Source organism: Vanessa cardui, chromosome 14, assembly GCF_905220365.1.
Source record: "Vanessa cardui chromosome 14, ilVanCard2.1, whole genome shotgun sequence".
NCBI lineage: Eukaryota > Metazoa > Arthropoda > Insecta > Lepidoptera > Nymphalidae > Vanessa > Vanessa cardui.
The window spans coordinates 2,519,770-2,570,292 of record NC_061136.1 but is presented as its reverse complement, the minus strand read 5'-3'; the positions used below and the strand labels follow the sequence as shown (position 1 = coordinate 2,570,292).

General features: G+C 33.4%; 1 protein-coding gene across 1 annotated transcript; it reads right to left on the bottom strand.

Annotated features, from left to right (window-relative positions):
* Positions 1 to 29,052: 29,052 nt before the first annotated feature.
* Positions 29,053 to 35,258, bottom strand: LOC124535384 (cathepsin F-like). The gene is made up of 5 exons (XM_047111593.1): positions 35,141 to 35,258; positions 33,877 to 34,000; positions 30,655 to 30,839; positions 29,932 to 30,048; positions 29,053 to 29,198 (listed from the first exon to the last, which is right to left on the bottom strand). Exons 1-5 carry the CDS (start codon positions 35,256 to 35,258, stop codon positions 29,053 to 29,055), a joined length of 690 nt encoding a protein of 229 aa, XP_046967549.1.
* Between the last annotated feature and the right edge of the window lie 15,265 nt (positions 35,259 to 50,523).

The following is a 50,523-nucleotide window of genomic DNA, read 5'->3' as shown; positions in this document are numbered from 1 at the left end:
TTCCGGGTATTTATCTTCAGTCCTGTCTTTGCTGCTTCCTGCCGTAGATCATCTAACTTTGCTTGCATGTCGGCGTGGGTGTGACTCAGCAGGCAGAGATCGTCGGCATAGTCCAAATCCTCTAAGATATTGGATAATCCCCATTCTATCCCGCGGCGCCGTTTATCTGTGATGCGGAGCATTATCCCGTCAAGGACGACCAGGAAAAGAAGAGGCGATAGGAGGCAGCCTTGGCGGACACCTGCATGCACTTTAGTTTTTGTCGTGTTTTAATTTGGTGTTCTAATCAAATCAAATCAAAATAAACTTTATTCAAGCAGGCTTTTACAAGCACTTTTGAATCGTCATTTTACAATTAAGTGAAGCTACCACCGGTTCGGAAAGTAGATTCTACCGAGAAGAACCGGCAAGAAACGCAATAGTTACTCTTTTTTAACATTTAAAAAATACAAAGTCATGTTAGTTAAATACAATTATTTAAATTAATATATCCTGCTTGGAAGTCAACAGGTATTAGCTCCACGCTTTTTTATCATCTATAAAATCTTGTATTGAATAATATGCTTTTTCTACCAATGTATTTTGTACGAACGATTTTAATTTAATAAACGGCAAAGTTAAAAATGTCTGCGGAATTTTATTATTGAAGCGGATACCTTGCTCCAAGAAGGACTTAATCAATCAATAAAAAAAAAAGAATATAATGAAAACTTTATAGTAAAATATTCCTCGTTTAATTCACGTCACTCGTAATAAGCAACACAATAACATGGGATTAACCAAAGCCAGGACGAGGTGTAGGTACTCCGAGATTACTCCGCCAGGACAAGCTTACAAAGAGATGAATAAATGAACGAATTAGTACGAGCCCCACAGCTAAATCATTCTTTGCGGCGTTATTAACACTGTACTACGTAAAATTTTTATTACAACGAGACCGATGACGCCTCTGAGAGTTGCTTATTCAAATAGTCGTCGAGATAATTTCTTTGTAGAGAAATGTTGAAAGTGTTTAACTAAATTCAAGAAAGATGTCCCTCAGTAGGAAAGTTTAGATGGTTCTGTTACATAATTTGTGAAGGCAATTCCTTAATAAGGGCTTTGTATTATTCGCCTCATTATTTGTATTCTACAGACGTTATTCTAAGCTTTTATGTTTCAATGATAGTAGAAACTCAGTCGAGAATAATCGCTTCCGTCAATGGAAATTTTAGTAGCTTTTCATTTAGAATGTATTTAATAGATATTCTTAGTTATAATGTAATATCGAAATACAGCTAATACAAGATTCGTTATTGTGAATTATTGTGATTATATCTATTATTTTACTGGACTACACGGTTATTCGGCTACGGACAGTGAGCTAGTGTTAAATTACAGGCACAAGACAATTAATATTTTAGTTCGAAACGTTGATAACGTGTAGGTAAAAAGTAAGTAATGATTAATATTTCTTAGAGCTGAAAACTCCATAGGCGGTTTACTCATTACCCAGATTGCTTGTCTAAATATCGTAAAAAATTAATGGAAATGGTTCAGTAGATATAATTTGATATTAACTGAAGATGCGGGCATCAAATATTTCGCGACGCTTATTTAACATTTTTAAATCGTCATTGTTGAAGTACAGTATAGTAATGAAATCTCTTCGTTTCGTAGCAGCGCTGTGGAAGAAATTCCTAACTTCTTTGTGGAACCAAACAACTGTATAAAGAACTTTCTTCTTTGTGGTGGAATTCACTTAAGACAGGAGAGAAGGCCTTCATTCAGCTATGGACTATTTACGGGCGAATTCTGGATATAGCTGACTTAAATAGGTCTACTGGGTTCGATTTTATCAGAACATAAACTTTTATGGGTTCAAGATTCTTCCACTATAGTAATTATGTTTAATTATTGGAATTTTTTTATCGAATCCTTTTCCATCAGGTTATGAGAGGCACACATACTTATACTTATTTATTTATTATTTTTTTTTTATGGAATAGGTTGGTGGAATAGCATATGGGCCACCTGATGGTAAGTGGTCACCATCACTCATAGACAATGACGCTGTAAGAAATATCAACTATTCTTTACATCGTCAATGTGCCACCAACCTTGGGAACTAAGATGTTATGTCCCTTGTGCCTGTAGTTACACTGGCTCACACACCCTTCAAACTGGAACACAACAATACTGAGTACTGTTATTCGGCGTGAGAATATCTGATGAGTGGGCGGTACCTACCCAAACGGGCTAGCACAAAACCTTACCACTAAGGAAAAATTATTCTTTAGCATACATTAAACATTAAACGTGCGAACTCACCTTTAACCTCTAGACTTGGTGGCATTAGAAATTATTGTCATAGTTTGTTTCCATAATTAAGAACGACAGTCGTCATCGCTTGAAATGAAACTTCTGAAAAGATTGTACATAATGTACAACCTTATGGGTCTGTAAATTCTCATTTGATAGCGTCAATAGGTAGAGTTGTCCTTCATTTTGCGTTTCAAAGGCCGGCTTACACACGCTTTCCACTCGCTACCGCATGAATATGCTATGAGATACACACTCATAATGTTTTCCTAATACAAAGTTCAGTTACATTTAAAATTCACCGCAGAGCATAACCATTTTTGTACAAAGGATAATCGTCTCGCAATTATTATTCAAAACAAATAACTGACGAACGTATTCGAAAATAAGATTTAAAAATGGAATAGGTATTGCTTTTACAAATAAAAGATGACGCTTAATTTATTTTTTTAAATGGTAACATAAAAAAGGACTCTTGAGTCCGAAGGAAATCCTTTCCACTATAAAGACAATATCCCGTAAAATAGGCAGTTAAAGTCGAGACTTGAATTTTATTATTGCCATTAACAGAAGATTCCGCTGAGCTATAACAAAATTGGATAGGTTCTTCTAAAGCCGCAGTTGATTAAAAAATATGCAATTATTTTAAACAGTGGCAATTGAAGGTTTGATTTTGCGAGCGATTTTCATTTAAAGTAAGTTTTTTCGTGCTCAGTGGGTACTGTCATGGTTTCGACATGGCCCACCATCAACGTGATACGAATTATGGAAATGATAAGTTCTAGTGTTTTTCGTGCTTGAAGAATATACTGACTTATTTATTCTACAAACAAGCTTATAGCGATACTAAGAACGGCTGTTCAATCTAAGAATGACTAATAATCGGGCGCCTGCTATTCAAAAGATCTTATAGAAAACTCTTTTACTAGTTGTATTGGTTTTTAATGATTTGAATAAATCAATTTTGGTAATGTTGGAGTAAAATCTGTATTGTTCTCTCTGTAGGTCAAAGCATTGTTACACTGTCTATAGAATTAATAAATGGGTTGTATCACGCAAAAATATGCTTTTTTCCGGATGAGTAGATCCTGCGATTCGTGTGTTCAAAGAAATTAACTCTTCAGAGCTATAATCTATACTAATATTATTATAAATGTCAAGTATTTACTTGGTGGTAGGGCTTTGTGCAAGCCTTATTGTTGTGTTCCGGTTTGAAGTGAGTGAGTGAGCCAGTGTAACTACAGGCACAGGGGACATATCATTTTAGTTCCCACGGTTGTTGGCATATTGACGATATAAGGAATAGTTAATATTTCTTACTGCGTCATTGTCTATGGGTGATGGTGACCACTTTCCACCTATACCATAAAAAAGTAACTGTCTGTCTGTCGCTCTTTCACGACCAATCCAATGAAACGAGTTTCATGAAATTTTGTATGAAGCAAATTTAAACTCCAAGAAAGGACATAGACTACTTTTTATTTCTGACACATGACAACTAGCTCATTAAAACAAGTAAAGCCGCGTTCGACAACTAGTATTTATATAATTTCCAACTGACGATAATTATTTTAAAATTATCACATATATCTTATCTCATTGCGTTTGTGGAGCAGAAAACGAATGTCGTCCGTTTCTACAAACGTAATCTAACACAGATTTAAAAGTACATTTTCCGCTGAAACGAATACCAGCGTATCGGAAAACTCAAGACAAAGAAAGCAATTGACCGAGCGAGGAATGAAATGAACTAGAACGCTTACAACATACCCTACATCAATATCAATCGCTGTAACAAATGTTATACGTTTGCTTTGGAACAAGTGAACACGTGGATCGATATCAAATCTTCTCTTGAACAAATAACGGAAATGGAAGACTTTTGAATTTCGAAATTAGCGAAAGCGCCCGAGTCAACGCCGAGTGATGGTTTGTTGGAAAGTGTGTCGTGAAACACGTCGTTAAACTATATTCGCTGAGCGGGAACTTTAACTTAATTTGTTACAAACCTACCGTATGTTTAGGTCTATATTTATATTTAGGTTACAGAGTAGTTAGAACGCGTGCATCTTAACCGATGATTGCGGGTTGAAACCAAGGCAAGCACCACTGTATATATATGCTTAATTTGTTTTTTATAATTCATCTCGAACTCGGCGGTGAATAAAAACATCGTGAGGAAACCGGCATGTGTCAAATTTCATAGAAATTCTGCCACATGTGCATTCCACCAACCCACATTGGAACAGCGTGATTGAATATGTTCCAAACCCTCTCCTTAATGGAAGAGGAGGCCTTATCCCAACAGTGGGAAATTTACAGGCTGTTACTAAGATATTAAGCCTTTCTTAGTATTACATTATTTATAACAGTACCTATTTATGAAGATTGTAGATATCTTAAACACAGCGGAGATAAACTTCTCCTAAATAATTTTTTTGGGGCTGTCCCGAATTTATCCTTATCCCATTAGGAATTTAATTGTTCTTGTTAAGATACAAATCAGTAAACTTACTCGTACATGTTGCGCTGTAAATAAGAAGTGAGTTGAAATTACAGGTTTTTTCTTTGATCTCAAATGTAACATGTAATATCAATGGCCTCGTTTACCAGAATTTCTATTCCGCATTCTCGTGATTGAATAATTGGAGTTAGTAAGTTAGTAAAGTGAATGTGCTTCGGGGTATGTTAGATGATTGTATATCATTCATATATTTCTGAACCGGTTCCTATTTATAATGTGTCGAAATGTTGAAGAAAAAATGATTACAGTTATTTTTTTCGATAAGAATAACATTCAATACATTATCTTAAGTGTTCGTGGATTTTAATGAGAAATAATAACAGTTCTGAGAATCTTACGGGTTCTTCTCCGTATAGTTTCTATTAAGAACTAGTAACTTATCTTGTTAGATGAGACAACAGAGTAAATTAATTAATTACTCTATAACGCCTACTAAAATAAAGTTTTCTTTGATGTTATTTTAAGGATTAATTTAATTTCTAATTTTGTTTTTCTTTATTACTAAAATCTTTGCTCAAGTTCGCTTTCATTACGATTTGCTCTGCCTCTTTCTATCTTCATCTTTATGTATGTAAATGGATATTAGTGTCTGTTTGATTAATTTTAACGTCTAACCGACTACAATGACGGTAGGTACATATTTTAATATTTGCATGCAAAGTCTTAATTAATGATTGTGAGGTGAATCCCAGGGATGCAATACTAAATTTTCACATCCTTCATTTATGTTTATAAGTCATCTAGTTTTTGTTGGTATCCCGTTCTTGATGGTTCTTGGGTATAAGAAACTGTGAGGCACTGCATGTATCGTTGATCATTCATGATCACCAAAAATTCCAAAGGGCTGTCAACTTTGGAAATCTAGATATTACATCCCCAATCCTAACTGTCAGGATTGGAGATGTAGTGGTTCACTCAACCTTCAAGCAGATAAACAACGCCACTAAAATAAGGTATCTGGTGGGTGAATATACAGGGTGGGCCAGAAAGGCGTACGAATTTCAAAATCGCATTACTCTTGACCGGAACGCGGGAGCGGGGTGTGGGTAGCGGGGATAGGTAGCTTGCTTCTCGGAAATCAGTCGCCATGGAGCGTTTCACCGGTGAGCAGCGTGCGTTTTGTGTAAAAGCGTATTACAAAAATGACGATTCGTGCACTATTGCGCGGCATCTATTTCGCTCTAACTTTAGATTACATGATTTAAACCAATGTCCAAGTGAAAGTGTGATCAGATCGTGGGTTAGAAAGTTTGAGTCTTCGGGTTCGACGTTAAATGAAAAACCTGCGGGACGAACAAGGACAGTAAGAACGGAGGAGAATGTAAGCGAAGTCGTAGCGTCGGTCCGGCGCGATCCCCAGCAGTCGTCGCGAAAGAGATCAGTTGAGCTCGCCATATCAAGAACATCATTGAGGCGTATTTTGACAAAAGATCTTAAATTACACCCGTATAAGTTACAATTAGTCCAGGAATTAAAGCCAAATGACCACCATTTACGTCTTGCATTTGCCGAAACAATGTTAGAGCATTTTCAAAGTTTAAACAATATTCTCTTTTCGGATGAAGCTCATTTCCATTTGTGTGGATTTGTCAATAAACAAAATTGTCGATATTGGGCCGAAGAAAATCCCCAATTAAAACATCAAAGATGCAAAGGGCATTCGCTTAAAGTTACAGTTTGGGCTGCCATGTCGGCTCAAGGAATCATCGGACCCCATTTCTTCGAAAATGAGCGAGGCCATACAGTAACAGTAAATTCCGATCGCTACACAGCAATGCTACGTAACTTTTTCTTTCCCCAACTGCATAATTTTGAAGCTTACAACAGTAGAACCTGGTTTCAACAAGATGGGGCGACATCCCATACATCTAATGAGTCTTTGGCAGTCGTTAACGAAGTGTTTAATGGAAAACTGATATCGCGTCGAGGGGACATTCCGTGGCCTCCCCGGAGCCCAGATCTCACGCCACTGGATTTTTTTCTCTGGGGATACCTGAAGAGTCGCGTTTATGCTAATAAACCGACGACGATTGCCCAGCTCAAAGAAAACATTCGCGAGGAAATATCCGCTATCCCACGAGCGATGTGCCAGAAAGTTTTCACAAATTTGAGGAATAGATTGGAAGAGTGTAAACGTGAAGAGGGCAAACACCTAAATGATGTTATCTTTAAAAAAATTAAATTCCCATTTGTTCTTTTTATAATAAATATATTTTTTATTTCCTGAGCTTGATATTTTTCTTTATATGATGTTTTCATATCCGCTTAACTTTATGGCCCACCCTGTATCACCAGTGGACGGTACCAGCCCAAATGTTTACGTCCTCATCATTCTTCTGCCCATATCTCACGTCATCTCACAAGGTACACTCTTCCCAACCATATCATCTTTCATAAAATCCATGGTTTCTTTGGTCGTCCCCTTCCTCTATATAGTCTATTCCAATGGGAAGAGGAGAAAAGGTAAATAAACAACTTTGACCTTGAATTGATATGTCATTTGCGTTCGACTAGTGAGGTCAAAATAATGGAATGAATGGGTAATTAATGCTAAAGAACGATATATTTTTTTGATTTTAAAAGTAATTTTCCGTTTAAACAAAGTCAGGTCGTAATAAAAAACTTCAGAGAATTCCGAATATGCATCCGTGCACATGATACGAAAGATGAGAGACGAATGTCTTTCTTAACATTGTATTATTTTCAAAACTATAAAATTGCTATGCACAAAACTGATCTATATTTCGAGATAAGAGATATTTTTAAGTAAAATAATTATTTTAACATTTTTGGCAAAAATCTTATTTTTATGTAAAAACCTTACTGTATAAAAATAACTTTTTTATCTATCGTTAGGTAACTTTTTACGTTTCTAATAAATAATTCATATTATATATTACAACAAATTAAATAAATATATTTAAAAAAAAAATATCTATAATGAATTTTAAAACTAAAATAATATATTTTTTATCTGTATAAATTCATTCGTCTGCATTCGTTTAGCGAACATGCCTAGTTGAGGCCTCTATTTTTAATGTTCGTCATCGAGAAATGGCGTCTTGAATGTCGACAAAACTGTTTTCGTTACTTTGGAAGTGAAATTAAAGTGGATCTATGTAGTTTAGTGAAATATTGTTGTATTACAAATGAAGATATATTAATCAAGAACTGTTTGTAGTTAATCTTATAGTGGAATTATCAACAAAACACTTGTGATATTGAAAAATACGGTATGTTTTGAATGTCTCCTTTTGTCATTGGAATGGACTATATCCACATTCATGCTCAAGACCTTCTTCACAATATGTAAAGTTTTTGTATAATTTATATGTTGTGTGGTAAAATGTTTATGTTTAAAATATACAGGCGTTCAGTTTTTGATCGTATGCAGATCCAAAGCGTCAGCTCATCGTGAACCGCTAGATTCCCGTAATCCAATATTCACGTCTATTACAAGCCTGTTATACGCTCCTGCTAATTGACCCGCATAATTGTAATTAATGCATGCCATCTACTTGTAATATTCATGAGATGTGATTATGTGTGATAGCGTTCATAGAATCGTTCGTATGATTTTGGAGTTGTTTAGGTAGCGTTCAAAATAATTCCAACTATGTTGAGTGATATATATATATGTATAGCATATTGTATAATATTAAATAGAGTAATGAAAGACCTTAATGTGATCAGGGTTGCATGTCAGTTTCTCTAAGAGCTCATAAAAAGGAATCCAAGGTGGGAGGGCAATGTCGGCGGGATGACCGTGGGCACATATTTTTTTTATGCTACAGGTTTACGGACCAGCATATGGGCTACCTTATGGTGAGTGGTCACCACCGCCCATAGACAACAGCGCTGTCAGAAATATTTACCATTATTTACATCGCCAATGCGGTACTAACCTTGAGTACTAAGGTAATGTCTCGTGTGCTTGTAATTGCACTGGCTCACTCACCCTTGAAACCGGAACATAACAATACCAAGTACTGTTATTTGGCGGTAGAATATCTAACGAGACCTACCGTACCTACGTAGGTGGACTTGCAAAAAGCCAGACCACCAAGTAAACCAAAAGTATTACTTTTATATTATAAGTAGCTTGTATGCTCCGAAATTAACAAAACTATCGTCATATTATATAGAACAAAATTGATTTGTTGAATTCGAGCTATAGTAGGCGCACTATGATGGTTTTCAATACTGGTCACATAGCTGCGCTAACCATGGACATACAGCACCACCAGATTTTGAAAGTTACGAGTTGTTCCAGTTCCAACGTAATTCAACAGATGCCGCTACGTATGCGCCGTCATATATACAGGGTTACTACTCGACGTATATCCGTTAGGAGATGATAGGGGTGACTATTTGCAATAATTTTAACCCCCATATATAGTAGTATAGTGCAAAATTAAACCATATTTGAGTTATCACGTTTTTTAGCTTTTTTCAAAGTTTGTCAAAAATGCAACTTCAAAACTGTATTTAACAGAAAGTATCAATTAAAATCTATTTTTTTCTTTTTTTTTTAATAAAAACGATTAATAAACACTAGTATTACACTAGTAGTACTTAGTACTACTAGTGTAACTCAAAAATGGTTCACTTTTGGATTATGCATATGGGGGTTAAAATTACTGCAAATAGCCTATCACCTCCTAACGGATATACGTCGAGTTACCAATAATAGTATTACTAATCTATGATTGATCGTTTTCATTGTTTTGAGACATTTAGTTACTTGTACACTTAAATTTTGAAATAAATTCTATTTATCATCTTTAATGATTAATCAAGAAATCTTGGAAATTGTAACACTTGGGAACTTGAAATTTGCATGGTAGATTTCTTATAGGGTTTAGACATGTGCTAAGAACGGAAATAACGAAACTTCACCCTTGAGGGGGCAAAACGGGAGTTGGAAGTTTGTATGAAAGTTTATGTTTTTGAAGTAAAAGACTTGAAATTTAAATCGTATGGTCTATAGATGGCGTGTTGTACAAATAATGTATCTTTAGAAATCAACCCCTTTTGGGATTTTAACCCCACAATTATCATCCTCTTTTGAACAGGGGCTAATAGCTTATATGAATATCTAATGATATTGAAGTTAAAATGATTAAGGCCCAAGGATTTTAAAATCGTTTGTTTTAATGCTTTTTAATTGTAGTGATTAATTTTGATTAGTTACAATGTTGACAGAAATCATTATATTTTAATAGCAGTTTTCTGCTCACTTTCTTCACACTTTAAATTGACTTTGAAAGTCAGTTCCTTTTTTATAAGGCGACAAAGTTTCTGTAATACTGTAACAGCGTTCAAGAATTCAAGATGCTAACGAATTGAGGCAACTTTCCAACGTAGCACTGACAGTTATAATGAGTTTGTGACTCAGCTTAGGCTGGTATCACACTGATGGGTCTTATTTGAAAACCTTTACATGAATAATGGTTTGTTTAATCTTTGAGAAATACCGAAACGGAAAGCTGACCGTTGTATGGTCACGTATTATACAATTATATCTAGGATATTTCTTCTATTTCATACCTTAATCTCTATTTTGTCCTTGCATAACATCTACAAGTCGCATAGTAATATTAACAGCGACAGGCGAGACAGCTACGTTCAATTAGGGCAGTGCTACGCTGCGTAGCGCGTCGGCACTTCGTTGAAACGGATGTAAGAATAAATCTTTTCACTATAAACTATATTTTTTAGCGAGACAAATGAAATCTGCATATTAGTTATCAATTTTATATTTGATATTTTTATGTAAAATTTATATTAATACTTTATTTTTGGAACAGATCATATTTCAGTGTTATATTTTTGAATGTGAGGAGTTATGTAGAGGGGCTGTTTGCAAATCCGTTTGGGTACTACTTAGTTCGAACCGAGATGGCCCAGTGGTTAGAACGCGTGCATCTTAACCGATGATTTCAGGTTCAAACCCAGGCAAGCACCAAAATATATATGTGCTTAATTTGTGTTTATAATTCATCTCGTGCTCTCTGGCTAAGGAAACCATCGTGAGGAAACCTGCATGTGACTAATTTCATTGAAATTCTGCCACATGTGCATTCCACCAAGCCCTCTCCTTAATGGGAGAGGAGGCCATTAGCCCAGCAGTGGGTAATTTACAGGCTGTTACTTTTGGGTACTTACTACTCGCTCAACATAATTATATTCTATCAACAAGCAGCCATACTTAATATTGTTGTATTCTAGTTTTAAGTATGAGTACTAAAGATAAGGTATTAATTTTTCAGGGTCAGTGATATATAGATTGTCAATTTCGATTGTAGAAAACGGCATAATATATAAACATGATAAAGCAAACGATTTACTACTTCATCTTGATAGTTTAGAGAGTGACGTTTGAATGCAATTTATTAAGAAGAGAAGGACTCTTTCTCCTTTTCATGTTAGTTTTCAAGATAAGATAAATTCTAAATAATTAAGATAAATAAGGAAATAAAATATGTAAATCATTTCGAAACTATGATAGGCAATACGTTATGATCCTTAATATTTTGTAGAAGCATAAATCTTGTTTAAATCTGTGAAGTTTTCCTTAACGAACGAGCTCGCTTTCGTGTTTTTGGCGTCCAAAAACTAAATACGGTGAAACAGAAATACAGTTTACTTTTGAAAGTTTTTAGACGAAATGTAATTAGACATAATAATATGATACGAAGGCAATATTAAAATAACCGTGTCTTTTATCGGATACATCATAATATAGATTACAGTAAACTCGAGATACTAAATTATTGGAATGAAATATGATTTATGTCGAATTTTTTTTCGAGAAGGTCGTATGTACACGTACTTGCCGTACGTAATATTGGCTTTGTTCCATTAAAGTATAATATTACTCGATATTATTAATGGTTTTATTCTGGAATCATGTGATTGATTTATTTGATAAAATTTCTGTATTAATCATATGTTAATACGTTTCTGATAGAAGCTCGATTCTTATTACAACTACACTGACATTAAGAAAAAGTATTGAGGACATGAATATTTTACAATAGAAAAATATATACTTAAATAAGAGCTGAGATTGCCCAATGGTTAGAACGCGTGCATCTTAACCGATGATTGCGAGTTCAAATCCAGGGAAGCACCACTGTATATATGTGCTTAATTAGTGTTTATAATTCATCTCGAGCTCGGTGGTGAAGGAAAACATCGCGAGGAAACCTGCATGTGTCTAATTTCATCGAAATTCTGCCACATGTGCATTCCACCGACCCGCATTGGAACAACGTGGTGGAATATGTTCCAAACCCTCTTCTTAATGGATGAGGAGGCCTTAGCCCAGCGGTGGGAAATTTACAGGCTGTTACTTTACTTTACTTTTTATACTTAATCTAAGCAAGAAATAACAATAAAGTGATATGTAAGAATAAATGATTGAAATCGTTTTTAAATTGGTGTACCATTCAGCTTCCAAGTCGATCTACCCAACAGTATCCTACAGTTATGTTGGTATAATTGTCCCCCTAATTATCTTCTATGAGCGAAGAATAGGGAAGAGGGCTGGAGTTATTATACTGAGGTATAAGTGCAAACTCTTACAAACTCTTACCTATTTTAACAGTGCAGCTACCACCGATTCGGAATGCAAATTATACCGACAAGAAATTCAGTAGTATTGTTTTCAACATTCATAATATAAAATTATGTTAGTTAAATACAATTGAATACGTATAACATCTTCTGCCTGGAAGTCAACAAATATTAGATCCACGCTTTTTAACATCTCTATACAATCATTTTTATTTACGTATTTTTATTTATCGAATGTTTGAATTTGATACATATTTTATCAGATATTCTGTTTCCAAACAACAGCCAGTCTAACTTCAGGCACAAGGGACATAACATCTCAGTTCCCAAGCTTGGTAGCGTGTTGGTGATTTAAGGAATGGATAATGTTCTTACAACTGCTTACTAGTGATCATATACGCTCATTAACGCACCTTTGGCCCAAATACCTAATTCGCTCTTTTTATTTCATTACATCATATAAAACAAAATCGCTCACCGCCGTCAGTCCCTATGTATGCTTAAATCTTTTAAATTACGCAACGGATTTTGATGCGGATTTTTAATAGATATTGTAATTCAAGGTGTGGGTTTTTGTATATGGACAATATAGTTCAGAAACAAGAAAAAAATCTTTAGTATATTTAGAATCAGCATTGCACCCGTGCGAAGCTGGGGAGGGTCGCTAGTATATCATAAAAACTCTTCCAACGAATCATAATTGAATAATTATGTAATTAGAATAGGAAAATGGTGGAACGGGTACGACAACGTCTCCATTCACTAGCGATACAGTGAAAATTTGTTTGTGGAATTGACACCCAGTATTAGATTTATTATACACAAACATCTCAGCATTGAACCAAAGACTGTACAATAATGAAAGAAAAATATACGAATTGAGTCATATCATCATTAACTATGGCTCATTTCCCTATAGAATTATTATTTTTAATCAGGTTCATTTTAAAAATAATTACTACTTTGAAACATATTAACTGTCGACGGAGCCTTTAATAAAAAGAGGTTTTATATTACTGTGCTTTAATTATAATTTAATTAATATTACTTTGTAATTTAAAATATATACCGTATTGATTTCTCATGATATATATCACAATACAAATAAAACGAAATAAAATTTACTTTAACATATAAAGCGTAATGTTTCATTATAATAATGAAAGGAACAAGAAAATAGTGATAATGATACATTTTGAAAATATAAATGAATATTCAAATAAATGTAATGAATCTTTCAAGGGAAGTCTTTCTTGAATAAATGAATTTAATAAAGAAGTCAATATTAAACGAAATTGCTTGTTGAGCTATTGTCAGCATCTTCTGTTTGAAATAAATTTAATCTATAAACTCCTTACAATAATGGATAAGAATCGCTAGTGAATTTATATGCCAATGCCGCATATGCTATCCCTCGTATATCAACATGTAGATATTATATAACACGTGAAAATCTTATATATCAGCAGCGTAAGCTGATTTTTGTCCATGACTATGGGTCCATAGCTGTACATAAAAAATCGGTTGTGGTCTTATTTTGAAGACCTCCAGCCGTATATGTGCAGAAAAGTGAAAGAATCTTACTAATCGTCACAATAAAGAAAAACAAATAGTGACTGGAAAAATGTTACAGTACTGGAAAGATTATGTAATGTATATTATAATGTACATAAAATACATAAATCGAAAAATGTAATGGACCAAAATAATCTTCATATTCAAAGTGACGTATGATCTTAAAAATCAAAATCAAAATAAACTTTATTCAAGTGGGCTTTTGCAGGCACTTTTGAATCGTCAATTAACAATTAAGTGAAGCTACCACAGGTTCGGAAAGTAGATTCTACCGAGAAAAACCGGCAAGAAACTCAGTAGTTATTAAAAGTCATGTTAATTAATACAATTATTTAAATTAATGTATCCTGCTTGGAAGTCAACAGGTATTAATTCCACGCTTTTTTATCATCTAAAAAATCTTGCATCGAGTAATACGCCTTTTTTACCAATGTATTTTTTTATAAACGATTTGAATTTACGAAACGGCAAAGTTAAAAATGTCTGTCTTAATTTTGTTATTCAATAATCAGTATTAAATAAATGGTATTAAAATATCAAATTAGCTTGAATAAATTCCTCGTATATAATATAGACCATTTATCCAATTTCGTATCTAAACTGGACGGAACAGATATACGCCGGAACAAACCGCACGTCGGGTTGGTCTGTCTCATTACGCGCTTGACAGTATGAGATATGTCTACATTATAATAGGAAAGTGCTTGTACGCAAAGTGTGTACTTTACTTAACTCTGAATAATTAATAAACGCTTAATTTTCACTTTGTAAAATCTTCATTAATAATTCTATCACAAATGTCATCTATAGTATTTTTTTATTGTTTTGATATGGGATTTGAATATTGATCGAGATTGGAAATATTAAAAGGACCAATAAATCAATGAGGCTGTCAGCGATGCAAATAAATGGTAAATTAAGGATTTATAGATGCATTCACTCACGATTTATGTAGTTTAAAACTTGAAAGGGTTTTTTCAAATCGAATTCAATAGTAAAAGTTTAAGAGTACAATACAATCTGTCAAATTTCTGTTTGACAAGAAGTCTGACGAAGATATTAATTAGTTTTTAAAGTAAACTGTAGAAGTTGCTTATTGTATCGCCATAGACAAACGATATACGATACCTTATAAATTCTTACTCAAAAATGTTCTGCTTTACGTAGGGCTATTTAAAAATCGATTTTTATATCATGCAAGTTGCTGAAACTAACAAAATCTTCAACTTCAAATTAATGAGTCTGAATAGTGAATCTTAGCTCAAAATAATTTGGAATACGATGAAAGAATAATAGTTATTACTATTAATATATTGGGTGACACGAAGCACACATACACAAACGCTAAATATAATAATAAAAACAATATTTTAAATTTCGAATTTCATTGTAAATTTTTCACATACAATTAAACATTAAACTCCAAAGAGGAATTATTAGTTATAAAACCTTATTGGTTTATAATTCATTATAAATTAAGAAATAGCTTGATGGCATTTGAGAGTGTGGTTGTTGAACATTTCCGATGAAAGGTAACAGATGTGTGTCGGACTCAGCCGTGACCGTCTCATTACAGAGCTGACAGCAGGAAAGGTGTTCGCAAACAGAGTTTGCCTACCAATTGTTTGGTACAAGCAATTTTGATATTTAAAGGAATATGAATTAAGGAACAGATTACTTTGAATTTATAACTGATATTAAACAAACATTAGAACTAATTGAATAGTAACTTTGCTGAATTAACTTTTAATAGTTTTCAGGGACTTTGCTTTGCACTTGTAACGGGTGTCAGGGGGACTGTACTTTAATGATAAAACGTAATGGATTGACCTTAAAATTTATCGTCAAAATATAGGGCTAGTTATTCTATTCAGCGTAATATAGATGACGTCATTACTGTAGATGTAAATATCATGAGAAAAGAACCGTGTTACGGCTAAATGTGTCCCATAAATGGAAGCAAAATCTTTGATTTCAACGAAGATATTTTACATTAGGATTATAAATGAATAAACTTGTAGTTGCTTTGTGAACAAAGGTTTAAATAACATGTTTTTTTTGTGGAAATATACATCTGTCCTGTAAACAAACAAATGAGATTTTAATTACATCATGTTGTTATGGTCTACGTCGTCAAATCATTTAATTTAATTTAAAATTTCCTACTACTGATAAATTAGGAATAAAGTAGCCGATATGATTAACCGATGATTGCGGGTTCAAACCCAGGCAAGCACCACTTCATATTCATGGGCTTACTTTGTGTTATAATTCATCTCGTGATTGGCGGTGAAGGAAAACATCGTGAGGAAACCTGCATGTGTCTAATTGTATATTTGTCGCTATAGATTCTCGTGTCAGTTCAATCCGAGAAAGCAAATACATGTACGAATTTTACCGATGCTACATCTAAATTGTGTTGACTATACTTGTGAAAACATCGAGAAATAACTCCCATTAAAAACAATGGTTCGTATATGTAGTCGAATTCCGAAACAATACATCGGATGTAATGCTAATAAAATAATAGTGAACATCGATTTACTCTCGAATTATTGTTTATGCTGAAACATATCCCTCGAGGCGTGTCGTACATTGAAAACGCGAGTTGTTTTATCCACCCTGTATTTATTTTACGAGAATTATTTGATTTTTTAAAACATTTGTTTTCGGTTTGTAACACGAACATTTCGAATGAATTGTTTTTAAAATAGTTATCGAAAATCTTACGTCCTTTCAGATACGACTTGTGACTTACCATTAAGAAAGTAACTATTAACCACTGGCCAATGAAGTGTCATTGCCGGCCTTTAAGAAGAAGAATAGTCGAAAAGATCGCTTTAAGGAAGAAGAAAATGCCGTAAGAATACAAACAATGCCACCACAGTACATAATATTTTCAAGTCATTTACAAAATTTGTATGAAAACGTGGCGGCCTTATCGCTACAACAGTGATCTCTTCCAAGCAAATTTTGGGCAGAGGACTGCTTATCAAAAGTGCACGTCGTACAAACTATTGTAGATCGCTAAACATCGAGGTGTGTATGAAGCTTAGGACTCTGACTCGATTTCCGGAAGTGAAATTCAGCGGTGAGGATTAATCCAAAAAATCCTCAGAATATTTCCCTTAAAAAGTGCCGTTATATGACTTTATAGTATTTGCCTTTCCAATGTCAGATACTGTGGCCAAACAAAACACTATTGGAGTGTTGAAGCGCAAGACCAATTCTATATGTTTTTTTTCATTGGCTTATTTTGTATTTCTAGGTATTGGAGTGTAGACACTACCTATTTTCTTAATCCAGTCAGCTACTTACAGTATTTTGACATCTAAAATCAAAAAGCAGCTACCAAAACAACAAAATATTTTTGTATTATTATAGTCACAAAGATAAATAAAGAGAATAATTGGGAAAAAGTAGACTTGGAAATGAGTCCTAATGGTAGGTGATCACCAGTGCTCATAGAACGGTACAGTATCAAATCCAATCAATATAGTAAAATTACAATTATGTAATCATTGACGAATTAAACACCACCAAGGATTCGGACATGAAAATAGCCTCATCTGAGAAGAGCCGGCAAAAAGAAACTTTCTTGAAAATTTGTATGTTATTAGATATATTTAATATTAAAAAAGAAACAGCCACTAGGCTGTCGTTTCATTACCAAGGCGTGTTATCACTTAAAAACTCACGTATTATATAATAATCTTTTGCACGAAATCTTTCTTTAAGATATTTTTTAATTTAACAACAGAGGCATTTTGAACGCTTTCTGGGATTAATATTAACTATAATTCACAATGCCAATGCACCATTGACCTTGGAAATCAAGATATAACATCCCTTGTATCTGCAGTTAAACTGTCATATCTAGTAAACGGGACAAGAAAAAAAACTTATGCTGTTTGATGGAATGTTGGAATTCCTTCGGCGATCTCGTACCAAAAAAAATCGAGTAATCCCCAAATTTTTGCCAAGCGTGACAACTTATTAATTCCAGCCAAAGAGTATCCTGAATGGATACAATGCATAATGCCTTAATAGCGTTGCTTTCGTGCTGATGGCCTTCAGTTGTCAGTCAGCGCTCAGTTTCAAAAGGTTCTGCCATAAGAGCGTAACATAAATGATGACAAGACTTTAAAGTATAATCTGTTACAAAAATCGTTCTAGTTTATTAATCTAATAAACCCAACCCATATACCAATACATTCTTTAAATACTTTTAGCTTTGTCAATTAATAAATTTTAATTACATGTTAATAAAAACTTTGGTTAATAAATGTTAAGGTTTATGTAGATGATAAAAAAGTTTGGAGTTAATATTCGTTGTTTTTTTATGTTTGATAATTAATAAATTTGTAATCGTATTTAATTATGAATGTAACTAATTGACTGAAAATAATAAATACCGATTTGCCTGTTCCTTTTGTTGGAATCTATCTATATTTATAATCTATAATTTTATCATTAAAAATACCGATTCTTAAGTGCTCACAAGATCCTATTGGATTAAGTATATTACAATTTTGATTTATATATTTTCTTTAAATTACACTTAGAAGTGCAAACAAGATTTCCAAATAGAGTTTCCAAAATTTGAGAGTGTTAGTACACAGGCTAAAATTACAATAAATGTTTAATTATACACATAGTTCATTGCTTACGATTGAAGGACGAAGAGTTTCATTTTTTTATATTTATTATTTTAAAATGGTAGCAACAATGATCTTCTTAATAATTAGCCACAGTTATGAAAACAATTTCCAAGAACTGGGATCAAACAAAAGGCGTCTAATCTAACAACGATTCATCAAAAGAAGAAAGAACACAGGTATTTCACCGTGAAAATTAATATTAAAATCCTCCCTTACTAATGACTTGAAAACGATGAATGGGAGATACAGAGACGCTTATTTCATCCAACAATATCTATTACAGTAATTGTAACGATAATATCATTTCTTTTACCGATTTATTTTTTGCTGCAGTTAATATTCCAATTTTTCTGGAAACTCGGTGTTACGGCTTTGTGCAAGCCCGCCTGGGTAGGTACCACCCACTCATCAGATATTCTACCACAAAACAACAGTATGCAGTATTGTTGTGTTCCGGTTCGAAGGTTGAGAGCCAGTGTAACTACAGGCACAAGGGACATAGCATCTTAGTTCCCAAGGTTGGTGGCTCATTGACGATGTAAGGAATAGTTAATATTTCTTACAACCTCATTGTCTATGGGTGATGGTGAGACTAAGTGGTCACCATCACCATGGTAAGTACCATCAGGTGGCCCATATGCTCGTCCGCCAACCTATTCCTTAAAAACTGTTGAATGACATAGAAGCTAGTGTGTGTGATATATGCCATCTAGCGGCAAATTCTAAAACGTATGAAAAAGTGATCAATGGAAATTATTACTAATGTTACGTCTGTAATGGTAGTCGACCAATCGTTGTTGAAGTCTGTTAATCTCAAGTTGATATACTATTAACAAACCTGTGTCAAGGGAAAAATATTTAAAGGAATTTAAATAAATAATATTTAGATTAAAATGTTCTACGGAAAAAGGACTAGACTACCTGATGCCCTTGCATGGAAAGCCTTTGCTGACGTTTTATTTACTCACTCATCTTACGAATAGTTGCCTGAAAGCGCTATAATTGTCAATCTAAATATTTTAATTAGTTGGCTCGTACGAGACACAGTTCGGCTAAAATTGGGTGCCTCTATTCTAGTGTCAGCTACACGGTGCATTTTAAACAATGATAATGAAACTTATATAATTAAATAACTTGTATAAACTATTCTTTTTATTCTTAAATGGGTAAGTTTTTAACTAAGGATAAAATTATAATTTTAATAGGTAATAAGTAAATCAAATATTTGTTCAAATTTACACTTTAAAATTGTAGCACTTCATCTTATAGAATATTTTTGGCACAGCGCCAATATATTGGGTAAACGTTGGTACTTATGCACACTGAATATGTGGTGCTGCGTCTCTTCTACGCTAGTTATGTATGGGGCTAAGGTTATCGAAGATTTTTTTCAAAGTGGTTTTACAAGCTCGTTTTTGCGAAGACGTCTTGACCAATCAGTAATGTAGTTCACATTATCCTACCTTCGGCAGATGTATTTTTTTATTGTCATATTTGTATCTTCTTAAATATCGGTGTTGTCATTGCTTTTTTTATCTTTAATTTTTTTTTGTTTTCCTGTTTGTTTTTATCAGACAGCATCATAATTTACTACGAATTCCATGAGGTGTTATTTGATTCAGTATTCTAGATTCCTTGGTCTTTCTAGATAGTATTCAGCCAAAGTACGTAGTATCGGATTGTCGGTTTACCTATATCAATAAATTACATCTTATCCATTAGCATCGTGAGGAGTTAAAAAGTATATTAAGAAGTAGGTAATTCTACTAACTTATAGCAGTATTGATGTATTCCTGATTATAACGTCGTCCAATTCTTACAAAAAATAACCTTCATATTTATATCGATTTTATTTTGATGCAACTTAGACCGAAACGTAACTGAATCGTTTCGTCTGTAGAATGGCATCTGTAACGTGTGGATTCGATTGCGATGAACTGTCAATTTGTTATTCGAATTGAGGCCGTATTTAGTTCGTCCCCGAGACATTTTAGCAGATGACCGTAACCAGGTTAACCAATGACTTGTTTGGTTCTCTTATACAAAATTTAAAAAAGCCAGGATTACAAGTTCATATTCATGATATAAAAGAATATTTGCGGCGCTTGAGCACTCGAGTAACTTCAGTTACTGCGCCGGCTTTGAGAGACGTGCTTAGGTTGTGAGATGCTGCTGTATCAAGCCGTTTACTCGGTAAAATTCACATTCTAAGCCGCTAGCTTCACGTAGACCTGACATGTAAAATGACGATTCAAAAGTGCTTGTATTTGGTAAGAGCCTACTTGAATAAAGTTTTTATCATATGTTCAAGTAAAATAACAGTTTATTTAAATACTATCTGTCTGATCTGACTTTGAACGATTATGTACGTTTTTATTTAACAAATGAATTTCGTGAAGTTGCCCGTAGCGCCACCGGTAGGTGTAACAAAAAAAAATGGTTGAAGAAGTTGAAACATATTGTTTTCATGGGTACACCATTCCAAGGTCTCGGGTTCGATTCCCGGTCTCGTCGATCTTGAAAAATTTCATTAATTTTCTATTTTGTCTCGAGTCTGAATGTTTATGGTACCGTCGTTAATTCTGATTTTCCATAGCACAAGTGCTTTAGCTACTTACATTGGAATCAGAGTTGTATGTGATGTTGTCCAGTATTTATTTGTTTATAAAATAAAATGTAATAACTATAATTTTCTCAAAGTAAGGATATACTAAAGAAAATCCGTAATATGTTTAAAAAATATAATTTTGTATCAATTCAATTATTTATTTAAACCAGAATTTGCTCGACACTCTATCTTTTCTTGTCTCACAAAGTGGCAAACGGGGCTTTAAGTTTGGAAATCCATCGGCATTACGCTTGTTACAAGCCGGCAGCCATTAAACTCAGTTTAGGCCGAAGACAAGTGGAATTACGTCACGAATTGGATTGAAAACTTTAAGGAATGCCATCCAGTACTTGAAATACGCACTGATGTACCATAAAATGAAACAACGTAATTTATTTTTATAATTTTCATGTATCCACTTATAAATTGAGAAAAAAGCGAGCAGCTTTTCTTTGCTTTCGAATTGTCATACTCGAATTTAATCTTTACCTTAGAATTTTACAATCTCTTATAGGCATAAGTGTAACACGACAAAAAATAGATACACAATGGGTTGATTAGATATTTACAGGTCTTCATAGCCTGGTTATTTGGTAAATAAACCTGTAAAAGATTAGATAGCGTTGATTGGAATATATTCAATGTGGCCCCCACTTGGTACGGGGAAAGACATTCCAGTTCTCGAATTAACGTGAGCAGACTCATAGGTGATATCATGATGGAAAGTGAGAGAGCTGTACCCTCCTACTATGATACGATTATAGTCCGAATGACGACAAAACCTTCATTTGTATAACGAGTAAAGTAAAGTAACAACCTGTAAATTACCCACTGCTGTATTATAAACACAAATTAAGCACATATATATAGTGGTGCTTGCTTGGGTTTGAACCCGAAATCATCGATTAAGATGCACGCGTTCTAACCACTCGGCCATCTCAGCATGTCTAACGAAGTTTTTAAGAAATTGCAATGCGCAACTTCTAACAGAGGAGAAATACTGATTGACTATCGTCTGACTAACACTAATCGGAAGTTAAGAAGATAATATTTGCTGCAAGATTACATACAATTGTTGAGGATCCAACACAATTCATACTTTTCACAGCATACGCACTTTCATACAAATTTACCGATCCAATTTTTTTTAACCTTATCCCAGAAAAATCACTGAGCAAAACTATGCTTAAAAATCGTATCACTATTTATAAACATTTGAATATAAATTAGAAATCGAATGAATAAAAAATGTGCAGTATTTGCAGTTAACCGAGTTCTTCTACTTTATACGTAGACTTAATTTAAATACAGTTCTTATTTCCAATGAAGTCGTATGAAGTAATTACGGGAACGACGCACGGTAATCATGGCGCTAGCTTGCGGTGTCTTAATTAGAAAATGGTTGAAGAGATTATATGGATTTCATGTTATAGTCTCGGAAATAGTAAATGTAATGATTTAAGCCTTATTTAAGTGTATTGTGTATATTACCATTGGTGGTAGAGAATGTAGATCAAGATCTGCTGTCTGGTCTCTACTGGACTAAGGTTTAGTAACATTTAATTTAAGTTCTTCACCAATAAGGATTTATTTTGTTTTTTTTTTCATATATGACTACAATATTGTATAAGTAGATACTAAAAATGTAATGGCATTGTGAAATTCTCGTCCGTAGCGTGGATGGGCCAATTATGAGGATGAAACCACAAAGTGCCTCTATTTATATAACACTAAAACCTTTTTTGATATGCGCTGCGTTTTCTGATACATGTATTGCTTGGTATTTTTTTAGTTAGGCATTAAAATGATTACGCAACTTTCTACCCATCCATACCAAAATTATGTTAGCACAGTCACTCCTTCTACCAAGTCTCGATTATGCTGACGCATGTTATCTTGATCTAAAAGAGGAACTTTGCATCCGATTCATATTTGGTCTTCGTAAATATGATCACGTTTCTGAATTTCGTAAAAAGCTCAAGTGGCTCCCAATCCGGCTTCGCAGGAATACTCACATCCTTCAACTTCTGTACTGTATTCTGTTCAATCCGTCTTCTCCTTCATATCTAAAAGAACGTTTTCAATTTCTTAGTTCTTCACATAGCCATAATCTTCGTTCTGAAGAGAATTTGGTTTTAAAAATACCACCCCATACAACATATTTTTATAGTGACTCATTTACAGTCCATTCAATTCGTCTTTGGAACTCTCTTCCACTAGAAGCAAGACGTGCACCAAACATTACTTCTTTTAAAAAAATGATAAAAGAGCACTATCTTGCTTCATGAAGAAATACTGTAATTAAATATTTTATTTATTATGTAAGTATCTATAATATGTAAATGTATATATTTATAATGTGTATGTATATTATATTATTATATAATTATATATTTATGGAATATTTATTTAAGTATCGTATATACACACATATATATATATATATATATATATATATATATATATATATATATATATATATATATATATATATATATATATATATTGTAACTATTTTTTTTATGTATTAAATAATTTGTACACCCCTACCATCCTATCTCTCTCCTCTACCAAAAGTTGCCTGGAAGAGATCACTGTTTTAGCGATAAGGCCGCCTATTGTACATTTTTCTTTTCTTTGTTTTTGTTTTACTTTACTATTTTTAAGAGTATATAAATAAAATGAGCCGAGATGAGCCGGTGGGTAGAACGCGTTCATCTTAACCGATGATTGCGGTTTCAAATCCAAGCAAGCACCACTGAATTTTCATGTGCTTAATTCATCTCGAGCCTAACGGTGAAGGAAAACATTGTGAGAAAACCTGCATGTGTTTCAAAATTCAACGAAATTCTGCCACATGTGATTCCACCAACCCAGCGTGGAGGAATACGCTTCTACTCTACTACTCCCCTACCCTACTCTCCCTTTGAGGGCAAGGTAGCCCTCAAAGGGAGAGTAGGTCTTAGTTCAGCAGTGGAAAATTGACAGGCTGGTCCTGTATTAAAAATAGTAACGCGTGGGTTTTAGTAAATTCAAATTTACAAACGAAAAGTAACTTAATATTTCTTATTATTATTGTATTTGAAAGTATTTTAAAACGAATAATAAATTGTTAGAAATAAATTCAAAGTCATACAATAGTCTCTTTAAATCAATTAGAATTATTCAATTATTCCAAGCAAACATCCTGAACGAAGGTGTGTTTGATAGTTAACATTATTTATTTCAGCGCCTCGAGTTACAAATGGGCAGGATTGCGGACTAACCTCCCTGACCGCAAGACTCCTCAAGCCGCATTTCGTTTGATAAATATCAGCCTCAACTAATTGTGGGATCCGCTGAGCTATTGTACTGCGGTTTATGCTGACAACCATTTAATATTTTACGCTTAGGTATTACTAGTGGGACCAGCTGTGCGTTGTTTCAAAGATCTCGTCTAGAGTCGATGTTACGTTTATCGTAACCATATAAATTGATCATTGAAACACTTACGTTACCCAATTATTATTTGCGTCGTTGGTAGTGAATTCATACACGGCTACATATTTGGTTCTGGGTTCAAACTTCAGATTGAATCTTTAAAAAGTTATTAAGGTTTTCTGTAGAATAATTCTTAGTCAGGCAGCCAGAAGTCTGGAAATTAGAAATGTCTACAGATCTAAATGTATATATCTGTTCTTCAACACTGTTGAATCATCTAATATTTTTTTTGTATCTGAATCACCATTTTTGTGAATGGTGATGCATATAAGCTGTTGAGGAAACATATCCAAAATTAAAAGAAACTACTAAGAAGAATTCTCCTATTCAAATGGGACAAACGCAAGTAGGTTCAAAAACTGTTACAACGGTTTAAGTTTTGTTATTGTCAAGTATTTTATCAAAATTTTTATACTTGTGTTACAAGAGTAATCTTAGCCTTCAATACGGTGTTATGACATTTGATTATATATCATAATTTATATCACATTATTATTGCATATTATGAAAATAGCAGGGGCTATAGAATTTACTTTATTATATACAATTATATTGTAATTAATTGATCAATAATTTGTAAAACCGTAATTAATATTATTTTATATGGCATAGCATTTAATACTGGCATGTAACACTATTTCTGATTTTAAATATAATTGAGCTGTCATTAGAAAACAATTGGACGATAGCGTGGTATTCTAACAAAAGATAGATAGATTGGAGCATCATTGTAAAACGATAATATTATTTTGGCCACCCCGAACTACTGAAATTACAATTGTTAACTATTGATCATCATACAAACTTAAGAACTTGCGTTTATGGGTTTTATAAGGTTGAGTAAATAAAATAAATCTTTATCAAGGAGTATTATTTATATTCCTATGGGAATGAATGTTTCTGACTATTTCAGAGTCTATGGGTGCTGTTGCCCACTTATCATCTGATGGTCTATGCCCCCTAGATCACAAAATAAATTATTAACATAAGAATTAATGACATTAAATGCCTAAATATATACAAATATGAACTAAAACTAGTTACTGTATAAATCTTGACCGCGTGGAATGGTGGCAAGAATGCCAGCGGCATTTCCCCGTTGAATCGCAATTCCGATCCTCTGGGCAAAAAACGAACCAGCCCTCCTGTCACCAGTGGAGACAATGAAGCGAGGTGTTATACTTTCGATGATCACAAAATAGTATGTACATATATTGGTATATATTTTTATGTAGTATTAAGTGGATGAGTGAAATTTTAAAAAAATAAAAATATTTTACAATTATATTTTATAATTATTTATTACACTTGATCAGTCATCTCAAAATGGCTCTAAAACTTTGTTATAGACTTTCTTACATATTTTAAACGACTTTGAGTGAATTAGAAGGGAAGGTGTGGAATTGTTCTGCTTCAAGAAATTGACTTTTTTATTAGAAAACTTTGAGTGGCATTACATTTTATTTAATAAGTTATTACATAAAAAATTGTCAGTATTTTGTACAGAGCAGATATAATAATTATAATTTTTTATGAATCTTTAAATAAGTATTCATCATTTCCTCTACACTTGGCATTTCTTAATTAATTCATTAGCATTTTTGACAGCCAATTAAAGACACAAAGGGTACAATTGAAAACCAGTGTTCGGCTTTGGAATAAAATTTGGAACTCACTATATCTATGTATTTGGGACACACGGTAAAATCTTTTGTTCATTTTTATCAATTAATTTCCACATAAATTTGTTGTTATCTACATTAGTACATGTTATTTACTATTATTATTTTTTTAAGGGATCCAACTTGGTCGGTCATAATCAAAAAGCATAATAATAGAAGAGTAACGAGAAGTGACTGATGTTTTACTAATAATACTAATTTTGTGTGGAAATAATTGCCAAAAGTATTTTTAAGATACAAACTATTTAGTAGAGCTTGTTTGTGAAGCGTTTATCGAAACCCCCTTAGTCGGCTATTTACTACACCCACTGATCGAGATGGAATTGCCATATTTTATTCCGTGAACTAAAAAACTGTTATTTTAGGCATATTTTGACATGAAAATATATTGGTACGAGCTTATGGGTGATCGTGCACGGAGGTACAAGGTCTTTGCTTGACTCGAGGTCCTGCTTGTTCTATGTATCGCATATTCACTGTTGCTTTCGAAAATAATCTAACCAAAGTATATTAATAAATATCGGGATGTAGTGTAGTATCCTAGTTGTTAAGTCAAATATAAGGCACACAACAATAAACAAAAATAAATGAGACTAAACTTTCATGAGTTGGATGTACATAACATATATATATATATATATGCATATAGATCAACGAATTGAAAACTTTAGATTATATGATACATGGCCTATTTTAGTTTTCGAGTCTAACGACTATTGAATGTTCTGGAACGAGATGTTAGATAATTGAGTTAGTGAAGAAAAGCGAGGTTGTAACAATATATGTACATTTATATTTACATAATTATAAACTGTTATAAAGTAAAAACATTTACAACTACTTGGTGGTAGGGATTTGTGCAAGCCCGTGTGGGTAGGTTATATACTCATCAGTTATTCTACCGCCAAATAATTGTACTCAGTATTGTTTTGTTCCGGTTTGAAGGGTGAGTGAGCCAGTGTAACTACAGGCACATGGGACATAACATCTTAGTTCCCAAGGTTGGTGGCACATTGACGATGTAAGGAATAGTTAATATTTCTTACAGCGTCATTGTCTATGGGTGATGGTGATTACTTACCATCAGGTAGCCCATGTGCTCGTCCGCCAACTTATACAATAAAAAAATATATATGCCCAGGGTCATCCAGGCGACATCGCCCTCCCACCTTGGTTCTCTTTTTATGAACTCTTAAGGAAACTGACATACAACCCTGATCATGTTAAAGCCTTCCATTACTCTAGTTACAAATAGTGTAATAAAACAACAACATATAAAACTTACCTCTCTTAATAAGATTTCATTATAAACATAATATAACCGTTAATTCTATTGAAGATTTTCTGAATATTGAATATATAACTACAAAAGATAAAAAATATAAATGACAAGTATTGACAATGGATAACTTCGTTAATGGCTAGACTGAGATAAGTTTGCCTGTCGGCGACACAGTTTGGGTGTTAGTGATTTGGTCAACGCCCAAAAACCTGATACTTTTCTCTTTAGGCATAGAAAACTTTTATGAAAATCTTTTACGACCAGTACAGCTATTCTCGAAGAAAAAAGACGAAACTCATCACAGAACTCGATCGTGATATATCCGAGTATTATATACGATATGTAAAGCATTCTATCAATCGTGTAAATTCGTGTCGATTTTCGACATTTTTTGTCTGAGATGTGACTTAATTCTCACAGAATAGTACTGCGAAGTAATTATAATCAGTCTTGGTATCTTTTGGTATAAATTGATTCCTTTCAATTCTAGAAACTTGATTATCACCGTATATCGTTCGTGCATGTGAGACAAGACCGACCAAATATCGTAACGTAATATAATTATAGTTTTGTTTTGTGAGAGATAAAGGACATTATATAAATATATTTATTATAATTGAGTTATGAAATAACAAAATATAATTTTGTCTTAAATGTGGTGTTATACTAAATCAAATTAAATTCCTTTATTCACTATAGAAGCAGTAGATACACTTTATTGATTGTTAATTTTAAAATTACTACCGGTTAGGAAAAGAAAATATGAGAAGAACCGTAGAAAGCAACTCTAAAGGACTTTTGTTTTTTTTTGTGATTAGTTAGTTACAAATATAAAAAAAATGCCAGTGAACTATCGACTAATTTCCAAAGTATGTATAACATAAACCTTTTGCACACACGTTCTTCATTATTTTTTAATTCAATTTAGCATTTTAAATGATTTCTGGGATCATGTTATCCTGGGAAGAACCGCATACATTGCTCTACAAAAGAGTAGTCACTTTATACAGTCAAGTAAACAAGTTTATGTTTATCTCTTGTACCAATGCTAAGATGATACGAGAACTTTCTTATAAAGTCATTAATGCGAAGTTGTGGCATTTTAAAATGTTTATTTTTATCTATAATGACAACAACTTTTATTTAACTTTTTAACAGTTATTATTTAAATATTTTACCTTTTTTATTTTCATTTTAGTTTTGATAATATTGTCTTATAAATATAAAATATATATAAAAATAATGAGTAGGAACCTATAATAAAACATATAGTAGGAAATACACAAATGTGACAAATCCATTATGACAGGCAATTTGTTTAATCCATTGTGTCATTAAATGAATCAATTAATTAAATGTTAATTAACAATGCTGAAAGATAAATCGTTGGCGATACCGCAAGCGTTACGACCGCGAACCAAGTAGTAATATCCTTTGTCACCCCAATTCGTACCCCATGAGTTCTTAATGATCCAATAAGGAATGCTCTTCCCCGTGGGATCGACTGAAACAAAAGTTAATTATTTAGACCTATTTCATTATACGGATGTAGTGGAATTGATGGAAGGAGCTAGGGATGAGTTTGTTCTAGGTAACTTGCAATTAACGCGCCAAGTAAATGTTTCGCTAAAAAATATTATGAAAAATATATTGCGAAAAAAAGCTGAAGGTCCCCTTAGTGTTGTACTATTTAATATGCTGATATAAATGAAATATTCTTTAGAGATAATACTTAGGAGCAAAAAGCGAATAATTAGGTGAACGTAGGAGTACTTTGACTGATTTGATTTAAATCCACATAATTCATTTTAAAATTTATATATTATTTAAGGAAGAAATCTCAATCTCCTGTATGATTTATTAATTTAAATATCTGTTATTTAGAGCAAAAATAAAGTTTAAAAGAATTCAAGTAAATGGCCATTCTTTGCCGGTTTATTGTGAAGTTCACTTGGATATTAAGAAAGACAAGGATTTTGGATAAAAAATTTGGACAAGAAGATAGTGTGAACTTATTTCGAAGTCAAGTAAGTGATAAATTATTTGGAGTAACGTGATATCTGTAAACATCTACATCACTTGGAAAGACTTTATACAAATGTTGGTCATCAACATATATTACCAGTTTCAAGGTTTTTCTGATCATCGAGAAAAAAGGTTTTAATGCATTGCACATAAAAAACTTTTTTCTCTGAACAAATAATTAGTAATAAAAAGAAAAATCTAGAAAATAATACCGTAAACATTGTAGCCAACTATGAGGACAGCGTGATTCATCTCTCTTGGTGAACAGAAGTCATCTGAAGGTTCATCAATGCCTCCTTTATATACGGCCATTGAAGCCGAATTTATTCCTGTGGAGTAAAGTCTGATGAGTAAAACAATCTTCAAGCATAATGAATATGTAGATTTTTATGTCAATTTATATTTTCGGTTAGCCCATTTTAAAATCACTATGAATTATTTATTAAAAACGCAACCTGTAGATGGAACGATAGGAAATTGTGTTTATGACATTTGATCAATATCTGCGATATAAGGTAAACGGTTCGGTACACTTTTTAAAAATATTCGATGTTAAGACATGTTATATTTATCATACTTTTCTATTATCATGATATTATTATTTTCTAAATTTGAAAAAGGAATTTGCATTCGATTCTATTTTATATAAAAACCTTAAGTATTTTATATTTTACGATAAAAAAAAATCCGTTATCTGTTCCAAACATTGACGGTATCAAAGATCTGCAAGGACCTATATAAATAAACTATGTTCTGATTTGAATCTTTTGTTTATACTATTAACGAGGCTTTCATCATATATATGTATCATAAATCAATGGTCGATTAAAGCGTCGCATATTATGCTACATACGAGTTAGTACTATTTGTTTCTTTATCCGGTGTATTATATAAAAAATGTTTTATTATATAGCATAAAAAGACAGATGTCTCACCAGCGGATAATGGTCCATAATTGTAAATGAAGTTAGCCATGATCTCTTCGTCGGTTCGTACACGCCTAAAACCGACAACCGGTATGACCGAAATTTTGTGGTCCCATGAGCAAGGCGAAATTTGTTTCTGGTATGGCTTGTAGTCAGATTCGCGGAGCACTCCTCCTAGTTTTTCAACTATTGTTCTGAAATCAATCCGAATGTTATAGCTGAGATGGCCCAGTGGTTAGAACGCGTGCATCTTAACCGATAATTTCGGGTTCAAACCCAGGTAAGCACCACTATATGCATGTGCTTAATTTGTGTTTATATTTCATCTCGTGCTCGACAGTAAAGGAAAACATCGTGAGGAAACCTGTATGTGTAATAAACCTGTATGTCTAATTTCTACGAAATTCTGCCACATGTGCATTCCACCAATCCGCATTGGAACAGCGTGGTGGAATATGTTCCAAACCTCTCCTTAGTGGGAAAGGAGGCCTTAGCCCAGCAGGCTGTTACTTTTACTGTTACTGCTATAGATTTGAATATACTTTAACTTTAGGTCCAGCATTTTTGATACGTTTTCAAAAAGGAGCTGATCGATCGATCGAAAAGAAATACCATTATATCAAGTTAAATATGATGTCGTTCTGATCGAGACGACGACGGTCAATCTCCAGCAAGACCAGCAAACTATGCAGAACACATAATAGTACTAGTGTGTGCGCAAATATAGGTGCACTCTTTTCCGTCCCTCTTATAATCGGTAAATCTGACACGATCGGAAAGAGATGTAAGAGACGCAAGGCTAACGGATTTGAGAGGCACAGGATTGAACACGGAAGCACTTCCTTCGAATATACAGACCCCGGCTGTAATTGGGAATATATCGAAAGAAAAATCCAATAACTTTTCATTAGCGGAATGAATCTGTACAAATCAAAATATACTTTATTAAAACTGGTTTTTTTTTCAAGCACTTTTGAGTCATTTGACAAACAATATTAGGGGGCTTCCCGTACCACCTAATTTGAGGTCGTTACAGATTGGAATATCACATAAGTTGGCCATTATACAGGAAAATGATCACACCAGAACCCTGTTAACACCGGGCAAGGCCATGGGTAACCAGTATAAATAAAACAATGAACTGAATATTCATTACAAATTAATCACGTGAATTTCCAGCACTACTGGTCAAGATTAAATATTTACAAAGACGTTTCTTAACAGTGATTCATTCTCTACTAATTAAAGTAAGCAAGTACATAAATATCTTATTACTAAGCAAAGGTCCTTTCGCTGTTAAGGAAAACTAGAAGAAAGAACTAGACCGTTATAATGTAAACTTATATACAAAGGAGTTCTTAAGCGAAATTCGAAAGTAATTCTGTCTGGCTGTCTGCTGTTCTTTCTTGACCAAGCTACTGCTGAAGAATGAAGAATGTGAATTAGATGATTGAATGCAGAACACTTGTACTCTAACGAAGGGCATTCATTTTTTTGCGTCATACCTGACGTTCAACCGCTTTCACACAGGCAAACACAAAAACTTGTATTCTTATATAATCAAATATCTTTGCTGATATTAATTACAATATTATATTTTAAAAGTAACTAACTTGTGAATGTCAACCCTGTTGGCTGATCCTCGCTTCTGTGCTGGTTCTCCATTCAAGGAGAATGTACCTTTATCTGAACATCCTATTCCAGTTATAGAAGTGAAGGAGACGTGGAGGTTTCCTCACGATATTTTTCTCCACTACGTACGAGATAAATTACGTACTTAAATAAAGCATATGAAAATTCAGTGGTGCTTGACTGTGGTCGACCACTGGGCCGAAATAAATAATTGTAATCATCTGTCCCCTTACCCAGTTAGCTTAGAGAAAGTTTTTATATGACTTCGTTGGTATGGTTACAGATAAAAAATAAGTACTATCGCGTTATAATGTATAATCTAGATAACTGATAATGACGACAATGTCATTGATAAAAATTAATATTATTATTCTTAAGATGGCGTTACATATTTCCATGTAATTATTTGAAGCTCACAGGAAATCACGTTCATGGAACATATAGTAGAAGACATATCAAAATAGTACTCATATTTAAAAATGAAGGAAGATCCAAGAATTCTGTTACATGTGTATTCCACCAACCCGCATTGGAACAGCGTGGTGGAATATGTTTCCAATCTTATCCTCATAAAAAGGGAAAGGCTTTCGCCCAGCTGTGGTAAATTTACAGGCTGTTGTTGTTGTTGTTGTAAGGAATAGCAATTTAATTCCTGAATATGCTTAGAGCACAGCGTACGCGTAACAAATACTCACGAAGATTGACCCTGGTGCTGGAGGAACCGTGTATACGGGGCACCGTCAGGAGATACGCCAAGAAATACCATTTTAAAATATCCAACGTTGTGAATGGGATTTGAGCATGAGGATCTTCATACATATACCATAAACTTACAAATTTGATGATTCACAAAAACAAACTTTGATTATTTTTTTATTAAAGACATTAATTAAAATACAAATAAAATATGGGCTTATGTAAACGACTCTTTTGCTAAAATATTAATTTAATAATATATTTGCAAATACTTCTATTTGAAAATAAATTATTAAAAATAATTATAAATTATTTAAAAAAACCAAACAAATATATAAATGAATTATTCGGATTTTCTTTTAAAGTTACTTTCACTCCATCGAGCTAGTTTAATTCATTTAGAACCTCAATAGCCCAATGATAAATGGGCCAACGAGAGCCGATATGGCCCAGTGGTTAGAACGCGTGCATCTTAACCGATGATTGCGGGCTCAAACCTGGGCAAACACCACTGAATTTTGATGTGCTTAATTTGTCTTTATAATGTCTATATAAGCATCTCGTGCTCGGCGGTGTAGGAAAACATCGTGAGGAAACCTGTATGTGTCTCATTTCAAAGAAATTCTGCCACATGTGAATCCACCCACCCGCAGTGGAGTAGCGTGGAATATACTACTAACCTTCTCTACAAAGGGAGAGGATGCGTATGCCTTTTTAGCGTAATGTCTTGACAAGTAGTGTTTTGCGTGAACTATAAAATTCTGACATATCCTAGTAAGGCATTGTGGAGTGATCGGCAAACCTCTTCCTGAGCAGAAAGTCGAAATTTGTCGTTTGAAAGAAAGAACATGTGTCGTTTATTTAATTATGTCTAAGTTAGAGTTGTAATAATATCAAACTTACGAAAACGTATTTAATATGCTCGACGAACTGCAACCGATGTTTCGTCCATCGCAATCCATTAAAAACTGTTCCGATAATGTTTCATTGATGTTCCTATATATCATCAAATGGCTTTCGATATTTGCTGAAAATAAATATAAACAAATTTATCTGACGAACCAGCAACCAGCCAGCTAACGCCTAGCTTTTGTGCTTCATTTATATCATGAAGCTTGAGCTGAGATGGCCCAGTGGTTAGAACGCGTGCATCTTAACCGAAGATTGCGGGTTCAAACCCAGGCAAGCATCGCTGATTCATGTGCTTAATTTGTACTTATAATTCATCTCGTGCTCGGCGGTGAAGGAAAACATCGTGAGGAAACCTGCATGTGACGAATTTCATAGAAATTCTGCCACATGTGTATTCCACCAACCCGCATTGGAACAGCGTGGTGGAACATGTTCCAAACCTTCTCCTCAAAGGGAGAGGAGTTCTTTAGCCCAGCAGTGGGAATTTACAGGCTGTTGTTGTTATATCATGAATAACATAGATGGGCTGCGTTTTTTATAGATAGGCGATGTGTTTACCCGTATAACATAAGGTCACCGAGAATTCTGGTACTTAACTGAAGGAGAAATTTCGCGTGAAAAGTAAATAAATAAAGATACCTGAATCTGAAGGTAAGTGTTGTTTTTTTTTTCTATTTCACATTCGTTAACTTCGAAACTTTAGCACCGGCCATTTTAAATTACGTTAATCGAAAACGAACTATAACACATTTGAAATTAAGACAAAAATGCCTTTTAATTGTATGAAAATGATTAATATTTCTTACAGTAAGTATACTTTTATATTTTATTATATTATATTTCTTACAGGACAGTGGTGACGACTAACCATAACACACATCTACCAGAGAGCTGAGATGGCCCAGTGGTTAGAACGTGTGCATCTTAACTTATGATTGCGGGTTCAAACCCAGGCAAGCACCACTATATATATGTGCTTAATTTGTGTTTATAAGTTATCTCGTGCTCGGCGGTGAAGGAAGACATCGTGGGGAAACATACATATGTCTAATTTCATCGAATTTATGCCACATGTGCGTTCCACCAACCCGCATTGGTGCAGCGTGGTGTAATATGTTCCAAAACCTGTCCTAGATGGAAGAGGAGGCCTTATCTCAGCAGTGGGAAATGTACAAGCTGTTACTTTACCTTACATCTACCAGTCCGCCCACCAATACATGACAATAATAACTATAAGTAACAATTTTATATTTACCTATAGCACTAAACGCCCAGCAGGCATTACAATTCATTTGATCTTTCACCGGCGTTACTTTGTTCAAATCTCTCCAATCCCAGTACACGGGAATGTTACCAGGTTTCATACGTAACATTCCATTATTGTTTACAATATTCGCGTTCACGACATAATCGCTGGCAATCGAATGGCAGTCACTGGCAAACAAAATTGTAATAAAAAACAAGTGTAACTCACTCATTCTGCGTTCACGATTGGAAAATAAACTCTCCGACGAAATAACACGTTTTAAAAATCGAACTTTATTATCGTTTTGGTATCCAAGTCATGTTAATATTTTACGATGTTGTTTTAACGACATTTCTCTTAAATACCGTCGCAAGTTTGACATTGCTCTTGAATAAATTGTAAATTTTTTAAAGTGCTTCGTTATTTATTGCATTAATATACGATAGCTGGTTTTCGATTATGGATGTACCGCAATAATAAATATGTATCGATGTTATTGTCGGGGCGATTTATTGCTCTCAAAACAAAATGTATGACTTCTGCTCGCAAATGTATGATTAAGTTAAATATAGCAGTTTCATTGTTTCATTATCGACTAAAATTAAGGTAAATTTATTAGCATTGATACAAATGTATGTTTATAATAAAATATTATGGTAATAGTACAAAGTTGAAAAGACATTCAATGTTCTGCGGTACTATCAATGATTTGATAAATATATTTTTGTTTGATAGTATTTATATAATATAATGTTCACAACTGATTGAGGGGTGTTTTATAAGAATGCATTATAATTAAAAACATCTACAGTTACAGTACACAATACACGAAAGTCTGTCAATGTTCCTCATTACCCTTCGAGGAGATTCAGCTAGTTAATTTGAACTATAAATTATCTTTGTACGTAACAAATACACACACACACACACACACACACACAGACGCTCAAGCCTACGCCCACATTAATATAATTTATTTTTTTCTAAGCATAAAAACATCCTTCCCTAAGAAGAAAAAATTATACTAAATAAGATCAACAAATGTTAGCATTTATTACGATTCACTGTCCCCTAAAATTTGAGTATCCTGATCTAGGGATAAAGTAGTATAGGAATACTTCTATACTACTTTATCCCTAGATCGGGATACATACGGATTATCTTTGTTACATGTGAGATATTGATGAAAAGATAAAAACATTATTGTCATCATTATCATTACATAGGATAAAACAATATCACTTATCGTGTCTGCCCCTATGTATGCTTAGATTTAAAATTAAACAACAGATTTTGATGCGGTTTTATTAATAGATTGATTGATTCAAGAGGAAGGTTTTAATGTATAATACATGCACAATATAGTAGAGAAACACTGACTGTTTGGACGTGCTAAGTAAGCCCTATTAAAGAAAGGTTTCCTCCACTTCCTTATTTTATAGAATAAGTAAATGAAAATTCAATGATGCTTGCCCGGGTGTAAATAACAATCATCAGTTAATATGCAAGCGTTCTTAAAACTAGGTCAACTCGCCTCATAAAATGTATGCATTTAAAATATTAGAGTGAATAAATATTATTATCTAATATAGTTTCACATATTATTTATGTAGGAAAAGATCGTCGTGTTTCTATAAGATCACGGTTCTTATCATCACGGAACGGACGTGGTTACGTAAATCCGACGTATAACCGGATTAGTTAACAATAATCATGTCATTCTTATCGATTCCGGCCACTGCGGCAAAATTTAAGAGTCTAGAAATATTTACAGGAGATATGAAAGCTTATTCGTCCTACTGGCTGCTACAAACAAGCTACCTCTATCTTTTCATTTTACGATAACTCCTAAAATGTTAATATAATTTACGTTTATGATGAATGTTGTTCTATTAAATATGTAACATACAAAACATATTTGTTAAATTACGTTAATCTATACATATGATTAAATTATATTGTGTGTTTGTAATATTAAAATAAACGCTTCTTACTAAATGCAGTTGCTTGTTTATAGTTTATAGTTTATTTACCTTGACCAAAATAATACTTTTATTGCAGCTAATTTTTTGACGCGACTTTAACTGGTAGACAGATTTTAATGTTATTTTCAAATTTTTACAAAATAAAGCTACAATCAAAAAATTACATCATTTCATTTTTCAGGATGTATATACGACTTGCGTTTAATATTAATTACCAATTACCTTCTAGTCCGTGATAGCAGCATATAATTTATTTTTATAAATATATTGTTGGTTTAGGTTGTGTTATTTAAGTCGGAAAAATATTATAAGGAGTGTTGCAATAAGGAGTAACTTAGGCTACAACTACGGCTACAAGAAGTTATATTTAAAAGATGATTTTTATGTAAAAACCCATTAAAACTTGAACGATGCATAACTTAGCGAATGAATATCATAATAATTCACCCCGAGTATCATAATATATTTTTTTTTATGGTATAGGTTAGCGGACGAGCATATGAGCTATCTGATGGTAAGTGGTTACCATCAACCACAGACAATGACGCTGTGAGAAATATTAACTTTTCCGATATGACGATGTAACGTCAATATGCCACCAACCTTGGGAACTAAGATGTCCCTTGTGCCTGTACTTACACTGGCTCACTCACCTTTCAGACCAGAACACAACAATACTGAGAACGGTTTTTTAGCTGTAGAATAACTGATGAGTGGATGGTACCTACCAAGACGGGCTTGCACAAAGCCCTACCACCAAGAAATCTTGGTATAAAAACAGAAACTAAATCTATACAAGTAATGAAATTGGAGTGTTTGTTTGTACTATTAAAATAGCCTTTTTTAACTCAATATATATGTATGTATACACGGTATTCCAAAATAACATTTTTTTACAATTTTTGTGTGTTTGTCTGCCTGTCTGTCTGTTTGTTCCAGGTAATCTCTGTAACGGCTGGACCGATTTTGAAGTGACTTTCCCTGGCAGATAACTGATATAATAAGGAGTAACTTAGGCTACAATAATATTTTGTTTTGTTAAATTCAAACGCGTACAAAGTCGCGAGCAAAGCTAGTATATAAATATATTTAGTAATATCGGGTAAGACACAAATCAAAAGCTCTAAATTGTATTAATTTCTAGATATCACTCATCATACCACAACACATTTATACAAACCTTAATTGCTTGGCGTAAAACGGCAGTAACTGCCAAGACGGCTTGCATTGAGCCCTAATACCTATCACTTAAGACTTAATTTAAACACTATTAAAGATATAACAATGTGAGGCCATTGTTACAAGTGAGATCGTTCATGAGTCTTCATGGCTATCTTACAACGTTCCGCAAGTTTTAATTGATCAATTAAACTTCAACTACCTTACTCTGAAACGCAGGGTTATGCAATTTTTATTATTTTATAAATTATTAATAGAAATATATTAATATTTAGAATTTGAAAGTAACTCTTTCAGTCTATATGTCGCTTTTTTTGCGAATTTGATGAAATTTGTTATGAAGAAAACTTGAGCTTTAAAAAATATCAAAGGCTACCTTCTTGCCTAACACATCATTACTATTTTTATAATATAGATATAGCCCAATAATATCATTATTTTGAGCTATGTAAACCTTTTGGGGACAGAAACAGGGGCATATTTAAATATGCTCCTTTAAAGCAAAAATCGTAAAAATGAGATGGAGTTAAAGAAAAAAAATACATATATATATATACATTCGACTAAGAAGATAAAGTGCTGTATAAACATATGTTATTGCCTGCATGATCTGTGTTTCTCATAACATAGAACATTCGGTATCGAGTCCGAGTTTAATTATTTTGATATATGTTAAGGAGTACGACTGCGTCAATTAAACTATGAGGCTAGTTACACACTGATTCAATATAAGCGCTGCATCAGTGGGGACGCAGCCACACGCACACATACGCTTAACTTAACTACATATATAATAACTAGTAATCGCCCGGTTTCGCTCGGGTTAGGGTGTTGGTGTTTTAAGCAATAAAGTAGCATATGTCCTTTCTTGGAGTATCTTATATATATTATGGGGGATAAAATAAGGGATCATAGTAACTCCAGTCTTTAATTTCAGTGCAATCAATCGAATATCTAAGATTTATACAAACTTTCAGCATCTCTTTTATCCCCTTAGGGGTGGAATTTATCAAAATACTTTCTTAGCGTATTCCTACGTCATAACATCTAACTGCATGCTAAATTTCACCACTATCCGTCCAGTGATTTGTGCTGTGCATTGATATGACACTATGTCAGTCAGTCAGTGACCTTTAAGTTTTTAATTCATAATTCATAATTCATTTATTTATTTGCAAGAATATGGTACACAATACAGGTGTTCATTAATATAAATTCTCATATTCTACCGATTTATCGGTGTGCAAAATATTAAACATGCCATAAATAATAATTTATATAACATTAACAAAAGCAAGACTACCATAAATTCAATCACATTAAAATAAAATAATAAAATAAAATTAAGGAATAAATAATTTAGATTAAAAAAAATAAGGATTACATAATAATACAAATAGTTTCAATATTTTCATCAATTTTTGTCACATAAATATTCATTAACGTTATAGTACAATTTATTCAAAAGCAAATCAAATACCTTTTTTTTAAACATAGTAAATGGTAAATCCTTTAAGTGGTCGGGAATATTGTTATATATGCGTATCGCCATACAGTATACATTTTTTTTATATAAAACTAACTTTTGTACAGGAGCATAGAGCTTATGTTTATGTCTAGAATTTGTACCCAATACATCACCATTTGTCTTAAATAAATGTCGATGTTTTTGGACAAACACACTTACTTCGTATATATACAGACAAGGAAAAGGAAGAATTCTTAATGATTTAAAGAGCGGTTTGCAACTGTCTAAACATCCTACACCACATAGCGATCTTAAACATTTTTTTTGAACTTTAAAAACTCTATCTGAATCTACGGAATTTCCCCATATTATAACTCCATATCGAAGATTGGAAGATACATATCCGTGATATGCTAACATTGCGGCTTCTTTAGTGGCTACTTTTTTGAGACGTTTTAAAACGTATACAAATTTCTCAATTTTATCACATATTGCATTCACATGTTCTTTCCAATTACAGTATTTGTCTACAATTAACGTTTTCAAGTTTCGTATTGTTCCCTGATACATTTATATCTAAAAAATTACTATTCGATGTTTGAAATTGTATAATTTTAGTTTTAGATAGATTGATTTGTAGATTATTATTATCTAGCCAGTTTATTACTTTTGTCAAAACGGTGTTGGCTTCCCGTTCAATATCCTGTCTATTGTTACATTTTATATTAATTGTTGTATCATCAGCAAATAAGATACATTCGTGATTTAACGCATCTGGCATGTCGTTTATATAAATAAGAAATAGTAAAGGTCCTAGAACACTCCCTTGTACTCCCTTGAACTCCGTAGCGATTTACCAGATAATTAGAGATAAAAAATTGCCTTTTAGACTTGCAAACTTTTGTTATCAGCACACATTGTTCTCTGTTATATAGGTAACTTTTAAACCATTCGAGCTGTTGACCTCTAACACCATACCTATACATTTTTTGTAATAGTAAATTGTGAGATACGAAATCGAAAGCCTTTGTCATATCTAAGAAAATTGATTGATGAGAAAGTTATATATATTTAGATCATAAATATGAAATACGCATATGAAAGTACAGTACCATTGGCGAGTTGTTCGAATCCGCAATTTTTCGTTAAGAATGGCGGGAATAAGGTGCAGCATTTCGGTCAGAGTTTAAAATATCCTTTGATCTTCTGATGTACTGAACCTTTTTCAGATGTGATTATTACCTTATTCTGACAACGTAGTCGGAGGAATACGTCAGTCTGACTTACTTACGCGAAAAATTGCTGATTGAAAATTTCGTATGGAATTTTGTCTATAGAAGAAACGTCTATCGAAGAATCGGCACATATCGTAAATATAGTATTATTACTTTTACTTAATGTATGCCAGGGGTAGGTTCCACACAATCATCATTTGTTCTTCCGTCAACACAGCCAAATAACCTTTTCTTTTTTTTATCAAGCAGGAAAAATCTTCATAGATACCCGACTTTTGGGGGAGATGTCGGGTTATGTGAGATAGTACTCACTAAAAACCCCGATGAAACGAAACCTGCGATGGCCGCCATCAGCAAAGAAACGGAGAGGCTGCGGGATCGCTTTCGCAGCACGTCCGCTGCCCCTCCCGGGAGTTGCTCCGCTCGTGGTTGGCGGAGCACAACTCAAGAGGGCGAAGATTGGTCTCGCCCTCCCCACACCCCTCGCTGGTGCGTACACGGCAGTCCGGGGCCATAACCGGGCTGTATGAAACGGATGCGTGAGACCCCCATCTCACACACCCACGGCACAACACAATAACCTAGTTAATAAATACTAAAAACAATTGAAAATTTTTATTTTTTATCGAACCACATATAACTGTCATCTTAGTAGATTTACCTAACTATCCTATACGGAGCTTTCTGATCCAATATTAGCAAACCAATGGTAGCTTCTGAGTTATACCTTGTAGATAACTTTACCATCCTTAAGCTGTAACTCTAACTAATGTAACTAATCTGCCAGTGACATACCAAAAATAATATTAAAAAGAAAAAGTTTGATAAAACTATTAATTAATCCCCGCGAAGTCGGTGCGAAGCGCTAGTGTAATTATGAAGGGAATGAGGAAAATAATGACCTGTTATTAAGTGAAGATTAATCTCTTTGGACGTATTGTTCAGACGCGTCTGTAGTAATGAAGGAGACGACTGTAATATCCTTATTTGCCAAATATTGTCCTCGATTTATTCCGAGTGTCTTTCAGATATATATTATGATTTTAGGATTATTTGTACATAATTCTTTCACTTCCATATAAGTGTGAATTTTTAGTATTGATTCTGTGTGATGATGATGATATCGTTATAACTGGTTCGATATACGACTTTGTCCACGGCAAGTATTTAACTACACAAAAGATACAGTGATCTTTTTGTTTCATTTCTGATAATGCAATGAAACGAAATCGAACTAGAGTGAGTTCGTATGGAGCAATAGTTATACGTGTTTACTGGGATATGTGAGGGGTACAACCAACTTCCAACTTTCCGTCTACTACTGAAAATTACAACAACAACAACAACAGCCTGTAAATTCCCACTGCTGGGCTAAAGGCCTCCTCTCCCTTTAAGGAGAAGGTTTGGAACATATTCCACCACGATGTTCCAATGCGGGTTGGTGGAATACACATGTGGCAGAATTTCTATGAAATTTGTCACATGCAGGTTTCCTCACGATGTTTTCCTTCACCGCTGAGCACGAGATGAATTATAAAGACAAATTAAGCACATAAATCAGCGGTGCTTGCCTGGGTTTGAACCCGCAATCATCGGTTAAGATGCACGCGTTCTAACCACTGGGCCATCTCTGCTCTACTGAAAATTACTTGATAGAAAATTCCAATGGCTATTCCTTTGCCAAAACCGGGATTTGAAGTTAGAACCTCGTCATTTAAAGAGATCAGAGAATGAAGTTCAGCACAAAAACTCTTCATATGGAAACGGTTTCATATAAAATCTCATAAATTCTTTGTTCACATCATAGATTACCCCCTAGACGTTTGTATAAACAAAAATCAGTAAGAATTTGCTCCCTCAAGGGGAAATCACTGGAAAGAAAATTTCCATACAAACTTTCATTAAAATTATTTCAGTAGCTTTTGCGGTAACAATATTTTTCAACGTTAAAACTTTTTGTACCAAGTCCACAACGATCCGTCTTGAAGGTGTCTTTAAAATAATATTTTATGTGCACACGTGGTATCGTTTCTGTTTTGTTATATCTTTTGCTTCTATTTTGTTACGATATTTGTGATATTTGTATACCTTTTAGCTGAAGTGGCAGTGGGCTGGTCATATTTGTCGTAGAACCGACAACCGTTGGGGAAAACGTGTTCTAGAGACGAGACTACGTCTCGGCAAACGTAGTGTAGGACGTCCTCAGGCGCGGTGGAGTGACGATATACGCAAGGCGGCAGGCAGGAGCTGGATGCGAGTAGCCGGAGAAAGACCACAGTGGCGTGCACTGGGAGAGGCCTATGTCCAGCAGTGGATAAAAACAGGCTGATGATGTGATGTATACCTCATTCATTTAATGTAATAATGCATATTACTCAAAGAACTGTAAAAAATTTACGTATATAATTACCGAAACGTCTGTTTTTTATAGTCTTTTAAGACTTGATCGAAAGAAAAAAAATTGTAATAGTAACACCACAAACCACACGTCATTAAATACTTAAAGAAAAACAACAATAAACAATTGCTATACTTAAAAAATATTACACAAAAAGGTATATGTTGAATAAAAAAAACTGTCATCTTAAATCCTTTCTCGAATAAACTGTTTATTAATATAGACTTTTAATATTGGACTACCGAATTACAAAGAGTTGCACGATTAGTATATTTCATTATTAACAACAACAACATTAGCCTGTAAATTTCTAACTGTTGGGCAAAGGCCTCTTCTCCCATTTTGAGGAGAAGGTTTGGAGCATATTACATCACACTGTTCCAATGCGGGCTAGTTGAATACACATGTGGCAGAATTTCTATGAAATTAGGCCATGCAGGTTTCCTTACGATGTTTTCCTCCTCTGCCGATCACAAGATGAATTATAAATATAAATTAAGCACATGAAGATTCATGAAGATTTAAGATACATACGTTCTAAGTAGTGGGCCGTCTCGGCTCTTTTTTAAAGTTTTTAAAATTATACATAAATATTATAATGTTTTGCCAACCCTACGCATGATCTTTTAACAGTGCAATCGTGCCACAGCCCCTCTGAGATCCGACCCGTTACCTATGAACTTATAATCAGCCATAATGCCTCTCCAGCTACGTGGGATAACACTTAGGCGCTGATAATATTCTAATGAGTGCTATTTGAACGTTTAATTGCTTTACGTTTTTATATTAATAATAATAGGCTGCATTTATGATAAGACTTGCTCCGATACTTACAATGGCCCCGGCTTCGTACGGTATCATTATAATGTAATTTAATTTGTTAGGAATATAAATGATAAAAAATCGTGAAGCTTATAATTTTTAACTTCCAGGTAGAATATATTACATTTTTGCGATACACATACATATATATTGTAAAGCGGAATTCGGTCAAATCTAATAAGATTAGGACTTTAATGTACTTTGAAATATTATGTAACCATAGCGTCAATAGCGTAGTGATTCCTGGGCCGCCTAGCGGAGTAAACTATACGGTCGCAGGATCGCTCCTGACCCTTTGGGCTATTGTCGCGTTTGCTAACATAAGCGATAAGTCTAAAAGGAGCGGTAAATAGGAATATTAGTATTCCCTTTATCAAGGTCTTATCAAGAATGGCAACAAAGCGCTGATATTCTTAATTTAAAAAAACCTTTCATTACCTTCAATGAAAGAAATGATAACTTCTCTCACTATATTTTTATTGATATAATTTTGTAGAAATGTATATCATGTAAGCCTATAAAGTATTTTAAATATAATATTTATAAATAATCATTAAAGGTTATATAACTTCTAGCTGCTGAGCTATATTCAGTCACAAAATTATATGAATGTAATGAATACTTTGTGGTTTGACATTTTTATAAATAAAAGTAGAAATAGAATATTATTAAATTTGACATGGGAATTGTTAATCTGCCTTTAAATACGGAAGATAATGGATGATTGTAAAGAAAACTGTAAAAATAAATATTGTAAACCATATTAAATATTGTTAATTATTTGATGTTCCTGTTTATCTGAAGCTGGGTTTACAATCATATATCATATCTAACATCGTTCAGCAGATATCATAGCTTATCACACATTAAATTGTCAGGGAGCCAGTGTAACTAGAGACGCGAAGAACTTAATTTGATTTTAACTTGTATTTTTTCAGAATTACACTGCTGTATGAAAATATATACTACAACTACTTTTGAATATACTTTAATTTTTTCAATTACCTTTATTTAATTATTTTTTGTTGGCAACACTGAAAGTATTCTCGAGATTTTATTAAAAACAAACCTAAGAAAAGATGAATTGACTTCGCTGAGATGAAAACTTGGTCCGACAAGTTTGCCTATAGTTTCGTGCTTATTCAATATTTTTCACTGTTTCCACTATCAAAGAAATAAATCTACACTGACAATAATGTTAGTGTATATTTTTAAGCGACAAAAAAAGGACTGTTCTCAATTCGACCGGTATATATAAATATTTTTTTTATATTTATAATTGTATTTTTATGTTTGTTAGCCGATTACTTCGCCATTTATGAATCGATTTTGAAGATTTTTTTTATGATTTTGATTGAGTTTATTCATTTGAGTTTTAGGCGTTAAGTGTACTGGCAATAATGGTCCTATAAGTGGACTGCAATAAGAAATAACTAACAGTACTATATGCTGTACATTTACATTTTCACAGTATAGAATAAGAGAAAAACAAAACAAAAAGGGTGTCAAAATTTGTGTTTCATATGCTTCAAAATTTCTGACCGTTATGATGTTTTTTTCGTATAGTAGTAGTAGCAGTTGATTAAAGCACTTTTTAAAACAAAGTACCTATCTTGAGAGCTGATGTATTATTTCCCTTGTGCCTGTAGTAACACTGTCTCACTCATCCTTCCGGGAGACATCAATAAAGTATTACTGTTTAGCAGTAGAATATATGATGATGCCTTTAACTTAATTTAACCTTAGAAAGTAGAAATGAATTAACAAAAATGTAATTTTTTTTGGACAACATCACATACATTACTCTGATCCCAATGTAATAACTAAAGCACTTGTGTTATGGAAAATAGAAGTAACGACGGTACCACAAACACCCTGACCCATAATAAAAAAAGAAATGAACCTTTTTCTACATCGACTTGGCCAAGTCTCGGAATCGAACCATGAAAACCAGTGTACACTCTACTCGACCACGGAAGTCATCAATACTACAAAAAAATGTACTTTCTGATCAGTACATCACATGGAAATTTGGAAGTACTAATATTATAACATAGATCAATGTCAATAGACTATATAGTCCACTTTTCATCTTCCTCTCGTAATACAAAGAGTATTTCATAAAAGAGATGAAAATAATGGTGAATTATAACTCGATTTCCGTCTCATCAACCCCGCTGGTCTGCTTCAACTTTAAAACGCAAGGAAATAATTTATAGTCAAGAATTTATTTAAACTGGATGGAGTAACTACAAGCGCTTTGAAAAATCATTAATATGTTAAGTTATGAGAACGACTTTTTTATATATAAACTAGCTAGTTTATATAAAAAATTATACTAAAGAATTTGTTTATTTACGACATTATATGATATGATAACTGTTTCTTTACTAAATAGTCCATGTGTTATTATACGAAAACCTTCCTTTTGAATCACTCTATCTGTTAAAAAAAACGCATCAAAATCGCATCAAAATCCGTTGCATAATTTTTAAGATCTAAGCATACATACACAGCGTAAGCGACTTTGTTTCATACTATGTAATGAAGAAGACTATATATATTTTTGGATTACCCGCAAATGTATTTAACATTATAACATTTTTTATTTTGAAACCTCTGTGTAGTTTTCTTTTGATAGTAAATGGCAAATCATGCAACGGAAACTGCATAATCATGAAATATATTTTTGTAAAAGATTTTAAATACTTTAATTTGTTTAGTGTAAACCTTCACCGCTCACAACTACAACATTGTTGTTTGTAAAATAATGATTTAATAATTAAAAGGTTAGTGCAGTGCACTGTAAGTATTGTACGTAGTAACAGCCCGTAAATTTCCCACTGCTGGGCTATGGCCTCCTCTCCCATTTTGAGGAGAAGTTTTGGAACTTATTCCATCACGCTGTTCTGATGCTGGCTGGTGGAATACACATGTGGCAGAATTTCGATGAAATTAGATACATGCAGGTTTACTCACGATCTTTTCCTTAACCGCCAAGCACGATATGAATTATAAACACAAATTAAGCATATATATGTAGTGGTGCTTGCCTGGGTTTGAACCCGAAATCATCGGTTAACATGCACGCGTTCTAACCACTGGGCCATCTCAGCTCTATTATACGTATTGTACTTATTATCTCGAAATTAATTCATTGTTAATTCGCAACAATTTAGTAAATACCAACCAATAACCCTCTTTACTCTACGGTTGCTAGCTGCTAGCTCTTCAAAATTAGACCATAACGGATTTTGTATATGCAACTGTCGTCCCATAAGCACTGAGACAAAAATTGGATAACGTTATTTATACAAGTTACAATTCATAATTATATTCTGACCTTTATATTTATTTTGTTTGACTAAGATAATTTAAATTTAGAGAAGGAGATAAAAAAATAAAAAGTGTTTATTTAATCGTTCATAAATATTAATTATCTATATTTCAATAAGGAATTCCACGGTATACATCGAGTTCCGAATCGGGAAATTTCATAAAACTGTCTGGTCTTCTCAAACAAAGGTAAAGTTGAAAGAAAAACAATGGCCGTTGATAAAAAATACGATAGCAAGGGAAACTTCGAAGTTCTTTTTAAATTGTTTAAAAAGTTCTCATGACTCCTAAGAATAACAAGGAAATGTGTATACGTTTAAAAACGATTCAATCATTACAATTCAAAACAAGATGGCCGCTATTAACGATATAATTAAATTACTTTTTAAATTGATTAATTAAGTCTTACTTGACGATTAACTCCTAAAATGCGAGCAAAGTTGCGGTCGACAATTAGGACTATATAAAGTAATATATAACTATGTTCTTAGCCGTTTTATGTAAACATTTTGATAAGCTATTTACTTTATTTTTATTGACTAACCCTGAACATACCTCAATAGTGAACGCGTTCTCATATTATGTGTGTAACCAAGCAATTTGTATTATGCAAAATAATACTAGACGTATTTTTTCAGCTTCGAATTACGAAAACGAAGTGAGATAAAAATTTAAAAAATGAACAATGAATGTGGATGACAGCAAAGAGATTGGTGATGTAATTATTTGAAATTCGAATCATTCTCTTAATGGCAGTGTTCATATAAAACTGTAAAATAGCACAAAACTTAAAAAACAATTACACATTTCAAGTTAAAAGAGGTTGTACTTCACTGATTAATAAATACTTCACTCAACACACAAATATCAAACTTTATTTCCTAATTCTTCTATTTTCGCGTTGAATGAAAGGGTATAAAAAGGGTTATTATAATAATTAATAAACTTGTATTTGTAGTTATAGTAATTCGTGATTTCATATCTAATACTATTTATAAGAAATTAACATTCAACAGCGATTTTGAGCCTTCAAAAAAGAGCGTACTCATTACTTCTTCCTTAAAGACCGGCAAGCCCTCCGGTGTTGCAGATGTCCGTGGGCAGTGGTGATCGCTTTCCATCAGGTGAGCCTCCTGCTCGTTTACCCCCTATAACATAAAAAATAGATTACGAGAAAAATTTTAGTGTAGCTTCAAAAATTGGAAATGTGCAATTGTGAAATAGTCCAGAGAACAGTAAATAATTATACCCTATAAAAATATTTGTCGACGAATACTTGTGTAACAGTCGTCGTTTGTAGGAACTACCGAAAAGTAAGTCATCAATGAAAAACAATTATAATAATAATAACTTAAAATGAGTTATTTCCACTGGGCGATATATCATTTGCATGTGATAATTCCTGCGTACAAATTTATGTTGATGATAATGGCCCTTAGAGATTTTGAGGTTTTGTGTATCGAACAAATCAAAAACCAAGGGGCACTGTTTATTCCCTCTCTGAAAATTCAAAGAAAATGAAAGACGATATGATTGTAAGGCGACAAGACAAGTTTCGAAGAGCTATAAGTGTTCTCGGAGGTACGGAAGCGTGATACTTCTATTTATAAAATTTCTTGAAAATTGTCTCCGCTCATGAAAACAAAAATGTGAGAAAGTTAAATAAAACAGATGGCTCAATATTATGGGCTTATTTGCCCAAACCGGAATTGGAAAATCAGGGTAACTCCAGGCCTGCCACGAAACGAACGAGGCAGTATAAAAGGCGTATAAAAACTCATGGCAGAGGTATTTTTTCCGCGAACATTTTCCATCCCCTCACCTACACATAAACTGCGATACGAATCTATCAGCATGTAATTTATCAAAACCCTTTGACTCAGCTGAAAAAGGGCCCCTTTTGCGTATCCTTTGCGCATTATAAATGTAGAATCGAACTATGATAGAAGGTATTTCTTGGGGAACGATTTGCTATTTTTTCGGCTGTTAATATTTTCTGCGTACTTACTTATTATTTTTTTTTTTTTTGGTAGGACTTTGTGCAAGCCAATCTGAACATGTTAAACGATGCGTCAACACATAGAAGACACACGATTTTATCTGATAAGACGCTCGCTAGTGATACTTAACAATAAAAGCCAATCGGCGATATTATTCGGCATTTCAGCGATAAAAATATTTAGTCTTGGATGTAAAAACGATCAAATACGTGAAAATGGAAATTGATAGCATGTTCAGACAAAATTGTACGAATTTACAAGCATTTTTGTTAATTGAATTCGATTTTTGAATTTCACCTAGTGGTAGGACTTTGTGCAATCCAGTTTGGATACATATCAACAACTCACTGGACATTCTTCCGCTAAAGAGCAATACTTAGTATATCTGCCTTCTGGAAGATAAGTGAGTCAGTGTAACTACAGGCACAAGGGAACATCATTGTTTCCAAGGTTGTTCGCATGTTGGCAAAGTATTGGTTAATATTTATTACAACGCCGATATTGAGAGAGAACAATATTTGACCAGCAGTGTGACATTCATAGTCTTATTACGTTTATATGCATGTATAATGTATGTGTACTCTTTTTCAATCTTAACAGGTGAAAAGCCAAATAAAAGGTCGTAATCTTGATTAATGTAAGATTTTCGAAAAAATTGCGTTTTGGACGTCGACAAAACTGGTATCGGAATTTTGGAAGCAGAATTAACGTGGAATCATGTAGTTAAGTGTAAAAGTGATGTATTACAAATAAAGGTATATTAATCTAAAACTTTAAGTAGAGCACAATATAGTAGAGGTATTCAGAAATTGAGCCGAGATAGCCCAGTGGTTAGAAAACCTGCATATTAATCGATGATTTCGAGTTCAAACCCAGGTAAGCACCACTATATATATGTGCTTAATTTGTTTTTATAGTTCATCTCAATTCATCTCGTGCTCGGCGTTTAAGGAAAACATCCTGAGGAAA

What these genes read in the sequence shown, in the direction of transcription:
- LOC124535384 (XM_047111593.1), bottom strand. Translation starts at nt 35,258, where the DNA reads ATGTTACGTATGAAACCTGGTAACATTCCCGTGTACTGGGATTGGAGA. An exon ending in TTATGGACCATTATCCGCTG is followed by an intron (nt 30,049 to 30,654) that starts GTGAGACATCTG and finishes TTTACTCCACAG; the next exon opens with GAATAAATTCGGCTTCAATG. An exon ending in AGTTGGCTACAATGTTTACG is followed by an intron (nt 29,199 to 29,931) that starts GTATTATTTTCT and finishes CTTTTGTTTCAG; the next exon opens with TCGATCCCACGGGGAAGAGC.